Source organism: Chenopodium album, chromosome 18 (assembly GCF_948465745.1).
Source record: "Chenopodium album chromosome 18, dcCheAlbu1.1, whole genome shotgun sequence".
Lineage (NCBI taxonomy): Eukaryota > Viridiplantae > Streptophyta > Magnoliopsida > Caryophyllales > Amaranthaceae > Chenopodium > Chenopodium album.
The window spans coordinates 29573973-29634920 of record NC_137851.1 but is presented as its reverse complement, the minus strand read 5'-3'; the positions used below and the strand labels follow the sequence as shown (position 1 = coordinate 29634920).

Genomic DNA, 60948 nt, shown 5'->3' with positions numbered 1-60948 from the left:
CAACGTTGGTTAAAGGTTCTGACCGTGTTTCAAACGGCCTAATGGTGAGCCCAAAAAAAAAAAAGTTGTCTAACAAAATTATATAATTGAGTGATTAAATAGTACACTAGATATTTAGTGATATTAAATACACTATTAGTGGTACTTAAATGATTTCAATTGTACTTTTTATGTTTTCAGTGGTACAATTAGATCATAGTATCTATTATTTTTTTTCACCATTTTGCATGTCAATTCAATCAAACAATGTATGTGGACTCTACATCACCTATCTCTTTCTCTTGTATGTGATTGAATATTCATTTTAATATTCACGAGGCATTTGCATATGCCTAGCAACCCCACAATAATACTTCGTGTGTACGACAATCAAACCTAGTCACCCCCACCATCTCTCCTAAAATACGTATTTTTTTAATTTTCAACATCATTTCTTTTTCTCTCTCTTGATGTCTTGTCTAAAAAAAATGCTTTTATAAGAACACATATTTTTTAGGACACCCTATGAAACCTTCCATTGTAAATATAGCACAAGTAAAGGATAATAAGTTGTTGATATTGAAGCTAAACATAGTCTGCACAAGTTGTGAAAAAATTGGATCATTTATTCATCCTACTAATCTACCATCCTAGCAAGCCAGATTATGGGCAATCTTATCTTATCTCCTTGGTGCCTTGATGGTGATTGTTCCCTATTACTTTTATAAGGGTGATTTTCTTAATTTTTTTTTTTTTTTTTTTGAAAAAAATATCTTTCTTAACTTATATACTTCATCCGTATCATTTTAGTTGCATCACTTTACAAATTGCAAACTTCTAACAATTTTTAGAGATGAAAGATATACGAAGTACATAGAATAAAAAAAATGGACTCATGTGAGAGGAGAGAGATAAAAGAGTTTATTAACTAAAAAGGAAAGTGATGCAACTGATTTGAAGTTTTCATTTTAAGAAAGTGATGCAACTAAAAAAAATGGTGGGAGTACATATATAAATTTTATCATTAAATTGATTCAATGAACATCTTCATTTCTTCAAGCATATCAAATTTTGCATGTATTTATTGAATGCATAATGAAAGATTTTAATAGTTAAAGATGTCTCATACACCATGCAAAGTCACATATTGCATTTAATTTCCGATGAAGTATTTGTCAATCTCTGCTTAAGCTAATAACTGGAATGGAGATATCTTTATTCCCAAATCCTTCCTAAAGATAAAAAAAATAAAATTAAATAAAATTAAAAAAATATAATAGCAAAGCGATGAATCTACTTTTATCAACTAACAATGCCTTCACTGATATGCTAAAGGCCTTAATTTTATAACCTACATGCCTCAACTATAGGCCTTAAATTAAATAACAACACTCAATCTGGCCAACATTGATAATTGCACATTAGTTTCCTTCACCTCCAGCATACAATACCAGCTCACATATCAAAAATGAAACCGAGTTCATACTAAGCATATATCACCGCTTGATGCAAACACAGTCAAAAGACTCAAACTCCATGAACAGGGTTGGAGGCCACAAAATGGTTCAGAATTTTCTTCTGTCAGGCTGTAGCCTGGAAGATCCTCGTATGCGTGCCATTAATTAAGCAGATTTTTTTACCGGAGAAATGGCTTTTCATCCTCAAATGGTAACTCAATGGATTTGGCATTGCCGTAGAATTCTTCTAAATTGTAGAATTCCCTCTGTGGGGGAAGAAAAATATGGACGACCACATCTCCTGTGTCACAGATGAGCAAAATTTAGTTGGTGCCATTTAATTCTACAAAAATGTATCATCGAAACTCACAACAGTAAAGTTTACAAAAAAAGTATCATCCATACTTGATGCCAGGCACTCCATCTAAAACTTGTCAATCTTTGGCAAGGAAAAGCTAAGGGGTAATTTACCACCAGAATCGGCAATGATTGCAGGACCTATGTAGAGGTCCAAATTCAATTTAGTATGCCTTGGGATGGAAGAAAACATGTGGAGAGACCCACATTGCCAGTTCAGGGAAGTTCAGGAGTACTCAGATGCAAGAATTTTTATCACTCAACGAAATCCAAATGTCACAAAGACAGGAGAAAACTCATACTCCCTCCGTTCCTTCAACAATAGGCTACATTAGTCATTAGATGAGGGATCTCTGCTAAAAAACTGTGGTTATATACATCCCTTTTTTTATGTAACATGTACATTTTTGACATGCACCCATGCAACCAGGTTGTCTTTGTTATTTAAAATAACACAGAAAATTGAAGCTTCACATAATGAATTCAGAGAAAGACGTAAAAACTGTGGTTACATAGATTTTTTTTTATACAACATATGCATTTCTGCCATGCGGCCATGCCACCAGGTTTGTCTTTGTTATTGAAAATAACACAGGAAATTGTAGCTTTGCATAATGAATTCAGAGAATGATGTACTGTCCCTGTTTCATTAGAACTGCAAAACTTCGAGTTTTGCACATCATATACTAACTCTAACCAATTGCTTTTTAAAAGATGTATCGAATGTAAAATTTTATTATTTAAAATGCTGTTAGTAGTGGCCCACGTGAAAGTCAAGTGTTGCAAATTTATAAAACAGAGGAAGTATTATTTCCGGACAAATTTAAATAGAAATGTGACCATTGAGTTTTGATTGCAATATGATAAGCTACGCTTCTTCCTTAAAAAGGTAAGTAGTCTAGTTATCATAGGAAGAACATGGTTTCCCAGGAAATAGTAAACATAGGGTTATCCTCTTCTAAGTTAATTCTTTCTCAATTCATTTACCACTCTACAAACCTAAGAAATTCTTTTGAAAGATAATGCTTTTAGCAAATCTCAATGCAAAACCCTGAGGTGACATTGTGAAGAAGTATAACTGTTACATTTACGTTTTGCATGCTCATATAAAATTAAATCAAAGGGTTTTTCATTCAGCCAATGAACACAATAATTTATTTTGGGTATCAGATACAAATTGTACTCCTCAACTGTAGCTTATACATACTTGGTTAAAGCGTGGAAGTCATCAGGTCAATCTATCTTGGAACCAATACACTCTAAAGTCCTGTTCTCTTCACCTTATGTAAGTAATATTTGGTAAAAATAATGTATACTGCACCTTATTCAAATAACATTTGTAAACATAATTTAAGTTCATTTTTCTTGTGAAAGAATAATTTAACTTCATTATAAAAAATTTAAGTTTAGCAAAATTAAGTTTAGTTTAGCAAAAATAATTTCATTTCAGAAAAAAGAAGTTAAGTTATGTTAAAATAAGTAACTTTAAAAAATTAATTATGAAATAATAAAATAACTTAGTGAAAAAGTTATTTAGTTTTAGGAATAATTTCAATAAAAAAGTTTATGTTCGGCAAAATTAATTTGATTTCAATAAAAATACTACCTCTGTTAACAATTATTTGCAACAAAGGGGTCAGCGCGAACTCCTAGGCAAAACTTCTTAAACCTAATTATTGAAAGTTATGGACATGTAATTAACTACATTAATCAAATAAAAAAAATAAAAAAAAACAATTACAATTAAAAAGAACATCCCAGAACAACCACCAAGCACCACCCAGAACCCACTAACCACCACCCACGCCACCCACAACTCACTGACAATCACCCACAACTCACAGACAACCACCCACAAATTGACGAAATCCACCCAAAATCGACGAATCACCACCCACAACTCATCGAAAGTTACCCACAAACCATCGAAAACCACCCAAGAATCACGAAAACCACCCTAGACCCACCAGAAACCCAAAAACCAAACCCATCCACAAACTTGCCAGAACCACCACCACCGACACCCACCCACGAAATAACCATCTGCGAACCACAAAATAGCCACCCACAAACCACCAACACCCACCCACGAACCATAAAAACCACCCACGAACCACAACTACCACCAGATCTAACGAACCCACCCACGATCTGAGATGAGAAATGACGATGAAGAAGATGATGAAAGATGAGAGATGAAGAAGGAAGAAGATGAGAGATGATGATGAACTAAGAGAAGAAGATGGAGGAGAGAGATGGTGGGGTTGATGAAATTAGGGATAAACTTAGATGATTAAGTTAGATTAGGGTTATAATAATTTGTAATCATGTGTAGTATTATGTGTTAATAATTTTTAAATGAGGGTATTTTGGTCATTTTACCAGAAAAAAGTTACTATATTAAGAAAGAAAGAGTTTTGTTGCAAATAATAGATAGCACCTTTTTTTTTGGTAAATGTTGCAAATAACTGTTAACGGAGGTAGTAATTAAGTTCAGTAATGTTAAAAATGAAGGATCTTCCTTCATTCTCTATAATTAACAAGCTATTTTTAGTTATTACTATATTACTATTGATTTCACTTTAATAATCATTTAAATTTTAAGTAAACTATTAACGGTGTATATGTAATTAATATTGCTATAAAATCGTTGTAAAATTCATAAGAATATATATCATATCAAAAATAATAAAATATATATTTTTTTATTTTTTTCTTTTTATTATATATTATATTATGCACAATTAACACTATATCCTAACAGTGGAGCTACTACGATCCAGAAGGCTCTTAACACGATTTCCGCAAAGTTAGAAATATTTCATTAAAAAATATTACATTAAAAAAAAAATAAAAAAATAGAAAGATGGCATTTTCAAGCACAAATCAACAAGTTGTTCCAATATTCAATGGTGATAATTACGAATATTGGAGCATTCGGATGAAGGCTGTTTTACGTGCCTTTGGCATTTGGGAAGCGTTTTGGTCATAGTAATTTCCAAAATCTAAAACTTCTTTCGCAGAGAAATATGGTGAAAGGTGTACCTATTATCTCAAATATAATTGGTGTATGCAATGGTTGTCAATTAGGAAAAATGAGAAGGCAACCGTTTCCAAAGGGAATGGCGAGAAGAGCAATTAAGAAATTGGAACTCGTACATACAGATTTATGTGGTCCAATGAAAACTCTTTCTCTCCATGATAGCAAATATTTCATCTTATTCATTGATGATTTTTCTCGAATGACATAGGTACACTTCATGAAAGATCGTTCTAAAGTTTTCAAAATATCAATAAATTTAAGAATTATGTCAAGAAAGAATGTTCATCACAAATAATGAATCTTACAAGTGACAATGGGAAAGAATATACCTCATTAGAGTTCAACAAATTTTGTGATGAGGAAGGTATATATCATCAACTTACCGTTCCATATACACCGCAACAAAATGGTGTAACTGAAAGAAAGAATAGAACTGTAATGGAGATGACAAGATCAATGCTCAAGGACAAGGGAATGCCTAACAAGTTCTGGCAGAAGCAGTTTATACTACCGTATATCTTCAAAATCGACCCTCAACAAAAGCAATAGAAGGTCGAACACCAATTGAAGCATGGATGGGATATAAACCATCTGTAAGTCATTTAAAAGTGTTTGGATGTGTATGTTATACTCATGTACCTGAACAAAAACGTCATAAAACTTGATGATAAAGCTGAAAAAGGAATTTTCCTTGGCTGTAGCTCTCAATCTAAAGGATATAGGGTATATAATCCATATACTCATAAAGTTCAAGTTAGTAGGGATGTAGTTTTTGATGAAAATGCATCATGGAATTGGGAGCAAAATGATATTGACAGAAGGTATGTTACGACACCAACATTTCATCAAGAGCATCCTACACCACCAATATCAACTCCAGGTGATCGAACAGGCCGACATTTGCAGGAGACTGATAATAATACAAATGAATCTGATAGATACGACTATGATAGTTCTACAGATTCACCTCCTAGAAGAACTCGAAGAATTTCAGACATAAATGATAATACTGAAAGAATTCCAGATCTTGATTTGGAACAATGTGAACTTTGTTGTCAAGCTACGCATGAACCAGTTAACTATGAGCAAGCCTCTCAATATGGAGAATGGACAGCTGCTATGGAAGAAGAAATTCGCATGATTGAAAAAAACCAAACATGGGAATTGCAAGACAAGCCACCTAACAAAGATGTTATTGGTGTCAAATGGATATTCAGGACAAAACTTAATCTAGATGGTTCGATTCAAAAGCACAAAGCCAGACTGGTAGTAAAAGGATATTCACAACAATTCGGAATCGATTATAATGAGACATTTGCTCCGGTGTCAAGACAAGATACAGTTAGAGTAATTCTTGCTCTAGCCGCACAACGAAAATGGAAATTTATCAACTTGATGTCAAGTCTGCCTTTTTAAATAGCTTTCTTGAAGAAGAAATCTATATCAAACAACCTCCAGGGTTTGTAGTGAAAGGAAAGGAAGATAAAGTACTGAAGCTAAAGAAAGCTTTATATGGACTCAAGCAAGCTCCACGCGCTTGGTATAGTCGAATTGATGGTTACTTTATTCAACAAGGATTCAAGAGGAGTCCTAATGAAGCAACATTATACATAAAAAAGGATGGGACTAATGTCATAATCTTATCACTTTATGGGGATGATCTAATCATTAATGGAAATAATCCAACAATGATAGAAGCATTTAAGCAAGATTTGAAGAAGCAATTTGAAATGACTAATCTTAGTCTAATGAATTATTTTCTTGTATGGAGATTAAACAAAACGAAGAAGGGATTTTCACAAGTCAAAAGAAGTATGCTGAAAACATCTTAAGAAAGTTTAAAATGGAAAATTGCAAACCGGGGTCTACTCCTTTAGCTCAAAATGAGAAGTTAAGCAAGGAAGACGATTCTGAAGATGCTGATGTTAAACAATATAGAAGCATAATTGGAAGTTTGTTATATCTTACAGCTACAAGACCAGATATGATGTATGCGGTAAGCATGTTGGCAAGGTTTATGCAAAAACCTAGCCAGATACACACACAAGCAATCAAGAGAGTTCTTCGTTATCTAAAAGGAACCGCAGATTATGGAATATGGTACAAGCCCATTAACTATTCTAAACTAATTGGATATTCACACAGTGTGATTGGGCTGGATCTATAGATGATATGAAAAGCACATCAGGATATGTGTTTTCACTTGGAAATGGTGTATTTTCTTGGCTAAGTCAAAAGCAAGATACTGTGGCTCAATCAACTGCAGAAGCCGAGTATATTGCAGTATGTGCAGCAGCAAATCAAGCAATTTGGTTAAGAAGAATCTTAGCAGAAATGGGTGAAGTTCAAAAACAACCCACAAAAATATTTTGTGATAGCAAATCTGCGATTGCTATTGCTAAGAATCCTATACAAGTGCAACATCGAAAGACTAAACATATAAAAATAAAATATCACTTTGTCCATGAAGTTGAAAGTGCAGGAAAGATCGGCCTTGTTCATTGTACTACTGAAGAACAAATTGCTGACATATTTACAAAAGCACTTCCAAAATCAAGTTTCGACCGATTAAGGAGGAACTTGGCATTCAAAGGAAGCTCTTCAAGGAGGAGTGTTAAAAATGAAAGATCTTCCTTCATTCTCTATAATTAACAAGCTATTTTTAGTTATTACTATATTTTTATTGATTTCACTTTAATAATCATTCAAATTTTAAGTAAACTATTAACGGTGTTTATGTAATTAATATTGCTATAAAATCATTGTAAAAATCATAAGAATATATATCATATCAACAATAATAAAATATATATTTTTTATTTTTTTTCTTTTTATTATATATTATATTATGCATAATTAGCACTATATCCTAACAAGTAATTAAAAAAAAAATAATAAAAAAAAAAAAAAAAAACAATTTCGGTCAACAAAAATCATGTGAAGAGAACAGGGGCAAAGAGTCCTTGTACTGAGATTTAAAGTTGACAAGTAAATTGTGATGTGATACGAACCAAGTGGAAGAAAGTAAACATGATCCCAAAACACCAATTCAACATTGATATATTGATAACATATGCACATAAATGACAGAATTTAGTGATAATCAATACGTGCCATAAGGCAAGCCATCAAGATATCAAGTCCAATTCAAGGTGACAATATACATTATACGGCTCATTAATTGGACTGGATAGTCTCTCAGACAAAGCTTCATGATATGATGGTTGCAGCAAATTTAACAGTGGTACACTAGACCAACAAAAAAAAAAATAAAAAAAATAAAAAATAATCTTACCAAAATCCAATAGTGTCCAAGAGTTTGGTTTTAAGTCACCATTCGGAATTTTCCCAAACTTCTCTTCAGCAAGATCTGCCATTTTTGTCCTGTAAACAAAAAGGTAATAGGCATCATATTTCCTAGACAGTGAACAATTGAATCTATTTGAAAAAAAGGAAAATGTTGAGCCTCACTGAAATCTAAATAGCAGAATTTGTGCAGTATGGAGCCATGTGCATACCTAATTGCATCGATTTGAGGACGAGAAAATGCCGTTGCAATTATGAAAAACCGAGTCCAGTATACAAGAGGTTTTACAAATAAAACTTTTATATCTGCAGCCTTTACCTCATTTGCAACCTTGGCCATCGCCACAGCAACTGCACTGATTCACAAGTGTAAATTTGCAGTGATTCATGCCAGCTCATATGATGCAATTTTGTTTCAAGAATAACTTGCCAAGAACCAAACAGTAATTCAGAGCATTATTAGGTATGCAGGTTAATGATGAAAGCAACTAATCTGCTGAATGATATGACATCTAGATATCCAGCAAAGCCTCCAGGAAACACAGAACACATCAAATGCATTTTATAAAATGCAAAATGAGATCAGATTTCAATAGCGTATTAGACGGTCATAAAATGGGCTGATCATATTTGAGAAATGTTCATTAACAGAGGGATGACCAGAGGTTCAACATGGAGGAAGAAAAGGGAAATGCAATCACATTTTACATCTCACAAGATATGCCAAAGAAGACCCAAAGAACATGAGCATAACAAGAAGCTGGAAACAAGAACCTTGTCCAGATGCTCTTAATATTTCCTATTATTCTAAACCTATATCATCCACATGATGAACAACAAAGCTGTCCGCCACTTCTCAACCTTTAAATTGTATGTTTGACGCATGAACTATTTTACAACGATGAGAGTTTACAAGTCATTGAGCTTATCTTACACTTGCACAAGATGCATTATCCCCTACAACAAAAAAAGGTAAAACTTAAACATACACTTGAACAAACACTGATAAATCAGTTTCCCGGAAATTGAATCTAGAAAACAAATTTAAGAAGGTTGACATCCATGAAGAAATAGATATATAAAGGTTGTTTCAGGTGTTGTAATTCACAAAACAAGTGTGCCTTATCCTATACACTTTATAGTTTGAAAGGCTACCACCATAATCTGCAGGGGGATAAAAAAAAAAAATACAGTAAAGACTCAGATTGTACTTCCTTTTTGAGAGCTTAAAATGAGACAGTTCTAGGGGAGTGAAATCCTTTTTTTTATAGATTTATGGCATTTACTAATTTAAATATCCAGTATAAGATTCATCCATCCTGGAATGTCAAAGTATAGGTAAAGTCATATAACAATATTGGTAAGATTATGGTAAATCAAGGAGCTTTTCCTGTAAATATCAGAGGGGCATTTGAGGTAACAGTGTAAGTTGTAACAATACCACTGAGATCTAATCGTATTCATATAATAACAGTCATTGAAGATGACTAGATGATTAATAGACAAATGCAAGATGCCTAGCATTAACATGTAACAATCATGGATTGTACTTACATGTTAAACTCTCAGCATCATCATCAATTTCTGCACCAGAGGTCTTCTGGTCTTTACTTCTGAATACCACTTTTCCATGCTTTTCAAAGAGGTCATCAAACATATCATCAGTGTCTTCATTTATATCCTGCAAAGTTTTTCCCATTTATCATGCCCAAAAACCTCTCTCATTTATCAGTAAAATTAGCAGTACAACTCAATTTAAGAAATTAAAAAATTAACAAAAACAACAACAACAACAACAACAAATTCGAGCAACTTATTTCCAAGCCTCAAAATGATCAATTAGACAATAGCAAATAGAGAATCCTTTAGGTAACAAAATTTGAACCCGCACAATATAAGATACAGAACCTTTGTTATTTCCCTTTTATGAAAATATTACAAGATTTCTGGGCCTAAATTGAACTTATTGATGTGTCAAGTGTCCTTCCAACAAAGATCTTCGATTTATGCTCTAATTTTTGCTGCAACAGAACCGCTAAGCAGCAGCAGTCAAGTGTTTGAGACAGGCTCCTCTACTATACACTCGTATGCAAAAGGAAAGAGCAGTGAGAAGGGAGAATGACCCAATTCACTTCCTCCTCCTCCCTCTAATAGTCTAATAATACACTAAAGCTTCCAATGTAAAAATGGTGTAATTGTCGAAGCGAAAAATCTCTATAAAATTCACTAACAACTAGAACTACAAGTATGGTCACATTCTAGAATATATAATAAGGCTCTGAAATCATTGAGCACATATAAACTTTCCCAAAAATAAGCAAACAACCTAAGCTACCCAGAATATACAAAATGTTAAATTTTCCAAAAACAATGAAACCCTTTTTCTTCAATTCTCAATTCTGAAGAAACCCATTTGCTAATTCACTTTCTTCATATCCTAAACCAGAAATTTTCATATGACAAATTAATGTTATAAAATTATATATAAATATTCAAATAGAAAGCAGGCAAACTAGATTAATCTGGGTTTAAGAGAGAGAAAGAGGCTTACTGAGCCAATTGCTCTGCAAGAAACCATGGAAGATGGCTTGAAATTTTGAGTTTGCATTGATTGATTATACTGGTTAAAGGAATGCCTAATTCCCCGAAAACCCAATTGAGTAAAAGGGGAAGAAATCAGGGTTCCGGCATTAATTGCAAAGGAGGGGATAAAGATATTAAGCAGGTTGTGCGCCATGAGTGCTAACTTGACGTAGCTTCAAACTGTGTATTTGCCCCATTCAATTTGAAACAAGATGACCCATATATTATTAGCATTATCTTTAACTTTTTTTTTATTTTTTTTATTTTTTTTATTTTTAGTAAGGAGTATAGGGACTAGGGGTTAACGAGCCAATCCTGCTCATGAAGTGCTCGGCCCTAGGGCTGTTAAAAGCTGACACGACACGATAATCTGACATGAACCCTACACGAAATAAGCGGATATGGGTCAAGAATTCTCAACCCGTTTAAGTAAATGGGTCGATACGAACCTGACACAAAATACAACGGGTTAGGTTTGGGTTGAATCTTTCAACCCGAAATCGATACGCATAACTTGATTATAATAATGGGTTGAACGTAAACTCGTTAACCTGAATTCGACACGCTTGACTTGTCTATTAAATTAGTCAACATAATTGAATTTTTTTAATGACAATTTTAGTAACCCTCCTAACTACATAATTTAGTATTATGCATATATTAGTAAAAACTTTTAGTTGGGAAAATTTTTGGTTTGGGTGGACAAATTTTACTACTGTTTTACTTTAAAGTCTTCTATAATTAATAGCATAAGTGGGTAAAAGGTTACCTGGATAATCTATTTAATAAGCGAGTTAGGTTTAGGTCAAGGCCGGGATTTCAACCCTTTTAATAAATGATATTTTGGGGTTTTTTTTTGTGTCCCTCGGGAGAGTTATGTCACCAAGATTGATTTCCCGCTGGATGTACTTGCAAAACAATGGAAGCTCCGGGTGTTCGGAGTTTCGCCTCCGACGATCAAGTTAGAAAGAGTATGGAGTAAGGTAAAAACTACGGAAAGTAAAAGTGGATCTTCTCAGATTCCGAGATCAGGTTTTTTCTTTATTTTTGAGAGAGTTGATTGTATGTAATAAATGAACGTGCCCCCAAAATGGGGTAAATCTCTCTATTTATAGGGTCATTGGGAAATGTGCCTCTTCCTAGGTCATTCTGACCTAGATTTGGTGGGTTGCGCCGTTTTACGGCTTTCTCGGGAATTAGGCCCTGAAAGCCATCATTCCCTGATGAATATTTGCATGCCACGTATCAAGTCCAGAGCGGTCCATTTGGACTCCTTATTAGGTGACACTTGTCACGCTCCTATTTGGCCACATGGTAGGGGTAAAAATCTCCAAATCATTTGCTCCTCAAATGGGTGACGTGGCTCGCCACGTGACATTGTGACAAGTGTCACTCATGCAAGGGTAAAAGGTGTTTAAACTGTTTACTTTATGGAGTAAATTTAGGGTTTTGAACCCCTAATTTTACCTCTATATAAATATGCTTTCACCCCCTCATTTTCGAGTATTCACGAAAATTTTTCGAGAGAGAATCTTTGACTTTTGAGAGAATTGATTATTGCCGCTTGAGTTCAATCCGCCTGCATCACAGCCAACCCAAGCACTTCCAACAGCACCTTCAATACAAGGTAACCGCCTATCTTTTCTCTTTCTCTTGTTCTTTAATTATCGTTTGTGTTTGTCATTCCTTGTTTACAAAATGGTTTCACAAACACACACGGCACGGCCTAGGATAACTGTCAGCTGGTCACCAGAGACCGCTGAATCTAGGACTAGGAGTGTCGCCTTCCCCTACTTGGGTTCCCCTCTGCAAACATCCCCGAATCTGGCCGTCTCTGTGTTTGTGTAGGCACTATGGCTAGGATTAAGAGGAAGACCTAAGGCCCCGTAAGTGATGACGAGGATGACATCACTATTAGGGTTCCAAGGAATGAAGTTTATGACCATCCACCCAGCACTCCAAGTACGCTGGATGACTCCATCTTGAACGAGTTAGATGATGGTCCTGACAATAGTGCGTCCGACTCTGAGCAACGGTCATCTCAGTCGCATGCTGCCTCAGGCGGCTCTAATGCTGAAATAAAGCCACCTGTGGCCCATGAAGAGCAAGAGAGTTTTGAGTCCTCCTCTGATTCTGAGGAGGAGGCCGCCTCTGCTGAAAGAGGACAAGGGGCGGCTTCTTCCTCTGCGCAAGAAGAGTTCACCCCTTACTTCACCCATATATCCACTGAAACTCAGAGAAACATGCGCAAAAAGATAAATGAGTTTCGGGACACCTATGTTATGGGGGCCGAATATCAGATTCATGTGTAATACTCAGTATTTTTATTATATTTATATATATATAAATTAATTATTTTATTTATATATATAAATAAAATGGATCATGAATTGAGGCAACAAAAGTTTTTTTAATTAGGTCAATCGTATTTAAATGAGTGAACCAACTTATTGGGAATTTAAGGGCCCAATAAGTTGGCCCAAAGGGGGAATTTGTAAGGGAGTAGAAATTAGTAATGACAAAGATGTAAATATGAGTTTTATTTTTAAAAAGAGAGTATAAATACTTTAAAACCTCAAGATTTTTCCACACAAGTTCATAATTGTCAGATTTCACAAAAATTCAAAGGATTTCTCTTTATTTTCTCTCTCTTCTTTTTCCTTTATTTTTCTTTTCCTTTTCTTCTTTTTTTTCCCCAAATCCCATGCCACACTCTCTCTCCTTCTCCCTCCTCTTGCGCGGCCAACACTGGCGCCACCACCACCACCGGCGACAGCAGCAGCAGTGCCGGCAGCCGGCCGATGCACTCTCTCTCCTCCTCTTTTTCGGTTTGTGTGTATAAAAAAAACTTCTTTTAATCCTAAAATTAATTCTATTGGTTTGTTGTTTTAAAGGCATGATTTTTTATTATGTTTTGGTATTGATTTTGGGATTTTGATGTTGCTAATTTATTAATATAAATTTCAGACTTTTACGTAATAAAAAACCCCAAATTATAAACCCTAGAAATTGGGGATTTTGTATAATTGGTTAGGGATTGAGGCTAGGTTGTTGTTATTGATTAATTCATGGTCTAATCATGTTTTTAATGAGTTTAACGCCTTCAATTTAATGCTGGAATTTATTTACACACACTACTTTTTAATTATTGAGTCAGGGTTTGATTACCCATAAAAGGGAGAAATGTTTTAATGATTTATATATGATTTCCTAGTCTAAAAGTGATGTTTTATACTAAATAAGTATGCTGAAATTTTATTTAAGTCATGAAAATCAAGTCTTTTTGAAAGGATTTAGAGTACCCACTTAAAGAAAAAGTTTTATGGCTTAATTGTCATTAAAAGGGGTTGATTAGTATGATTATAGTTGCTAGAAATTTGTGAGAGTAGTGGATTAATTATAGTCATGTATTTTAATTGTAGGAAGTTTCGAGTTAGGTGATTTCTAGCAAGTGTGGCCGAGTGAATGCGTTATTCAAGGTACGTATGTGCACAATAATATTTGTGTATGCGCAATTAATATCATGCTAGGATTGTGAGTTGTGATTGAAGTGATGAATTAGTAGCATGTTTGGTTGATTATATGCTTGGAATTGATGTTGGTTGAACATGAATTATTATGCAAGTATGTGAATATGATATTTGAAGCATGATACAAGTTGAATATATGTGAATTATAGAAGTATGTTTTATTTTTGAGTATCAAGGAAGCATGGAATTAATAAGCAAGACTTATATATGTTTAAAAGAGCTATAATTAGAATTATTGAACATGATTCGTGAATTTTATTCTCACCCATTATTTATTGGTGTAGAGTCAAGGAAGTAAGTTTATTTAATTGCTCACTCAAGTAAGTTGAGATCAAGTCAAGGAAGTTTATTAGTGCATTCTATGCACCAAGGTTGTTTTGGGTGTTTTTTGGTCCCTCGGGAGGATTACGTCACCAAGACGAGTCCCACGCGGTCTGTACCTGCAAAAACATGGAGACTTCAGTTGGTAGGAGCTCCGCTTCCTACATTCAAGTTAGTATCGGTTGAAGAGAGTAAAAAGTGCGGAAAGGTAAAAGTGAGATTGTAGACACCTAAAAATGTCTCCTCAAAACAAAACCCGATGATGAACAACCTTTCACCGTCATTATTGGTCGGGTTGAGTATTTAACTTTTGGAGTACTTAAATCCATATTCGTTCCCAATATATTTCATAAACCAATCCAATTCCTAGCTCATTTCCCTAAACCATAACTTACTTTCCACTTTTCGTGTCCACATCACAAAACCGATAGAAACTGATTTTGTGGACCTATAATTTTGATCCAGTTATTATTTGGTTGGATAGGTCTTGAAATAAGCTTTCCAAAGATATATCATAAGCCCAATTCCGATTTAAAACGAAGAAGATATGAGCAAAATACTAAACTCGGCCCAAAAACAACACCCTTTCACTAAAACGGCCATATCTTAAAATATAAAAATGATTTTGACCTGATTTTAATTGGGTTGAAAATTAGACTTGATAATCTTTCCAATGATATATTATATGCCTTATTCCGAGTTGTGGATCAAAAGTTATCATAGTTTTAAAAACACATAAAAAACTGGAATTACCGCGTCTCGTCAATTGCTGACGTGTCACGGTGCCTAGTAATACTTCCCCTAAGCACTCCAAGGAGTCCACACTTGATAAACCAAGGCGTGAAAGGTAGAATTAACTGAGGGTTTGGACCAAATTAACTCTACTTTTTATTTAATTTAATTTCAGTTTGATTTATATTTTTATTGAAGTTACTAACAATTTATTCATGATGTAGAAATTTATAGGAGTGCGCAAAATGTGAGTAATTAATTAATTTAATTTCTTATTTTATTTTAATATTACTAGTATCATGATTAGGGTTTATTATTATTATTTGATTTGACAAACGATATTATGGTTGAATTACTTCCAATATTAATGTCGATTCTATTGTTATTATGATCACCATATTCCATGTTAAAGGGAATATGTAATCGAAAATCACGCTTAATAAGATAATTCGGAGTTGTTTAATTCAAGTGATCACAATATTTTAGAATTATATGTTGCGTTAATATTCAACCAATTTAGCATAATAATAGTTTGGAGCGAATTGAATCTTTGTTTGCATGCCTTTGAGATCGCAAGAATACTTTTCACAATAAGAATCGAGTAGAGGCCAATACGGGCGAATGTGACTCCATGACTCACTTCGACCATCATCCCCGATCCTCCTTTCGTGGTTCCAAACCATATGGAGTTAGTTATCTCATGGATTATGAATGGGGTGTAACCTTCACGGGTCAATCGTTGTTGCCTTTCGTTGTCCCTTTATCGTGGTTGCCTTTTATGATCCGTGAACGGTTTACAAGTTCCTTAAAAACTTGTTGGCGGCTTTCTACTTTCCTTGTCCCTAATCGTTGTTCCTAATCGTATATGTCAATTCCCACTTCCTAACAGTGCCAAGCATATTCACAACATGCTTAACATAGACGCACTTCAAACGACGCCTACAGAGATCTTCTCAGATTCCGAGATTAGGTGAATTCTCTTACATAAATGAACGTGTCCCTAAAAAGGGGGAAATCTTCCTATTTATAGGGTCATCAGGAATTTGCCCCTGCCTAGGTTAAGGGAAACCTAGGACTGATGGGTTGCGCCCTTTTCCATGTTTTCCATGTCTCTGGCAAAGACATGGATTGTGATGGGATCTCTTCCCTCGTCCCATTGTTCATACTTTTGGGTCCCACTAGGGGTGTCGACTCTGGGTGTATGGAGCAGCATTGTTCATACCCGAAACCGACCGTCTCTATGCCTATGCAGGACACAATGGCTCGAACCAAACAAATAACCACCAGAAGGTGAAGAAGAGACGGTACATTGGAAGTACTGTCTAACGAAGTCACGCCGGTTGAGGGGGTTAATATGCAAATTGACCAAGATGACTTCCCTTCTAGGATCCCTAGAACCCCAAGTGATGGGATCCTAGCTGAATCTGAGGAGTTAGACAGTGAAGAGGCCGTCTCCAATGCTGGCTCTCGAGAGGTGGGACCCGAAGATGAAGACGGGGAAGGGGTTGCCTCTGGCTCTAATGACGAGGTTTCCTAAGAGAGAGACGAGGGAAGCATCGCCTCTAGGTCTTGCTCTGAAGATAGCAACGATGCCTCCTCTCCTCACTCGAGGATAGTGAAGTCGAGGAGAGGAAAAAATGGGACGAGGGAAGAGATCCCCTCACAATCCATGTCTTTGCAAGAGACATGGAAAACATGGAAAAGGGTCTTAAAGCCTTCAAATTGAAACAACCTCTTGGTGGGGAGTATAAGATCCGGGTGCCGTTTGAGCTAGGCACCATTGCTTGGAAAGATGACCAGCCTAATTGTAACGAATAATTCAGCTGCTACGAGGCGGCGTTTTTAGCTAGTCTTCAGTTCCCCCTGTATGATGCAGCTAAGGCAATCTTGCGGGGTTATGAACTCGGTGTCTGGCAGTTGTCCCCAAACTCTTGGGTCAACATTTTAGGCTATATCGCCGCCTGCGAGATGCAGGGTCTGCACCCCGGCTGGAAGGCGTTTGCCTACATGAACTATCTTAGCCGCTACCTAGGCGGCTGGAGAGCGTGGTACACTTTGACCACCTATCCCAATTATCAAATGAACTTAGACAAACCGTCTAAGTGGTTCAACTGGAAGAACCGATTCTATCTGGTTTCTGGCCCTATACGGCGTGAAAGCCATGAGTTCCGCCGGTATAATAAAAAACCTGACCTTCTAGGTAAAAAATCCAAGTTCCCTACTACCCCGGACGAGGACTATGAGAAAATCACAGAGCTGGGCTTTTTTGAGCTTACAACGGATACTCTCCCAACCGGGGAAGTGATAAGTGTTCCAAAGAACTGGATACCAAAACATGAAAGGTTGAGAGACAAGGCATTCTTGTCCGTCTGTGGTCTGAGCATAAAGTTTGACAAGCGTAGGTTCACCATGCATCTGGAAGGTAGCCGTCTATATTGCTAAATTTAATTGTATTGCACCCTCATGATTTAACAGTCTTTCTTTTTTGCAGCCACTGCTTCGAGGATGCTTTCAGACAACAAGACACCCAAGCGGTCTGCCGCCCAAATCCGTAAGGATAACGCGAAGGCCAAACGAGCCTAGATATAGGCTAAGGTAAAAACCATTTGCCCCCCCTCCCCTTGTAAATATATTTGAATTAGTTATCTATGGAGACAATCTACCGTATGTATGTTTAATGAGCAATTTCACTTGCAGGGTGGAGAGCCTCCTAAGTCATTCCAAAAGCCGATTAAATGGACCCGAGATGATGACGCCTCCTGCCTTAACAAAACTCAAAGAGCATCGTCCGCTCAGACGGCTCCAGATGATTCGTCCGGGAAAGGCCGCATGAGCATCGGGGGGAAGAGCATCAGCCTAAAAGGCTTTGGCCTAGGCATTGATCTTGGGATAAAGCCGAGGGCCCATTCGGTACTGAAGGGTGGTGATCCACCCAAGACTACAACCGATTTTGTAGCGACTGTAGGCAATGATAGCCTACAAATCCTTGAAGGTATGGCTAACCCTTTCAATACTCCGCCTGAGCTTGGCTGGCCCCTGCGAGTGAAATCACACTCCCAGCAGACGTCTGAAGGATCGTCGAGCAACCGGCAATAGATAGGGTCGCCTATATAGCTCACTTACCCAATCTTGATTATGGTGCAGATCGCTTCCCCGGTGGCTGGACGTACAGCAGCATGCCAAGTCCATGCTTGGGGCCATTCCCAAGAAGGAAAAGGACGTAATCCCTAGCATAGAGACGTTCAACTTGGAACGCATCCTGGCCCTCCTGTTTGAGGTATGACATCTCCCGTTAATTTCCCAAGTATTTCTCCGCTTGCGTCCTTAACGCACCTTTTGTACGTCACAGGCTATGCTGAGAGTAGATGGGCTCAAGAGGCCGTGTACTCGGAAGAGAGAAGAGGTAAAGTGGGCTAATAAAGCGGTTAAAGATTCCGCAGACGTTGCGTATTATCAAAATACAATAAATGAACTTGAATCTAAAGCCTTGGAAATGACGCAGACGGACAACATCAGACGTTTGACGATTGCCTTGGAGACCGCCAACAAGAAGGCCAGTGACTTTAAGGCTACCTGTAACACCCCAATAATTCTCTCTTAAAAACCTGTGAGAAACCTGCATATAACCTGAACAATTTCAAGAGAATTACTGGCGTGCTACCGCCACGTGTTCAAACGTTAAGGCTATCTCAGAAATTAGCAGCGGAAAACCAAAACAGTTTTAAATAAACCTCAAAACAAAGGAATTAAATCAAAATAAGTACTACAAGTTGAAACCATTAAGGCCCTTATTTAAAACCCAATAAAAGTAGTAAGTGATTAAATTCAGTGTTCACATAAATTCACACCCAAAAGAATTGGTGTCAAATAAAATCGAATTAAAATAAATTCAAACTTGCAAAAGAAATAAAATGCAAACAACCAACCAACTTTAAAACTAGAAGTCGCCTTCTACAAAGTCCTCTCCTAAACCAAACAATTAGAAATAAATCAATACCAAAGCAATTAAAATTACAGCAATACTAAACTACTTTAAAACCTCTTAAATCATCAAAATAAAGCCTTTAAATTGTCCCCAAAATCAAAGTTAGTAATATAACATCCCAACTTCAAGTTTATATGTTAGATTTATGAAAATATAGTGTTTTATATCAAATTACAACAACTTTAAAGTGGGTAAATAAATCTGGAAATTTGTTTTAAGTAGATAAAATAACCCCATAAGCATAATTACTTGAAATAGTCATTATAAAGCAAGTTAGTGTGTTAAAAACCCAAGAATATATCAATTCAATGCAATTAGAGGCTTCAAAATAAAAGGTATGAAATCTGAAAATTATTTTTAAAGTTAGAATATAAAGTTCAAAGCTTTTTCAATCACAAAATACTCACAATAATTATTTTATAGGTTTAGAAGCATAAAAACATGAAATTAACACTACTTGTTCATAAAAATTGAAACTTTAATAAATCTGAAAATTTATATATGATTAAAATAATTATACTTTAATGTAATTTAAACATAGTATGATTAGATAGTTTGATTAATACGTTATCAAGCCCTAAAACATGAAAAATCAATGCTTTAAACCCTAAAATATACAAAATACATAATCTGAAATTTTATTTAATAAATTAAACATGTCAAAACTCATAAATTTATAATCTTTTAAAATCCAAACATATTATCAAACCATAATAATATAATTTAGAACAAAATTTTAATTAAAGGTTGAAACTTTAAACAATTTTAATTAAGATAATAAAGCAATAAAAAAAATAAAGGAAGAGAGGGAGAAGAGGGGCGAACGGCAGCATCAGGCGGCAGCTGGTGGCCGGCGGTGGTGCAGGCGGCGGTGGTGCTGGCTGGGCGGTGGTGCTGGCTGGCGGCAGCTTCTTCCTCTTTTTATTTTTTTTTTGTCGTGAAATTGGAGGAGGGGAAAGCTTGAGGGGTTTTATTATTAGAGTGGTTTAGTTTCCTAGTTCTAATAAAACTAGGATTGATACTTGGGCTTAAAGTGAGTGGGTTTTAAAAAAAATCAGGCTTAATGAACAACGGGTTGGACTTGTATAATAATTAAAATATAAGTAATGAAATAATTTTTATGAAATAGTTTTATCAACTTTTAAAATAGTAAAATAAATAATCATCTAATAATAATAATTTTTTTGTTTTGAAATGGTAGAATAAATCATATAAATAAATAATCATAGTTAAATATTCACATAAATATAAATTTTTGTATTCACATAATTATGGGGGATTACAATCTACCCCTCTTAAAAGAAATTTCGCCCTCGAAACTTAACCCAAAAACCATAATTTTCCAAAATCATTCAAACTTTTTTGTGTTTTGTATTGCTGTAAATTGCTTGATCCTCAACATGTATACTCAACTAACTGAACTTTGTACTCAGTAAACTCATATTTGGCCAAAGTTTACATACTTTTATTGTGTGTAAACGCAATACTAATGCATAATAATAATCAAAAACATGCAAAATCAAGCAATAAATGGTATAATTGAGGTAAAAACGCGAAATCACATCGCATTCTACCCCCCTCAAAAGAAAAGAGTTACGCCCTCGTAACTCACCTCGTCAAATAACTCCGGATACTTGGTCCTCATCTCTTCCTCGGCCTCCCAAGTAGCCTCTTCGTACTCTTGGTTCGACCAAAGGACTTTCACTATCTTCACATCTTTGGTTCTAGTACTCCGCACCTTGTGACCTAGTATCTTAACTGGTCTTTCTTCATAAGTTAGGGACTCATCTAGTTGAATTGTCTCCGGTTGCAAAACATGGGTTTCACTAGGCACATACTTCTTTAACTGGGAAATGTGGAGACATCATGCATTTTCTCAAACTCCATTGGCAAAGCCAATTTGTAAGCCACCTTTCCCACACTTTGGAGGATTTCATATGGCCCCACATACTTAGCACTAAGTTTCCTTTTCTTGCCAAATTGCATCACACCTTTTGTTGGAGAAACCTTTAGAAAGACCTTGTCCCCAACACTAAACTCATCATCCCTTCTCTTCAAGTCGGCATAACTCTTCTGTCTATCTTGTGCTGCTTTTATACGCGACTGAATTAGTCTCACCTTGCTCACCATATCTTCAATGAACTCTGTACCCAAAGTAACTCGTTCGCTGTAGTCATTCCAGCAAACTGGACTTCTGCACTTTCTTCCATACAAAGCTTCGAATGGTGCCATCTTGATGCTTTTATGGTAACTGTTATTGTAGGAGAATTCGATCAAAGGTAGGTGATCCTCCCAATTCCCTTGGAAATCCAAAGTACAGGCGGTAGCATATCCTTCATGGTTTGGTTTGTTCTCTCGGTTTGACCATCCGTTGCAGGATGAAAGGCAGTACTCATTTCAATGCAGTTCCAAGGTTTTCTTGCACTTTTTGCCAAAACTTTGATAGAAACCTCGAATCCCTGTCCGACACTATGCCCTTGGGAACTCCATGCAAACGAACTACACTCTTCACATAGACACTTGCTAGCTGCTTCTTTTTCCTGGTCTCCTTGATAGGAATGAACATTGCTGACTTAGTAAGTCTGTCCACAATTACCCAAATCGTGTCGTTCCCACTACGAGTCTTTGGTAAACCTGTCATAAAGTCCATAGATATAGAATCCCATTTCCAACCAGGCATTTCTAATGGTTGCACCTTTCCCATGGGCCTTTTGTGGTCTATCTTCACCTTCTGGCATGTCAGACACTTTGATACAAACTTAGCAACCTATCTCTTCATATTCGGCCACCAATAGAACTCCTTCAAGTCCTTATACAACTTATCTCCCCCAGGGTGAACTGAATAAGGTGTATTATGGCACTCCTCCATGATTTTTCTTTTAACATCCTCACACTTCTGAGGTATACACCATCTCTCCTTATATCTCAAGCTCCCATCCACATGAATCTTGAATTCAGTCTCCGCACCACTAGTCACACGATCCCTAATCTTCTGAAACGACTCATCCTCCAGCTGCCTTTATTTAATCTCCTCAAATATTGAAGGTTGGATGGTTAAAGCACTCAGTAATCCCTCTAACTCTCCTTGATTAATAACCTCAAGGTTCAATCTCCTCATATCTTCACACAACTCATTGGCCACAATCAAAGCATTGACATTATGACTCGACTTTCTGCTAAGAGCATCAGCAACTACATTCGCCTTTCCCTTATGATACTGGATGTGGACATGGTAGTCTGTGAGGTACTCTAGCCATCTACGTTGCCGCATATTCAAGTGGTCTTGGGTGAAGATGTACTTTAGACTCTTATGGTCTGTGAAGATCTTACAAGAAACACCGTAAAGGTAGTGCCTCCAAATTTTCAAAGCGAACACAACAGCTGCAAGCTCCAAGTCATGGGTAGGGTAATTAACCTCATGTTTCTTCAGTTGTCTCGATGCATATGCGATCACCTTTCCATTCTGCTGTAGGACACATCCCAAACCATGCTTCGAGGCATCATTGTACACTTCGAATCCTTCACTCCCATCAGGTAATACCAGCACTGGTGCAGTGGTCAATCGCTCTTTGAGGGTTTGAAAAGCTGACTCACAACTCTCATTCCACTCAAACTTGCTCTACTTCTTCATAAGGGTAGTCATGGGTCTAGCTATCCTCGAAAAATCCTTAACAAACCTTCTATAATACCCAGCTAATCCCAAGAAACTACGAACATCAATCACATTCTTAGGTGTAGGCCACTCACTCACCGCCTTGATTTTCGCAGGATCCACAGATACACCCTCTTTCGAAATGTAATGCCCCAAAAATGCAACTTTCTCCAACCAGAATTCGCACTTAGAAAACTTAGCATACAGCTTGTTCTTTTTAAGAGTTTCAAGGGTAGTTCTCAAGTGCTCAGCATGCTCTTCCTCATTCCTCGAATACACCAAAATGTCATCAATGAACACAATTACAAACTTATCCAAATACTCATGAAACACTCGGTTCATCAAGTCCATAAATATGGCTGGTGCATTGGTTAACCCAAAAGGCATGACAGTAAACTCGTAATGCCCATACCGAGTTCTAAAGGTTGTTTTTGGAATGTCTTTATCCGCAACCTTCAACTGATGGTACCCCGACCTCAAATCAATCTTCGAAAACACACTTGCTCTCCTTAGCTGGTCAAACAAGTCATCTATCCTAGGTAAAGGGTACTTATTCTTCACCGTCACATTATTCAACTCTCTGTAATCAATACATAGCCTCAAACTTCCATCCTTCTTTTTCACAAATAACATAGGTGCTCCCCAAGGTGATGCACTAGGCCTAATGAACCCCTTGTCTACCAACTCCTGTAATTGAGCCTTTAGCTCACTCATCTCAGTTGGTGCCATTCTATAAGGTGCTTTTGAGATTGGTGCAGCTCCTGGGACTAAGTCAATGGTAAACTCAACTTCCCTCTTAGGCGGCATTCCCGAAATCTCTTCTGGAAAGACATCTAAAAACTCATTCACAATGGGTACATCCTCCATCCGCCTACTCTCACTCATACTCAAATTTTGGACACAGCAAAAGTACAATGGACATCCCTCATTCACTAGCTTCTTGACCTTCAAAGCAGAAATAATCCCAAAACCCTTAGGCTTCCCTAAATGTCTATAGGACATCGTCTTACCCAAAGGATCTCTCAATTGCACCCTCTGCATCTCACAGTCTATCTTGGCCTTGTACGAACTCAGCCAATCCATCCCCAGAATTACATCCAAATCCCCTAGATTAAACTCAATAAGATTTGATGAAAATATAGCTTCTCCTATTTTCAAAGGCAAGCCTTCGAATATTCTATTACAATGGACAAGTTTACCCGTAGGCAAACTAACTGACACATCAACATAACTCGATTCAGTTAAGTTTAACTTGCATACAACAGAAGAAGAAATGAAAGAGTAAGCTGCTCCAGAGTCAAACAAAGTGTTGACAGAGACAGAATGAATAGAAAAAGTACCAGTAACTACATCCGAGGACCTCTCAGCTTCTCCCTTGCTCATCACAGACAAGCGCCCAGGAGTGTTGTTTCTTGCCTAGTAACCATTGTTGTTGTTGCCCGAGTTGTTGCTGCCGTTGTCAGATCTGTTGTTGTTGTTGCTACCATTTCCAAACTTCCCATTCTGACCATTTCCCTTGTTCCCCTGGTTGTTGAAGTTGTTAGGCCTCTGTTGGGTGTTCCCACCATTCCCACCATTTCCCTGTTGTTTCTGTTTGGTGTAACACTCATATTCCCTGTGCCCCTTCTTATTACAGAACCGGCAAGTCACCAAATTCCCATCACAGTCTCTCCTAGGGTGGTTTCTCCTACACCACTTACAATGGTAGGTTCTCTCTCCATTGTTAGCATTAGAAGAGTTGCTAACATTTTGGTTACCTCTATCAAACGAGTTCCCATTTCTAGGCCTCTTAAAGCTACTTTGGTGTTCGGGTCTCCCAAAGTCTTTCCTTTTTTCTCCGGCCTTAGTACTCTCGCCCACACTCTTTGAATTCAGGTGGTACATGTGAGCAGCTCTCTCATATACCTTATCAAGGGTTTTAAATACCTTTCCAGCTAAGTCTTTCTGTAATTGGTCAGTTAACCCCTGCTCAAACCTCTGAGCCTTCAGTTCTTCTGTGGGTACTACCTCAGGAGCAAACCTAGCAAGGGTCATAAATTTATTGTAATACTCAGAAATTGTCATCTGTCCCATATTCAGGTTTATGAACTCCTGAGCCTTCTGTTTCTTTAGAAAAGGAGGGTAAAATTTATCTCTCAGAGCGGTTTTGAACACTTCCCACCCAAAGTTAGGTCTGGCTCTCACTAGTTCAGAGTTATCTCTCCACCATATATCAGCTTCGTCCTTAAGATACATAGCTGCCTGGTCCACTTTCATACCCTCAGGACAGTTCAGTGCCACAAACAGCTTATCAAATTCCCTAATCCAGTTTTCTAGGAAAGTAGGGTCAGCACCTCCCTTAAAAACTGGTGGCCTAACCTGGGCCAACTTCTTAAACATCTCTGATTGTGGGTCGACTTGGTCTCCCCGATTTTGGTTAAGATTTTCAGCCAGCAAACGAATAGCATCAGCTAAGGCAGCGTTCCCAGCCATTCTAGTGCTACGCTTGAAATAGAATAAAGGTGCACTCTATTTTAAATGAAATCCAAATACTATTCACACATATTCATTGAATCACAATATTGCATTCGTCATATAAATTGGTTCAAAAGGGTACTTTGAGATTGCACCCCCTTGTTCCAAGCAAAACCATACATTATAAACACAATTCATAAGCAGGATTAAATGAAATTAAGAAAATATTTCCCCCATCCCGCGCCACTCATACTAAGTTTTAATGATAAACAAAGAAATTTTTCCCAAAATTATATGATCACAAAAATTAGACTTGATGTTACTCACAAAGAAAAGTAAAATAAGGCTCTTAAAATAAAATATCAACTTCTTATTATAACTTGAATAAAGGTATCAATCCCAAATAATGACTCTGTAGCACTGGCTACTTATTTAAATTAATCATCTAAATCATACTATAATGAAGTTCTAATAACCATTATTAATGGCAAATTGCCTTATTCATGCTAACTCTACCCTAACAAAAATAAACCTCAAGGTATCACATTGCTGTTTTTATCTTTCTTCTCATCATAATTATTAACATCGAAATCGGGATCCTTCTCATCATCTGAGTCTTCAATAATTATTGCCTTGTAAAGCGGATTAGGATTCCTAGTAGCTCTCCTTCCAACATTTGGATCTTCAGGTGGTGGTTGTAGCCATTCAAGGTTATTCTCATCTGAAAATTCAATAAGAGTATAGTCATGGAACATTCTTTGGTAGGTTTTAATCTTATGCTTTTTGTTCTTTGCAGTCTTAAACTCATGTATATATTGGTAATCTTCCTCATCAGGATTAGCTGGCGTGATAGTCCTTTCAAACCTCTCTAGAGTATCTTCACTTCGAGCATCATTCTCATCCTCAGACACAACAACGGGGTTGTTCCTAGTACCATTATTCGTGCTTTCAGACGTGCTTACTGAGTCACTCATTTCTTTTCTACGTCAACCCAACACAACGAACATACAAAAGCATAACACAAGCACATCATAAAACACATCAATTAGGACATTAATTACAACATGTTAAATAAATAAGGAAAATAACACCTCATGTGACAATTAAATGAAAAGATATGTATGAAATATGCATGCATTCCTTTCTTAAGTCTACCCAAAGCTCACTAAGTAGACAAAATAAGCTTCAAACTCATTTTAGATAAAACGTTTCAAACATACTAAGTTTTGAAAAAAAATCACTTTAGCCTTTGAACTTAAATCCTCAGCTGTTAGTTACGCGCCTAAGATCGTCACAGGGTCATTGAACGGCGAAGGCCATGACCAAAGAAAGACACACACAAAAACACGCAGTCAGCAAAGCTAAGTACATACAAGCTGCGAAATCAAATTAAGAAAATACCTAACATGCTACTAATAATCAAGCACAAGCATCATTAAATATAGACTCAATTCATGACTCGACTATTAAATTTATTAAGACCTCACTAATTGATACTGACTGACTCATTTAATTATTTCATTGGACTTAGCAATAGACAAGGTTGTCCAACCCATGTCCCATTTGGAACATCAATAAAGAAAAACCCCATGCCTCCTTTCGGAAACATCAGTAAACATCCAACGACCACGGGCGCGACTCCGTGACCGTAGTTAGTATGAGATCTCACCTAATTCCTAGTTTTAAGAAAAATATTTGAAATAAGAGACTCGTAGATCAGACGGCCTCGAGAAAAGTACACGGCTAATACCCCATGTACCCCAACCCCTGATTGTCATTACTCCAGATGTGCACCATTCCAGAGTTTTATTGCTCATCCATCTTACACTTTACGTGATTTACAGGTTTAGACTTGGTGATGACTCATATACATTTCAATACAAACATCCCAAACAATTCAATCAAACATGGCAAATTCTCAATTTAGATTCTTGATTTATTAGTGATAAACAACATTTATTAATTATTCCATTACTACCTCGGTGTATAAACACCTTGAGTGCATAAGGCACCCCAAAACCTTAACCTCATCTTACAAGACTTGAGTTTCTCCTTTACTCATCCTGTTTGCATAATCATGAATGAGTAATAATTTGATCTTTACACCAATCACATACCTTTGCCTTTAAGCGCACCTTGCATAATTATAGCACAAATAATACTTGCATTATAAACTAGTGCACATCATTTGAAATCCACAATGTATAACCAGACAATTTAACCCAGTCAATCCTATACATGATACTAAGTTCTCGATCTGTCCTTAAACATGCACCTACAAGCAAGGTTTCGTAACTTGTACGTACCTTGAGTAAACAATTCGATTGGCCACTTTAAAACTAGAAGTCGCCTTCTACAAAGTCCTCTCCTAAACCAAACAATTAGAAATAAATCAATATCAAAGCAATTAAAATTACAGCAATACTAAACTACTTTAAAACCCTTAAATCATCAAAATAAAGCCTTTAAATTGTCCCCAAAATCAAAGTTAGTAATATAACATCCCAACTTCAAGTTTATATGTTAGATTTATGAAAATATAGTGTTTTATATCAAATTACAGCAACTTTAAAGTGGGTAAATAAATCTGGAAATTTGTTTTAAGTATATAAAATAACCCCATAAGCATAATTACTTGAAATAGTCATTATATAGCAAGTTAGTGTGTTAAAAACCCAAGAATATATCAATTCAATGCAATTAGAGGCTTCAAAATAAAAGGTATGAAATCTGAAAATTATTTTAAAAGTTAGAATATCAAGTTCAAAGCTTTTTCAATCACAAAATACTCACAATAATTATTTTATAGGTTTAGAAGCATAAAAACATGAAATTAACACTACTTGTTCATAAAAATTGAAACTTTAATAAATCTGAAAAATTATATATGATTAAAATAATTATACTTTAATGTAATTTAAACATAGTATGATTAGATAGTTTGATTAACACGTTATCAAGCCCTAAAACATGAAAAATCAATGCTTTAAACCCTAAAATATACAAAATACATAATCTGAAATTTTATTTAATAAATTAAACATGTCAAAACTCATTAATTTATAATCTTTTAGAATCCTAACATATTATCAAACCATAATAATATAATTTAGAACAAAATTTTAATTAAAGGTTGAAACTTTAAACAATTTTAATTAAGATAATAAAACAATAAAAAAAATAAAGGAAGAGAGGGAGAAGAGGGGCGAACGGCAGCAGCAGGCGGCAGCTGGTGGCCGGCGGTGGTGCAGGCGGCGGTGGTGCTGGCTGGCGGCAGCTTCTTCCTCTTTTTTTTTTTTTTTTTTTTTTTTTTTGTCGTGAAATTGGAGGAGGGGAAAGCTTGAGGGGTTTTATTATTAAAGTGGTTTAGTTTCCTAGTTCTAATAAAACTAGGATTGATACTTGGGCTTAAAGTGAGTGGGTTTTAAAAAAAAATTAGGCTTAATGAACAACGGGTTGGACTTGTATAATAATTAAAATATAAGTAATGAAATAATTTTTATGAAATAGTTTTATCAACTTTTAAAATAGTAAAATAAATAATCATCTAATAATAATAATTTTTTTTTTTTTTTTTTGAAATGGTAGAATAAATCATATAAATAAATAATCATAGTTAAATATTCACATAAATATAAATTTTTGTATTCACATAATTATGGGGGATTACAATCTACCCCTCTTAAAAGAAGTTTCGCCCTCGAAACTTAACCCAAAAACCATAATTTTCCAAAATCATTCAAACTTTTTTGTGTTTTGTATTGCTGTAAATTGCTTGATACTCAACATGTATACTTAACAAACTGAACTTTGTACTCAGTAAACTCATATTTGGCCAAAGTTTACACTACCCTCAAGAATGCTCAGGCGGACCTCAAGGCTTTGGAGGGGGTGGACAAAGAGAACACCAATCTCTGGGTAGACGTCAACCGCCCGAAGAACGAAATGGCCTAGGCTTAGGCTAACTTCAAGATCACTTTAAGGGCGGAGCAAGACTGCCTCATCGAAGAGAATGAAATCGACTACGAAAACTGGATGAAGATAGCCTGGGATGCGTTACATCAGGAGAAGGAATAAGACATCTGGGCCCTGGCTTACTAATATGCTGATGAGGTTCAGTTAGCACGAGATGAAGGCAAGCTAGATCCAGAGCCATTTGACGTCTGGGCCAATAAGGAGGTTGATGAGGGGGAGCCAGCTCAGAAAGCAAGTGGGGGAGGAGTAGAGAAGGAGCCAGAAGAGAGCATTCCCCAAAACTCCGCTGTTCCCCCGCCTGAGGAGGATGTTCAGGGCCACCCATCTACACCCTAATGATTTAAATAATTTCTTCTTCTTTTTAATTTTTTTAATTTTTTTAATTTTTTTATTTTTATCTTTGCCCGGATGCGTATCCGGTTGACATTATCACCCGGCTATTTGGTCGGGTTGAATTTATGATATGTGCCAACTGAGTCGATTTTGTTCAATTTGCTCCAATTTTTTTAATTTTTGCATTTTGAATTTTTACATACATACATACTTTAACTTTTGCCTATCTCACTAACAACATGTGGCAACTGGAAAACCGGCTGTGCTTTGCCCCTGGGCGGATGTGTGGTTAGTTTCAAAGTCAATCAATCACAGTAGTGATTTACCCAAACCAAGTACCAACCGTCCAAACATACAGGCGGACTTGTAATCTATTTATACACTCGATGTCCTATTGCCCCATTGGGAGGACTTGCATATTTCAAGAAATAATCTAAGTTAGAACTTTGCTTGGTCATCGGCTGATGTCTTTAGACATCTGGTTCTCGTAGATTTGGTTGTTCTTTAGATTACTTAGGTCAGACAACTATGAGTTGGCCAATTAGGCCGTTTAATTTTGGTCGTCTGTATGCGTTTAAAGAGAAATGTGCCACCCAAATAGGAGATACTCTCTGCGACGAATTCACCTGGATGGGCGTTGCCGGACGCCATACTCATGTTGGAGCAGACGGATTTATAAATTTTAATGTCATCTGGCCATTGGCTTCATGTTGTCTTTTTAAGACGGTTTTTTAGCTCTAAGTTTTTAGACTTTGCTTATTTGTTATAAGAATAGGCCGTCTGCACATTGAACTAACGGTGCTTGAGGCGTAACACGCATGTATATAAAGTAATAAATAATCAAATTGAAAATAAAAAGCAGCTTTTCATTGATAGGCTTTTCATTTACAAAAATTTATAAGTCTTAGAAGTAGTACTTTTTAAGTTGTCTACATTCCAAATTCTGGGCAGACGCCTGCCGGCTAGAGTTTCCAGGCAATAGGGCCGCCTCTTACTTTCTCATAGATCCGGTAAGGGCCTTTCCAATTAGGAGTCAGCTTGCCCTGCTCATTGGCCCAATCGGTTGCCTCCATTTTTCGTAACACAAAGTCACCCTCTTTTAGAGGTCGTGTGTGTACACTTTTGTTGTAGGCTCTTGTCATTCTCAAACGGTAAATCTCATGACGCAAGGCAGTATTGCCCCTGCGCTCCGAGAGTGAGTCCTATGCTAACCGCATGGCCTCCCAGTTTGCCTCTTCATCGTATAGCATGACTCGTAGAGTCGGCTCATAATACTCGATGGGCAAAAAGGCTTCATCACCATATACCATGAGAAATGGGGTTTCACCGGTTGCCCTGTTTTTAGTTGTCCGGATGGCCCACGGGACATGAATTAATTCCTCTTCCCATAAGACACCAACCCTTTTTATTTTCTTTTTTATGCCGTCTAATATAAGTTTGTTGAAGGCTTCAACTTGGTCGTTTGCTAAGGGTCGACCGACTGATGCAAAGAAATGTGAGATCCCTTGATCTCCCAACCAATTATTGAGCCAAGGCGTCTCAAATCGAGGGCCATTGTAAAAAACCATAGACATAAGTACCCCAAACCTGGTGATGGTCTTTCAAATGAAAGAGATGACATCCTTTTTCTTGATTTTTTGACCGCCTCTGCCTCTACCCACTTGGTGAAGTAATCCACAACCACCAGGATGTATCGCTTTCTGCCTGGAGCAAGCGTATACGGACCTAGAATGTCCATGCCCCATTTGGCAAACGAGAATAGGTTATGGATTGCCGTCAGGTCAGTGGCCGAACGGTGGATGAGTTTGCAAAACCTTTGACACTTGTCACATTTTTTAACCATCTCCATGGCGTCTGATTCAAGAATAGGCCAGAAATAACCCTGTCTCCTGGCCCTGACTGCTAGTGATCTGCCGGCTATATGAGAGGCGCAGTATCCCACATGCAATTCTTCGAGAACCTCCTGCTCTTTTTCTGGGGTGACACACTTCAATAAAGGCTTTAAAAAAAGCGTTTTGAAGAGTTCTCTGTTTCTCATCTCAAAGTTTGCAGCACGTTTTCTCATGACAACCGCTTCCTTTGGTGAATCAGGCAGCGTGCCATCTTGCAAGTATGCCTGGATGCCATCCATCAAGGTAGAGTTTCGGTCAAGTACTCCAATGGGTTCTTCTTCAATAACACTTCGTTTTTCCATAACTTCCCAAAAGACTGACCGAGGCGTATCACAGGAGGCGGATGATGCCAATTTGGACAAGGCATCCGCCTGATTGTTCTCCAACCTGGGCACTTGACTCAAATGAAATTCTTCAAGTGTCCCAGCTTCAGCTTTGACTGCCTAAAGGTATTTGATCATAGCCGGATGGGTGGCCTCATAGTCACCATGGTATTGGCTAACGACCAATTGTGAATCAGAGCAGGCGTCAATTTTGGTTGCCCCTTCCGCCTTACACATACAGATGCCGGCAGTAGGGCTTCATACTCTGCCTCATTATTTGAGTCCTAGAACTTGAACCGTAGTGCGTACTAATACTTGTCCCCTTTAGGAGACTGACATATAACGCCTGCAACACAGCCGTTCATAGTTGAGCTTCCGTCTACATACACTTTCCAAACCTGATCAGTATTATCCGGTGCAACCGGCCTTTTCATTGCGACAATGAAGTCGGCGAACGCTTGACCCTTCATGGACTTTCTTGGCTTGAAAGTGATTTCAAGACTTTGCATTTCAATAGCCCATTTGAGCATCCTACCGGATGACTCCAAGGTTCTCATTGGCTGCTTGAGGGGTTGGTTTGTATAGACTACCACCAAATAGGCCAAGAAGTAAGGTTTTAACTTCTTGACAGCCATATAAAGAGCAAGGCCAAATTTTTCAACCATGGGGTATCGTAGTTCAGCATTTCTGAGTACATGGCTAATGAAATAGATCGGGAGCTGAATGCCGTCTCTTTCAGCAAGGAGAATTGCACTAAGGGCATGATCTGAAACGGCTAAGTACATGTAAACCGTCTCTTTGGGAAGAGGGCTACCAAGCCTTGGCAAATAGTGTAGATGTTCTTTCAATTTCTGAAAGGCCTGCCTCAGCATCATCCCCCCATCAAACCTTGTCTTCTTTCTGATCTCTTGAAGAAATAGAGGCACTCGTCACCTAACCAGCTGAGGAATCTCCCCATTGCCGCCAGACAACCGGTAAGTTTCTGAACTTCCTTCACTGTGCAGGGTGACTTCACGTCAATCACCACCTGTATATTCTCTGGGTTAGCCTCTATCCCCCTTTGATCAATTAAAAATTCGAGAAACTTACCAGACTCAACAACAAATACACACTTCTTGGGATTGAGCATGACCTTGTGCCGCCTGAGTGTGGTGAAGGTTTCTCGGAGGTCAGCAAGGTGATCCGTCTGTAGCCTGGATTTGACTATCATGTCATCAATGTACGCCTCTACATTCCTCCCAATTTGATTAATGAAGACAGTATTAATCATCCGTTGGAAAGTAGCAGGCGCATTTTTCAAGCCAAACGGCATCACAATATAACAGAATAACCCCTGATCAGTGACGAGTGCCGTCTTCTCTTAATCTTTTTTCCACAGGTGAATCTAACGAAAGCTTGAGTAGGCATCTATAAAGCTCATCAAGGCATGCTCGGCTGTAGAGTAGACCAGATTGTTGATCTTAAGGAGTGGGTAACTGTCCTTTAGACGTGCCTTGTTCAAGTAAAAGTAATCTACATGTAGACATCTACTTTTGGCCTCCCGTTCCAACTGGAAGTGCTATGACGAAAATAAAACCATCTTTGTGCTGGATTAACGTGAAGAATACTTATGGACAACTGATTAAGCCACAAGAATACAAAACAACTAGCCTAACCCAAAACAAAATGAATTAAAGTCCAATCAACTAAGCCCGATCAGTAATTAGGCTTAAACCCAAAGTTAAAACCTAATTTTGACGGACTTAGAGGCGCCAAGGTTAAAAATTAAAACTGCCGCAGAAAAAATCGCGCGTCGTGCTGGTCTGGCGCTCGCAACTCATAAGGTTGTGCGTGATACCTAGCGTAACCTCTAGTGATGCGCTCACGGAAGATTCTGAATTTCATAAAAATATAAAATCGAATCTTACAATGATACCGCGCGCAAGACGTTTAGTTGCGCTGCCCATAGCAGCGCACCTAAATCACTTGCGCTGAGCAGGTGCGCGCAACCTATTCAGATGCGCGCGACACCTGCTGCGGCAGAACACTCGAAACTCTAAACGCACTCGTTCCCTATAAATAGGGGCTTAATACGAGGCTTAAACTGACAGAAATTAATTCGAAATACTGGCAGAAACTTTGTAAACTTTTGTACTATCAAACCTCTTGTCCTAAACACTTACCCCCCCCTTATTACTTGTTACTACGGTGGAATTAATTCCTACGTGACTAACGCTTGTATTAAGCCCCTATTTATAGGGAACTGAAATTAATTCCTACGTGACTAACGCTTGTAAATAAAATCAATTAACTTAGTTTTAGGTATCACGTTGCATATATTGTTTGGTGATGAAATTGTGAAAAAGGAAGAGCTAGTAGAGGCCGGACTAGGGCTAGAATAGTGATCCCCCTTAAAACTTACAATATATGCATTGGCCTCAGCCTACGCTGGTTATACATTTTATATACCGGCATTGCTTGACTTCCGTGGTCGAATCTATCATAGTGGAATCTTGTATTTCCACGAGCGTGATCTCATCTTCTTTTGCCATCTCACGTATTAAACATCATAATTCATCAACACATTTGTGCAATTCCATTTTCAAACATCCTACAAACTTTGAAAAGAAAGATAGATATCTCATTTTAGACTGATTTAAGTAGACCAATTTGGACATGGGGTAAACTTATGATTCATGCTAAATATCCATTGAACCCTACTTGGGAGAAAGGCATGAACGCGGTTACCTAGAGATATTAAAAAATTCGTAAAAACATTGTGGTTTGACAAAAAAAAAGAAAAAAAACTTTTATTGTTCTTTTTGCGTTTTCAAAAAAAAAAAAAAAAAAAAAAAAAAAAATCAAAATGTCTACCCTACCAGGTGGCGCGCGCAACTATCAAGGTGGTGCGCGCAACTATCAAAGTTAACTTTGACTCATTATGAGCATAGTTATACGAAGAAAACGATATTACCGTTTCAAGGTTAATCGTTAAGTTGGTGCTAATAATATCTCTTTGGCTAACAATGTTGTCTAACTTAGTTTTTTTTTTTTTATTGTTGTTCTTTTCTTTTTTTTTAAAAAAAAAAACTTTAATCGTTCTTTGTTTAAAAAAAATCCAAAAACATGTCTTATAATCGTTCTTTGTTAAAAAAAAAAAAAGAAATGCGTGTGGTAGGTGCTACTCTCAAAGCAAAGTTGCACTTTCCACCTTAGCGCAAGACGGAAAATTGCGCTTGATACTGTTTTCGATTAGGATTACGTACTTTATAATCGAACTAATGACATTACTTCTCATAAGGTTCGTCGTTAGAAGTTCGCATCCATTGATAGGACGTCATTAATCTTCCCATTCCTAAACGTGCCTATTTTCATGGTCATTATCTTTTAGTTGTAATTAGTCAACCTTGACTTAAGATCATAATCTACCTCTTCTATGGTTTAAAAAGAGAATCTCGAGAATCTTACTTGGGATGATTGCCTCATAAGAAAAAAAAAAGAGAATAGAGCGAAAAAAAAAATCAAGAAACCATTCTAAGAGTATGATACAAAAAATTTTATTCTCAACCAAAGAAAAAAAAGAGATAATAATGAATGATAAAACCGAGAAAATGATTTACTCATTTCTAGGATTTTACGTTCGGAGGCAATCATTCTTTTTAAACAAATAGTAATTATCCTTTAAAGATGAGCAATATGAGAATCATAATTAAAAAAAACGATAAAGATCTCTATTGTAATCTAAATGATCAACAAATACCATATTTCTAGTATATTTGATCATTTTAAAGAGTGTACTAAGGTTGACTAATATTTCTAAAAATTTGATGAGCATGTCAATCCATCTTACTGTAGACACCCAAATGTGTCTCCCCAAAAACAAACCCAGTGATGAATACCTTTTGCGTCGAATGATTATCGAATGAGGTGAAAGTGTGAAAGGTCAAGTGTTGCGGTTGGTTTTTATTAAATTCTTTCTTTCTGTTTTCGAAAACAACTCTATTTTGTGAAAACAGCCAATCCAGTTTAGTTTGGTCCACAACAAGGGTCCAATAATAGTGTAGTTGGATGGGTCTTGCAAAGAGCTTTCCAACGATATATTATAAGCCCAATTCCGACGAATAATGAGGAACTTATGGCCAAAATACTAAACTGGGCCCGGTTTGATCTTTACATGTGGTCCGATGATCTAGGGAAGGGCCCAATGTTAATTATTATTTTTAAAGTTATTAGAATTAATTATACTTTTCCAGAATTCTCTAGAGGGTTCTCTTTAATCCTAATAGAATTAGAATTAATAATTATATTTTTGATAAGTTTTATTTGGAATAAAATATTATTTTATGAAAAATACGATTTCAGTTTTCATACGGACTTTACAAATCGATTTTGATTCATATGTGGACTCCGTGTTGAAAGCGCGTAGAAATCCAGTCTGTCGCCACGCGACAAGCCTTGTCGCCTGGCGACAAGGTCGGTTTTGCAGCGACAGCATGGAGTTTTATTCCTTATCAAATTCTACTTATTTCCGGACTGTTTTCTTATAAATAAGGTCCTAAACCTCCGTTTTTATTCATCTACAACCATTCAATTATCTTCAATCATTCATATTCTCTCTCTAAACTCTCTCTAGCTTTTCACAAACAAAATTCCGCATTCACGAGATCTAGATACACCTAGCCGAGTTCGAAGTTGCCTTCGCCCTAGACGTGAAAGGTTATAATTTCTGAGGGTTTGGTCCCAAATCTCTTTTTAATCTTTATTTGATTTGATTCTTTGATATTATTATTTTCCTTGAAGTTACTAACGCGTGTATTTTGTTTTTAGATAGTGGTACGAGGCATCAAAGTATGTAATCTTATTGCTCTATTCTTGTAGAAAGCATGTTTAAATTTGTTTAATTCCCAGTATCATGTTAGGATGTTATTATTGCTTTCTAATATCATGTTTAGGGAAAAGGTTACAATATCAAATATGCTTATTATGATTCCTGCGATGCTTCCTATTCTCTTTTCTAATATCATGTTAGTATCATGTTAGGGATAAATCTTTGATCTTTATTGTTTAGTGACATGCTAGGATTTGTTATTAATCTTGTTAGTATCATGCCTAGGATCTTGCTATTAATATTATGCTTTAACATGATTATGATAATTACGATGATTATGATGATTATGATTGTTATGATGATGATGATTGTTATCATGTTGCTTGATGCTTATTTATTGTTATTGCTTGATCACGCCTTTTATGCATGTTTAAAGGGAATTTGTACTTGTAATCACGCTTAATAAGATAATTAATAATCTTGTTTAGGCTAATATGATTATAATTCAAGTGATCGCCAATAATAGTTTTGTTTGTGCATTAAGTTCAACCAACATAGATAAACAGGTTTAGGGTTAATCTGTTGATTGCATGTTAGTCAGAAAGCGCACATGAATACGAGAAGAATAAAGTAGAGGCCTATTTAGGGCAGGTTCAATCTCTTTTAGGTTGGATTTGTACCTTCATCCCCGAACCCTACTTGGTTCAAGACCTTTTGGAGTTAACGATCTCATGGATCGTTAAGGGGTGTAACCTTCACCTCGTGAACGATTTACAAGTTCCTAAAACTTGTTGGCGACTCTTTTGCTCTAGCTTCTTTCCCTTTGGACGCCACCATGCTTAAGTGTATGATCACAGTGGGGTTCAAGCTTGGGGTTAATGGCTTGAAATATTCCCTACAGTTTTTGGCGACTCCACTGGGGAGGATTTCTATTTTAATTCCTGAAATTTATTTCGGCAATGATTTAGAATGAGTGGATGAGACTCGAAACGTTCTAAGTATTTCATGTGCGTAATTTTGATTAGCATTATTGTCATATGCATAAAACAGGTCCTCATTGGATAGACCATCCGAAATGAGTCAAAAACATAGGATTTTTACATGTAGGAAATTTGAGAAATATCTTTCACAACTAGAATTGAAATAACGCTGCGAAATCTGGAAAATTCTAAGAACGTAGATACCTACTGAGGCATGTAGGAACTAGCACCTAGAAAATAGGGCTTGTCGCTTGTAAAGTGCTTCTGTCGCCTGGCGACAGTTCTGTTGCTTGGAGACAAAGGTGCTTTTGCGGCGACAGTCCCTATAGTCTGGCGCCAAGTTCTTCCAATACCGAGCCAGAACTCTGCCTTCTTGTTTTGACCATTTCTAGCACTGTTGGCTCGATTCTACTTCCTGATTGAGTTTTTCTCACTTTTCTGAAACCCATATGTGTTCTACATATGGACATAACCCTCTAGGGGTTCACGCTCCATCTACCCAATCGAACGCTCCTGGCAACGACGGGTACATCCGAGTTTGTTAATCTACCAAACCATGGAAGCAAGTTTTTTTTTAACTTGCGGGGTCCCATCCACTCGCGCCAACCCTTCCAAAGGTAAGGCTTCCGCGTGGTGCATCCGGACTCATAACCATGGACCCTCTTTGAATAACCCATATCCTGAACTTTAAAGAACTAGAGCCATGGTTAGGTTGCAAACTCATTGCACCATGTTGTGACTACTTGACTATTTGTGCATTCTTTGCTTGTGCATACTTTATATGTGCTAACCGTTTGTTTGACTTGTGTTTAAGTCTAAATAAACCAATTAATGACTAAAAAGGACTTTGTCTAATTAATGAATTAATTAATTAATTTGACTAATTAAAGACTAATAAAGTAGTTAATCTGACTTAGTACGACTGTAGGCATGTCCCCTTAGAGTAAAATTACTGGAAACAGTCCCAGATTAATGTTCCAGAAATGGCGCAGGAATTTGGGCTGTGGCGCCGCAGTTTACTGCTTGTCGCCTGGCGACAGATTTGTCGTTTGGCGACAAGCTTCAAACTGTGGCGACAGTTCTGTTGTTCTGGTGACAGTCCATTTTCTTACTCGAGTCATCACGACGAGTCGAATTAAACAGTTTGCTAATCAGTTTAACCAATTTATTGATGGCTTTAGCCACGTCTAAGTCCTTAATTGAGTCTAGGCACCTAGTCCCATGGTCATACACAAGAGTCTTAACATGTCACCTACACTCACTAGTGTTAGCACTTACTTTATAGAGTCACCATGACCATGTCTTAGATTCATGCATGAGTCGGTTTTTTCTGTCATTTGAGTTGGGGGTACATTCTATTCCTAATTTTTTCATATCTCTCCATCTACATCACCTTTCCATTCTCTACATTCTTTCCCCATATCACAATATTAATTCTTCCTACCTCCTTCCATCTATTGCATGTCGAATAGAGTTGAGTCAAATAATTAACAATGAATATCCCTTAATTTCCCTTTCCACAGTACTTGGTCAAGGGGAGAAGGACGATTAAGCAAAGACAACACCTTTATTCAAATTCAACTTTTTGATAAGCCAATCGGTCGAAAAAGGAAAGCTAAGAAGATAATGACAAGTCAGGAAGAAGTCAACGAACTCAAGGGACAAGTGGCTAACATTGCTGAAATGTTGAAGAATTTGACTCTCCAAATCAATGACCCTGTGAGACAACAGCTGTAGACACCCAAATGTGTCTCCCCAAAAACAAACCCAGTGATGAATACCTTTTGCGTCGAATGATTATTGAATAAGGTGAAAGTGTGAAAGGTCAAGTGTTGCGGTTGGTTTTTATTAAATTCTTTCTTTCTGTTTTCGAAAACAACTCTATTTTATGAAAACAGCCAATCCAGTTTATTTTGGTCCACGACAAGGGTCCAATAATAGTGTAGTTGGATGGGGCTTGCAAAGAGCTTTCCAACGATATATTATAGGCCCAATTCCGATGAATAATGAGAAAGTTATGGCTAAAATACTAAACTGGGCCCGGTTTGATCTTTACATGCGGCCCAATGATCTAGGGGAGGGCCCAATGTTAATTATTATTCCTAAAACTATTAGAATTGATTATAGTCTTCTAGAATTCTCTAGAAGGTTCTTTTTAGTCCTAATAAGATTAGAATTAATAATTATATTTTGATAAAGTTTTATTTGGAATAAAATATTATTTTATGAAAAATACGATTTCGATTTTCATACGGACTTTACAAATCAATTTTGATTCATATGTGGACTCCGTGTTGAAAGCACGTAGAAGTCCAGGCTGTCGCCACGCGACAAGGTCGGTTTTTGCAGCGACAACGTGGAGTTTTATTCCTTATCAAATTCTACCTATTTCCGGACTGTTTTCTTATAAATAGGGTCCTGAACCTCAGTTTTTATTCATCTACAATCTACAATCACCAACAATCATCATCTCTCTCTAAAGCTAGAAGCTTTCTCTCTCTCTATTCTTTTTCTAAACCTTCCCTCTTACAAAATTCCGCATTCACGAGATCTAGACACACCTAGCCAAGTTCGAAGTTGCCTTCTCCCTAGACGTGAAAGGTTATAATTTCTAAGGGTTTGGTCCCAAATCTCTATTTCAATTATTTGATGTACTTGTTTGATTTTATATTTTCCTTGAAGTTACTAACGCGTGTATTTTATTATTAGAAAGAGGTACGAGGCATCAAAGTATGTAATCTTATTGCTCTATTCTTGTAGAAAGCATGTTTAAATTTGTTTGATTTCTAGTATCATGTTAGGATGTTATTATTGCTTTCTAGTATCATGTTTAGGGAAAAGGTTATAATATCAAATATGCTTATTATGATTCCTGCGATGCTTCCTATTTTCTTTCCTAATAGCATGTTAGTATCATGTTAGGGATAAAGCTTCGATCTTTATTGCTTAGTGATATGCTAGGGTTTCTTATTAATCTTGTTAGTATCATGCCTAGGATCTTGCTATTATTATGCTTTAACATGATTATTATTATGATGATTGTTATTATGTTGCTTGATGATTATTATTGTTATTGCTTGATCACGCCCTCTCTTGCATGTTTAAAGGGAATTTGTACTTGTAATCACGCTTAATAAGATAATTAATAATCTTGTTTAGGGCTAATATGATTATAATTCAAGTGATTGCCAATAATAGTTTTGTCTGTGCATTAAATTCAACCAACATAGATAAACAGGTTTAGGGTTAATCCTATTGATTGCATGTTAGTCAGAAAGCGCACATGAATACGAGAAGAATGAAGTAGAGGCCTATTTTTAGGGCAAGTTCAATCTCTTTTAGGTTAGATTTGTACCTTCATCCCCGAACCCTATTTGGTTCAAGACCTTTTGGAGTTGACGATCTCATGGATCGTTAAGGGGTGTAATCTTCACCTTGTGAACGGTTTACAAGTTCCTAAAACTTGGTTGCGACTCTTTTGCTCTCTTTTCTTTCCCTTTGGACGCCACCATGCTTAAGTGTATGATCACAGTGGGGTTCAAGCTTGGGGTTAATGGCTTGAAATATTCCCTACAGTTTTTGGCGACTCCACTGGGGAGTATTTCTATTTTAATTCCTGAAATTTATTTTGGCAATGATTTAGAATGAGTGGATGAGACTCGAAAAGTTCTAAGTATTTCATGTGCGTAATTTTGATTAGCATTATTGTCATATGCATAAAAAAGGTCCTCATTGGATAGACCATCCGAAATGAGTCAAAAACATAGGATTTTTACACGTAGGAAATTTGAGAAATATCTTTCACAACTAGAATTGAAATAACACTGCAAAATCTGGAAAATTCTAAGAACGTAGATACCTGCTGAGGCATGTAGGAACTAGCGCCTAGAAAACAGTATTGTCGCCTATAAAGTGCTTCTGTCGCCTGGCGACAGGGGCACTTTTGCGGCGACAGTCCCTGTAGTCTGGCGCCAAGTTCTTCCAATACCGAGCCAGAACTCTACCTTCTTGTTTTGACCATTTCTAGCACTGTTGGCTCGATTCTACTTACTGATTGAGTTTTTCTCACTTTTCTGAAACCCATATGTGTTCTACATATGGACATAACCCTTTGGGGGTTCACGCTCCATCTACCCAATTGAACGCCCCTGGCGACGACGGGTACATCCGAGTTTTTGAATCTACCAAACTATGGAAGCAAGTTTTTAACTTGCGGGGTCCCATCCACTCGCGCCAACCCTTCCAAAGGTAAGGCTTCCGCGCGGTGCATCCGGACTCATAACCATGGACCCTCTTTGAATAACCCATATCCTGAACTTTAGAGAACTAGAGCCATGGTTAGGTTGCAAACTCATTGCATCATGTTGTGACTACTTGACTATTTGTGCATTCTTTGCTTGTGCATACCTTATATGTGCTTACCGTTTGTTTGACTTGTGTTTAAGTCTAAATAAACCAATTAATGACTAAAAAGGATTTTGTCTAATTAATGAATTAATTAATTAATTTGACTAATTAAAGACTAATAAAGTAGTTAATCTGACTTAGTACGACTGTAGGCATGTCCCCTTAGAGTAAAATTACTGGAAACAGTCCCAGATTAATGTTCCAGAAATGGCGCAGGAGTTTGGGCTGTGGCATCGCAGTTTATTGCTTGTCGCCTGGCGACAGGTTTGTCATCTGGCGACAAGCTTTAAATTGTAGCGACAGTTCTGTTGTTCCGGCGACAGTCCAGATTTTTTACTCGTGTCATCACGACGAGTCTATTTAACAGTCTGCTAATCAGTTTAATCAATTTGTTAAGTCCTTAATTGAGTCTAGGCACCTAGTCCCATGGTCATACATAAGAGTCAAAGCATGTCACTTGCACTCACTTATAAAACACACACTTAACATGTATGTTACACCTTGATCATGTCTAGAGAGTCTTGAATGCGTGTTTTCCGTCATTTTTTTAGGGGGGTAAGCGGATATCAATCCTCCAATTAAACCACTTGTTTGAACCCACTCCCAATAATATATACCCTATTTTTGTTTTTCATAACCATAAAGTCAAAATCAATTTGAGTCAAGTCATTAAAACAAATATGGTTTAATCTACAGAGCGTGGTTAAGAAAGGAAGGACGCTTAATCAAGGACAACACTTTTCTTCAAGTCTCACTTTTTGATAAGCCAATCAATCGAAGAAGGAAAGCTAAGAAGACAATGGCAAGTCAGGAAGAAGTCAACGAACTCAGGGGAAAGGTAGCTAACATGGATGAAATGTTGAAGAGTCTAACTCTTCAAATTAATGACCCTGCAAGACAACAACAGATGGGCTCATCCAAGAAAGCTTGAGCAGATTATCTAATGACTATAGATTGCAAGGCATTAGCTCACAAGGGGTCTCGGTGGACAAGGATCTTCTTCTGCAGAAGTTCAATGCCAACGACATCCCGAAATTTAAAGCAATGGATAACCCTTATTTTCACTTAAGAGCTTTTGAAACTGTAATGAATATTAAGGGAATAGACAAAAAAAGCTTTTCATTTTGTATTTTCTCTATCTTTAGAAATCGTTTGTCAGCAATGGTATTTCTCTCTCGATAAAGAGAAAACCTCTAGTTGGGAGTCAATTGTAAACGCTTTCATCGATAGATATAAATGCAATATTCAAGTTGAAACTGATCATAGGGGACTTGAAATACTCAAGCAGAAAGAGAATGAAGGCTTTACTTCTTTCTTTAATAAATGGAGGGAAACTTCTGCAAAGATGGTTAAGGTGCCTAGTGAGGAAGAATCTGTGAGGATGTTTATCAAGAACCTCCAAGAAAAATATTCCAAGCATCTCAAATACCAAAATAACTTGCACACCTTTAAGGCCGTCTATGACATTGGTATCAATATTGAAGATGACCTAGCTAAACAGAAAGCTGCTAACAGTACCTCTAGTAATGGCTGGAAAGGCAAGAAGAACGACAATCCTTCTTCTTCCAAAACCACCCACTCAAATAATGTTAGCACCTTTAATTTGAGTGAAGTCCTCGCCATGAATAATCAAGGACAAAAGAAACCAATTAGGAGGAACTTTACTCTTATTGGTATGAGTTATGACACCGCATTCGATCGCTTACATGCAAAAGGTTTTATAACTCCCATAGGACCGTTTGGGGACCCACCTATCGAGAAGAGAACGGCTAGCTGGAACCCTAATGCACATTGCAAATATCACCAGGGTAGGGGCCATCTCACAGAAAATTGTTGGAAGCTAAAGGAAGCAATCCAAGATTTAATTGATAACAACAAACTTCCCTTGCCCCTTGCAAGCAAGAAGCCAAGTATCAATAGCGCACTACTGTCAGATTCCTTGGCTATTTCCGATGAGGAAAATCAGGTTGACCCCTCAAACCTCATCAAACCTGTCGAAGCTACTGAAGAAGAGGAGGAAATATTTGAAGATGCCGAGGATCATTTTCCTTGTGGACAAGAACCTGCGACAAAAAAGAAGTGTGTATCCTTATTCAGGTTGTGTTGGAAGCAAGAGAATTATTACGCGAGGCCATGGAAGTGGTAAAAGAACGAAATGAACTACTCAAAAGTAGACCTCTTCCTAAAGGGAAGAAATCATTCTCCCTCCAAGTAATTGACACACCCAAAAGGAGCAATAAGCCATACACTCCAATTGGAACTTCTTATGCAAACATGTTCAAAATGCTCTCCGAGAATGGTAAAATTCAACCTCTCGAACCGAGACCATTTGAATCACTAAAAAGGACAGATAGGTACTACTGTTCGTATCATCAATCGGGAGGACATACTATAGAAAATTGTTTCAAGTTTAAAGACTTGGTCCAAAGATTGATTGATAACAAGAAGCTAGTTCAAATCCCACAAGAACGAGATGCTACCATTAATGGGGTTTGGGATAGTGATGATGAGGATGTCTACCTTAAGGACGTCGAAGAAACTCCACTCTCGACAATATACCCAGTAGGTGACATTTGGAATAAAGAGGATTCACCAATAGATGTCCTCACAAGATCCGGGAGAATGCAACCTCCCATTACTACACAACCTATTCCCACTACTCATCAAGTTCCCAAACCAATCATAGAAGACAACGATGTTTTCAAACAATTAAAAAAGACTAAAGTCGAAATGAACGTATGGAAACTTCTAGCTACATCCCGAGAACATAGAATTGCAGTCATGGATGCCTTAGCTAAAGTAGGGATAAATCGGACACTACTCCTGAGGGGTTGGCTAATTTCCTCACAAGTGACCTCCCAAGTCCTATTAATTTGATCACTTTTTCCGACAAAGATCTACCTCCAGAAGGTGACAAACACAACAAAGCTCTCAACCTCACAGTAATTTGCAAGAGAATGAACATCCCTATGACTCTTGTTGATAATGGATCGGCAATTAACGTTTGCCCACTTAGAACTGCAAGGATGTTGGGGATAAGGGATGAAGATTTATCTCCATCAACACAAGGGATAAGAGCTTACGATAACTCACGTCGCCAAGCATTGGGCACAATTACCATGAACATAACGACGGGAGTAATTGAGCATGCCACCACATTCAAAGTGGTAGATATTAAGGCTTCGTTCAACTTACTGTTGGGACGCCCTTGGCTTCATGACCTCAAGGCCATCCCTTCATCTCTTCACCAACAAGTGAAAGCTATAGTTGGAGGAGTACCAATTACAATCGATGCTTCACATATGAGGATCAAAACAGTAGAAAACCCACTAATCAATGTGGAGCACGATGAGAATGATGAAGATCTGTAGGGCTTTAATGAAGAGGTCTCCTTGATCGAGGAAGATGAAAGGACCCCTCTTCACTACGACCTCCACTCAAACATGATAACCAATGCTATCCTGAGAAAACAAGGACACTTCCCTAGAATGACCCTAGGAAAGAAGAAAGGGATAGAAAAATAGATGGGACTACCTGGCCTCCCTAAATTAGATACTTTCGGACTTGGTTTCAAACCGACTCTCAAAGATCTAAAGCGAGCCCAGGAAAAATCAAAAGCACGTAGAAATGCTCGCGCACAAAAGAAAGCAATCCCAATGGATCAATACCCTCTTACCTTAAATGGACAGTTCATAAGAGAGGGAGAAGATTATCCATGTTACGAATTTCCAGAACCCTTCGTTGTAAACGGCATAAGACAACCTGGGTTCGAAATATTTCTGGATTGTTGCTTTCTAGATGAGATTCCAACTCCCATACATAAAGAAAAAACACCCCCATGCTTTGACTTTAACGTCATGGGACTTCTCTTTGGACAAGAAAAGAATGAGCCAAAATATATAGAGGATAACTCTTCACTCATTCAAACAGTCCTACAAAGCGAGAACTTTGATCCCTCCAAGCTCATCACTCCAGCAGAGGATTTAGTGCGAGGATGGCGCAAGACGGTAAAAGTAACTACTGCAAACGGAAAGAAGATCTCAATAACTACAGGACAAGGGCCAATGTTCGAAGAATCGTCTGAGTCAGAGTCTTCCCCTATCGAGTCCTCTAAGTCTCTAGTTGTAGCACCTCCCTCTACTCCTAGGATAGTTAGTAATCAAGTCCCAACGGACATTTCTTTATTCGATGTAATGATTTCCGAGTTTAATAATATGTCTTCTTCCCCTTATTTCTCGATCTTTCTTTAACTCAAGATGACGAGTATTGCTTAAATAACAATGAAAATGACAAAGAAATTATTAAAGCAATGGAAACACTTGAAAATAAGACACCAATAATTGAGGACACTGAAACGGTTGATATCTCAAAAGATCCAACCATCAAAAGAGAAGTTAAAATCGGACTCACGTTAAACAAAGATGAAAGAACCGATTTAATTAATCTACTTAAAGAATTCATCGATGTATTCGCATGGTCATATGAAGATATGCCAGTCATTAATAGAGAAATAGCTCAACACACTATACCACTAATCCCAGGAATAAAACCTGTAAAACAAAAGTTGCGTCGAATGAAACCCGACGTAGCTCTTAAAATAAAAGAAGAAGTACAAAATAAAATAACTGCAGGTTTTATTAGGGTATCCAAATACCCCGAATGGGTTGCAAATGTAGTCCCAGTTCCAAAAAAGGATGGTAGGGTTCGAATGTGTGTCGACTATCGAGATCTAAATAAGGCAAGTCCAAAGGACGACTTCCCTTTACCACACATCGATATTTTGGTAGATAATACAGCGAATCACGCACCTCTCTCATTTATGGATGGATACGCAGGGTACAACCAGATCCTCATGGCCGAGGAAGACATGGAGAAAACAACATTTATAACACCTTGGGGTACTTACTGTTACACGGTAATGCCATTCGGGTTGAAAAACGCGGGTGCCACTTACCAACGAGCAGCAACTGCCTTACTCCATGACATGATGCACAAAGAAGTCTAAGTATACGTGGACGACATGATTGTGAAATCTAGTGATCGTCCAGGACATCAAGAGGCCTTAAGAAAATTCTTCGAGAGGCTAAGAAAATACAACATGAGGTTGAATCCATCCAAGTGTACTTTTGGAGTAACCTTAGGCAAACTCTTGGGATACGTCATAAGCTCTAGAGGAATAGAGATAGACCCAACCAAGATTAAAGCAATCATGTCAATGCCATCGCCCAAAACCGAGAAGCAAATTCGAGGATTTATTGGCCGGTTGCAATATATAAGTAGGTTCATATCTAAGCTAACAACAGTATGCGAACCAATATTCAAGAAGCTTAAGAAAAATGCGCCAGTAATATGGGACGACGAGTGTCAAAAAGCCTTTGAGAAGATCAAAGCCTATCTCGCCAATCCTCCCGTATTAGCCCCAGCGCTCCCAGGAATTCCTCTAAGGCTGTACTTAACGGTTACCAAAGAAACAATGGGAGCTATGCTCGCACAAGAAGTAGAAGGAAAAGAAAACACCATCTACTACCTAAGCAAAAAGATCTGCTCGAATATGAAGCACGCTATACACCACTTGAGAAATTGTGCCTCGCATTGGTGTGGGCCACAACCAAGTTAAGACATTACATGCTTGTTCACACAGTCTTTGTAGTGTCACGAATGGATCCTCTCAGGTACTTATTCGAGAAATCCATGCTTAACGGATGCATCTCAAGGTGGATAGTCAACCTAGCCCAGTTTGATGTAAGGTTCATGCCTCAAAAGGCTATTAAAGGATCTGTAGTCTCGGACTTCTTAGCGGACTTTCCAATAGAAGATTCAACACCAATACATGAGAATGAATTTCCAGATGAAGACTTAATGGTCACGGAAGATGATACTTGGACTTTATACTTCGATGGAGCTTCAAACCAAAAGGAATGTGGCGTAGGAGTCCTATTAGTATCACCTAAAGAGGAGCATATTCCAATTTCAATAAAGTTAGATTTCGACGTTACCAACAACGCTGCAGAGTATGAAGCATGCGTGGTAGGCCTCGAAACAGCTTTAGCATTGGGTGTAAAGAAACTCCGAATATTCGGAGATTCTTCCTTGATCATCAACCAAATATCCAAAAGATGGAAAGTAAGGAGCGAAAGCTTAGCCCCTTACCAAACCTATCTGGAAACTCTCACCGATCAATTGGAAAAGGTGGAATACACATATCTACCTAGAGAAGAAAATCAATTTGCCGATGCCTTGGCAAGACTAGCCTCAATGGTTAGGATTCCTAAGGAAATTGAGCAAATGCCTCTAACAATAGAGAAAAGACACAAACCAGTATATATTCAAGCTATAGAGGATGATGAAACAATCCAAGAAGAAGAAGAAGAAGAAGAACCATGGTATGCCGACATACTCAATTATGTCACCAAAGGAGAATACCCTCCTCATGCTGACAAAATAGCAAAACGAGCTTTGAGACTTTTGGCTTCCCAATACGTACTCATAAATGATGAGCTACACAAAAGAGTACCTAAAGGTCGAGCCCTATTATGTGTAGGCAAGAATGACGCTCAAAGAACTATGAGAATAGTCCACGAAGGAGTATGTGGAACACATGTTAATGGAAAAATGCTAGTCCAAAAGATAATGCGAGAAGGATATTATTGGACTACCATGAATAGGGATTGTCATCAATATGTAAAAAGATGCCCTAAGTGCCAAATTTATGCAAACTTGCAACATATTCCTCCATCCCTTCTCTACACTTACACCTCACCATGGCCATTCTCAACATGGGGAATCGATATAATTGGAAAAATCACACCTTCTGGAACAGGAGGTCACGAATACATCTTGGTAGCAATCGATTACTTCACAAAGTGGGTAGAAGCACAATCGTATGCTAAACTCACTGCAAAACATGTAGCACTCTTTATCGAAAGGAACACAATTTGTCGATATGGAGTCCCACATGAGATGATAACCGACAATGGAACTCACTTTCAAGCTGAATGTGAAGAATTGTTACAAAAGTATGGTATTCAACATCACCATTCCTCCCCTTATAGACCTCAAGCAAATGACAGAAAATTTAAAAATTATCATCGAGAAAATGACAGAAAATTACAAGGATTGGCCTGACAAACTCCATTTTGCACTTTGGGGTCATCGCATGTCAATTCGAACGTCAACAGGAACACGCTATTCACCTTAGTCTATGGAATGGATGTCGTACACCCTGTAGAACTAGAAATACCTTCTCTACGCATTGTGTTAGAAAGTAAACTCGATGAAGTTGAATGGACTAGAGCACGGTATGAAGAGTTAATTCTACTTGATGAAAAACGACTAGAAGCTCTACATCATACCCAATGCTACCAAACTCGTATGGCTAGACATTTCAACAAAAAGGTCAAGAAAAGAAATATCAAGGTTGGAGACTTGGTACTAAAAGCACTAAAGAAGAATGTGTTGGATCCAAGAGGCAAATTCAGGCCCAATTGGTCCGGACCATACATTGTCAAAACAATCCTTTCAAAAGGCGCAACTCAGTTAACCAACATGGACGGCAATGAATTCTCAAACATGACCAATCTTGACCAACTTAACAATTACTACCCATAATTACTTGAGTAGGACACTCAAGAGAGCTACGTTTGGCCTGATTCCTTAAGAAAGGATACGTAGGCAACCCTTTAAAAAGGGTGCGGCCACTTTAATTATCAAGCATTTCGCGTCCCAGCATCGAAAAAAAAAAGAAAAAAAAATTGTCGCCAGACGACAAGCGTGTCGCCAGGTGACAAGGAAAAAGTTTGGCGACAGACTCGTATGAGCGACGCCAATTTTCTGCGACAACTTCGGTGCATTCTGGAAATTTTTTCGACTTCCATATTTGAAGAAATTTTTCGAAAAAAATATTTTAAGTTGTTTTCATTACTTCATATGAACAAATGTAAAGTTAATTTAATTAAAAAGAGCTGAAATTGCATCAATAAGTAAAAGAATTACATCATTGATGGAATTTAAATAAAGCTTAAAAAATTAAAATTAACTTAACATGTCTAATAAATCGAAGGAAAAGCAATACTCTAATCTTTCTTTTCTTTCTTCATCCTTTTCCAATTTTTGTCAGATGCTTCTTCTTCATCCATCACTTTTGCCAAGAGACATCCATTAGAGGCTCTACATTCGATTTTAGTATGGATAGTCTCTCCCACAGCTAAAACTCCATGCTTCTTCTCTACCCAAACCTTATTTTTTGAAGAGTCCACCTTTCTTTTCCCTTTGTCTTTCTTTGCACTCTTCTTTTTAGTCTCTCCCACAGCTAAAACTCAACTTTTTCACCTAGGCGTTCCTTAGCAGGCATTTTCTTGTCACCAAGGCGAGTCTTCACATTGGTCTTCTCTATTTTGGTTCTGTCCTTTTGAGATCTACCAGTCAACCATTGCTTCACATCATTGGACAAAGAAGGTGGAGCCTTTTGGATAATCACTTTCCATAAAGGCCTAGCACACTAATACCCGTCAAATCGCTCAACTTCTTGTGAAACCGGGAATTCATAAGGGCGACGAAGATCTCCCGTAGGAATGGTTTGAGCAATCCCATATTGTCTCTTTACTCTGCAGGGATAATAAAAGGTCAATTTTGACAAACTAGGAAGACGGCAAAAGGTTTGGGTATTACAACCAATCATCTTTTCAAGCTTCCACCAGGGAATGACCCATTTAATGGAGAAGTCACAACAGGCAAACACTTTGCCCCACTCATGGCGACCCATCTTCAAGGAGAAACGCTTCTTTCGCCGAACAAAGCAATTGGGGGTATATTTGTCAATATTATCAGGAGGACTGATTAATTCTAGTCTCTCCATGAGCCACATCTGTAAAAAAATCAATGCACATAATCAGTATTGCTATACAAAAATATATTTTTCATTTATGTAATTAAGAATATTATTTTTCTACCTGAAATAAAATTGGAGAGCCTCGAAGAGGTGTTTCTGGATTCTTTTTCAACTCATCAAGACTAAGCATAGTCTCTCCAACAATTAATGGCATTGGATTTCTCCCAGATTCGGTTTGTTCTAGCACAGATATTATAATTGCTTGACCATCATTATTTTTCCCATTAGTAAGAAAAAATTGGCTAAGCATGCAAAAGAGGAAAGCTCTTCTCCTATAGACATGAAAAGATTCGGAGCGTGGTCTATCAAAATAAAAACGTGCAAATTCTTTTAAATCAACATTATTACCATGCACTATTTTTTTTAGATCTTTACCCCTAAGGTCAAGGAAACGCTCATAATCTTTGTAATAATACTCACTCACCGAAAGGCATTACCACAAAATTTAATGGAGAAAATCCTAGAATGGCACCAAATTCTTCTGGTAAAGGGCAAAATTCATCATAGCCTAATCTAAAACAATGAGTATTAGGATCCCAGTATTCTAAGGCGGTATGAATGAAGTCTATATCAAGATCTACCCCCTTTATACCATAAATACCCCCCATATGAAAAAAGTCGAGTTTTTTTCTCTCCTTAGCAGTTAAAGAACGACACCACTCACGAGTGAAATCACAAAAACTCTTTTTAATTAAAGCCATGATTAATTTTTTGAGTTAATCTGTTCGACTTATACTGAAATCGACAGATTTTGGGACTATTTATAAATAATTTTTTTGGCAGATTTCGAATTCTGTAAGGATTTGGAAAACCAAGTCTGTCGCCAAACGACAAGTTTGTCGCCTGACGACAACTACTGTCGCTTGGCGACAAAGCTTGTTGCCTGGCGACAAAAGGATACGCGTGGCGACAACGCGTCTGAGCAAGCGACAATTACGCGCTATGCAACCCGCGTTTTTCTGACTTCGATTCGACTTTGATTTTGCATATTACACTCTGTCATTCAATACCCTCATACAAAGCCATTCCATATTGCCTTTTTTCCTTTTTGATTAAATTGAGCTTAGGCTTATTTTTAGTCGACACCACTTTATTTTTCATTTTTTCTTTTGGGGGAGAGAGTCGGATACCCTCCATTGATAATAAAAATGTCGGAAACTTTTGCGTAAAAATTAAGTCACAGATGCACACACTCACACTCACATGCACATAAAATGAAAAATAAAATAAAACAGGCTTAATATAAAAAGTTTGTATATACAATATGAGTCATATAATACGAAAGACAAAGTCCTATGAAGTCAAAAATAAGTACAGGTACAAACTATGGCGCCGGAGGCCGTAAATGATGAGGTACGCCCATCATATCAAAGAACGCTGTAGTCCGGGGAGTATGCTCCTCACCATCTCCTGATCCGTCAGTCGGCAAAAACCTTAGCTCAGGGCCAGTCCACCCAGGCTCACCCATCGACAACGGCTGAGGCTGCAAGGGATGCTGCGACGACGAGCCGACCTCGTACGTCCCACCACCCATCAAAGGAGCCGACGTCGCACCTCCTTGGCCCGTCGGCCCAGCAAAGACATCTTCAGGTGAAGAAGCCGAGCCCTTCGGTCAGAGCGGCCTCAAACCGACCACCTCGGCCGCTATCAGAAGTACGGCGACGCCTTGAGCCAGATCTACTCGGCTCTCTCCTAGCCTCGGGTCTCGACCGAGTGCGGGGTGAAGGAATAGGTTGTCCCTGCAAAGGTAAATCAAGTCAGACACTAAGGAAAGAATATAATGAAAAAGAAAGATAAGAGAGATACCTCCTCAACGTCGTTCCTCCGACAGGTAGCTCGGTCCCGTAACCTCACGAGCTGGCTACGAAAGGCGTCTATGCACCTCGCCATAGCAGTCACCACCTCGCGAGAAAACTGTCAAAGGAATAATGTCAGTGATAATACAGAGCAAATACAAAAGCAAGAAAACAGATAAACTCACCCGAGTCTGGTGACGAGGAATGGAGCGCTCCACAAACGCTGATCCTCGGGGGCTGGAGGAATCATCTCCTCGATCGGTCCGAACGTGCCCTGGTAATAGATAGACATCCTCGGAGGGACGAACTCCCTAGGCCCAACCTGATAAAATAAAATTCAAAAGATCAGAATTCACTTGGGGGCTACCTAAAGAGAAATAAAAACTAAACATACCTCTGCCTCCTCAGACAAAACAGGGGCCGGCGCTAGCAGGCAGCAAATCATCCTCGTAACTCTGCCCTGAATGAACATGAGACCGCCAGGGAGTGCCAGGAGACGACCGACTCGCGCAGTCACGCATCAACGCCTCGTGAAACATATGTTGAGGCGGGCAAGCGGGAACGACGAAAACATCCGAGGAGTGTTGAATAGCTACCCTCTCGCCAAGATACACTGTAGCGTTATACGTCCCCTGAAAGTAACGACGCTCGGCAGTATACCGCGCGGCCAGCGCAGGTGTAGCTAAATCAGCCTATGGTCGATATACCACGTCAGGCTTCTACAAAACAGCTATGTAAGATCAATGCACTCAAAAAGTAATATCAAAAAACAAATGTTCACGAGAACCTACCGAGAGGATCAGATCTCGAATGCGTGTAGTCTCGACTTGGCCAGTACGACCTCCCCAACCAGCGCCAACGAGAAGCTCGCGAGGTGAAGGTCTCACCAGTGCAAGCGAGGGGAAGTATTCGTAGAACCAAATCTACATAGATAAGGAAAATCAGCAAATGCTTGCACAAGTCTAGAGCTAATTTCAAAAGGATGGAAATATACCTCTACGACCCTCAGGAATCTGGAAAGTGCGACCTCTCCAAACAAGACCCTATGACGGCAGGAACATCGCAGGCCCAGAAGAAAGTCAGCATAGGACAAGCTGGCCCAGTCATACGTCCCAACCAGAGAAAGGTCGCAAATAGCTCCTAGGTAGTAGAGAAGCACTCGACTACCTTTGTCAGGAGAAAAGGTCCCTGACAGCAAAATAAGAACAAAGATGCGCACCCGTTGCTCACGAGTGGTCGCATCATCATCAAAAGCCGCTACTAGGGTAGAACGGCGGATACACCGGGAACTAAGTTGTCCCGACTGAGCCTCGGCACGGGCCCAAACAGCAATCGGACCCAATAACTCCGAAACCATCGGTGAGTAGACAGTAATATCACTGTCAAATGGCAGTGGAGAAGAACGAAACTCCAAACCGGTGATGAGACTGAAGTCGGCAAGAGTGACCGTCATCTCACCCTAGGGAAAGTGTAAGGTGTTGGTGGTGTCCCAAAAGAACTCCACCAAAGCTAGGACAACGAGGTTACCCCCATCATAGGAGTACATGGCCTGAGTAGCCCGAAAGAAGGGAGTCAACCCACAGGACTCCCAGAGCTATCACAACACCTCGTCTCTGCTGAAATACACTTTATATAACGTACCGATGACGTTGTTGCTAGAACCATGACTACGAGTCCTCCCGCTGATGAGCCCACGTCGCACCCGCTCGGAAATATGGTGCTCAGGAGAAAAGAAAAGAGTGCGCTCATCCCACTCTGGAAGGGGTCCAAGTCTAGTAGAGAGGTCCTCACCCTCGCCGACGGGCTTGTCCTCCTGGCGTGCATCCCTCGACTGAGAACCAGAGCCGCGTTGCCTAACCATGCTATATTATGCAAATAATAAAGAATGAGGCTCTATGGTATCTAAGGTTCGCCTAGCGGCATGATACTATGTTCGCAAAAATGGAGTACGTAGTACAAAAACAGAGCACAACTTCAACATGAGCATAATTAGCATTTTCAAGTAATCAAACAATTTCTTGCAATACTATGACAAATATTGTGACAAATTGTACAAGAAGAACTAGTAAAAACATCGAGAACGGATCACATTGTTCTTCACGACCTCAAGAGGTCCAACGATGGTGAATCGCTCATTTCTTCACCAAATTGAGTCAAACAAGTCTCAAAACACTCCCAAGGCAATGCATAAACATAACAAGCAAGTTTAAGGCATAAAATTCAGCAAAAGAAGCCAATTAAGCAAAAACATGTCCGAATTTCCGAAAAATTCGTGAACAAAGAACGCCTAATTTAGAAAAAACCGAGTTGATTTTAAATAAAACTTACATGGATCAGGAAAATAGATGGAATAAGCTTTGATTTGCAACAAGTTTGAGCGAATTCGGTTGAGAATTGAGCGAAAACGAGAAGATCGAAGTTCTTGAGCGAATGCGAAAAACAGAACAGCAGCGACGGAAAATGAAGAAGAAAGGGAGGGTATTTAAAAAACCCGACTCTGTCGCCAAACGACAAGTTTGTCGCCTGGCGACAAGAAGAAAAAGCGGCGACAAGAAGTTCTGGCTAGCGCTGGAGCGGCGCCAGAGTACTAGGCTCCATAATATGGTTATGTGAACCTCATGCAGCAGTTTCGGGTTCCTTGGTACGCCAGTTAGCCCCTTTAAGAAACTTGACATGATTTAAATGATCGGCTCGATTACGATTAAATCAAATGATCGACCTGATAAAAGATCGTCTCACTTAGCTTAAAGCGCCTAAACATTGGCTCATTACAAGGCACCGACATAATGGTTCATAAACAGCAGAGGCATCGACATAATGGTTCATAAACAGCAAGGCACTGACGTAATGGTTCACAAGCAGCAGAAGCGCCGACGTACTGGCATAGCGGAAGCAAAGTTCAAGCGAGCTTTAAAAGATCAACGGGCATTGGTCTTCGGTGATATTCTTCGGAGTATTGTCGCAAAAAAACTGAAGATGGCTACAAGTAGAGTTATCTTCGATCGTGTTCCCTAGGATGTGGAAGATGGTCACAAAAAACTGAAGATGGCTACAAGCAGAGTTGTCTTTGATCGTGTTCCCTAGGATGTGGAAGATGATCACCAACAACTGAAGATGGCTACAAGCAGAGTTGTCTTCGATCGTGTTCCCTAGGATGTGGAAGATGGTCACAAGCGGTGGAGAATGACTACAAGCAGAGTCATCTTTGATAGGAGGCAGCTACAAGCAGAGCAGTCTTCTACAAATGCAACAAATCGGTTACTTCAGAGACGTGTACTCGACGGTGCAAGATACGCGTTTCTTAACTCTCTTATCTGTTTAACTAACGCTAGTTTACTGGTATCGGCGTTACAAGAATGATTTAGGATCGCAGAACGTTCTGAATCATTCTCCGTCCCTATCGCTACTTTGACTTTCGTTTTTGAAACTTGCGTTTCTCCAAACTCAGTCAAAGTGGGGGCTTCTGTAGACACCCAAATGTGTCTCCCCAAAACCAAACCCAGTGATGAATACCTTTTGCGGCGAATGATTATCGAATAAGGTGAAAGTGTGAAAGGTCAAGTGTTGCGGTTGGTTTTTATTAAATTCTTTCTTTCTGTTTTCGAAAACAACTCTATTTTATGAAAACAGCCAATCCAGTTTAGTTTGGTCCATGACAAGGGTCCAATAATAGTGTAGTTAGATGGGGCTTGCAAAGAGCTTTCCAACGATATATTATAGGCCCAATTCCGATGAATAATGAGGAAGTTATGCCTAAAATACTAAACTGGGCTCGGTTTGATCTTTACATGCGGCCCAATGATCTAGGGGAGGGCCCAATGTTAATTATTATTCCTAAAACTATTAGAATTTATTATAGTCTTCTAGAATTCTCTAAAAGGTTCTTTTTAAACCTAATAAGATTAGAATTAATAATTATATTTTTATTAAGTTTTATTTGGAATAAAATATTATTTTATGAAAAATACGATTTCGATTTTCATACGGACTTTACAAATCAATTTTGATTCATATGTGGACTCCGTGTTGAAAGTGCATAGAAGTCCAGGCTGTCGCCAGACGACAGGCCTGTCGCCACGCGACAAGGTCGGTTTTGCAGCGACAGCGTGGAGTTTTATTCCTTATCAAATTCTACCTATTTCCGGACTGTTTTCTTATAAATAGGGTCCTGAACCTCCGTTTTTATTCATCTATAATCTACAATCACCAACAATCATCATCTCTCTCTAAAGCTAGAAGATTTCTCTCTTTCTATTCTTTTTCTAAACCTTCCCTCTTACAAAATTCTGCATTCACGAGATCTAGACACACTTAGCCAAGTTCGAAGTTACCTTCTCCCTAGACGTGAAAGGTTATAATTTCTGAGGGTTTGGTCCCAAATCTCTATTTCAATTATTTGATTTAATTGTTTGATTTTATATTTTCCTTGAAGTTACTAACGCGTGTATTTTGTTATTAGAAAGAGGTACGAGGCATCAAAGTATGTAATCTTATTGCTCGATTCTTGTAGAAAGCATGTTTAAATTTGTTTGATTTCTAGTATCATGTTAGGATGTTATTATTGCTTTCTAGTATCATGTTTAGGGAAAAGGTTATAATATCAAATATGCTTATTATGATTCCTGCGATGCTTCCTATTTTCTTTCCTAATAGCATGTTAGTATCATGTTAGGGATAAAGCTTCGATCTTTATTGCTTAGTGATATGCTAGGGTTTCTTATTAATCTTGTTAGTATCATGCCTAATATCTTGCTATTATTATGCTTTAACATGATTATTATTATGATGATTGTTATTATGTTGCTTGATGATTATTATTGTTATTGCTTGATCACGCCCTCTCTTGCATGTTTAAAGGGAATTTGTACTTGTAATCACGCTTAATAAGATAATTAATAATCTTGTTTAGGGCTAATATGATTATAATTCAAGTGATCGCCAATAATAGTTTTGTCTGTGCATTAAATTCAACCAACATAGATAAACAGGTTTAGGGTTAATCCTATTGATTGCATGTTAGTCAGAAAGCGCACATGAATACGAGAAGAATGAAGTAGAGGCCTATTTTTAGGGCAAGTTCAATCTCTTTTAGGTTAGATTTGTACCTTCATCCCCGAACCCTATTTGGTTCAAGACCTTTTGGAGTTGACGATCTCATAGATCGTTAAGGGGTGTAATCTTCACCTTGTGAACGGTTTACAAGTTCCTAAAACTTGTTGGCGACTCTTTTGCTCTCTTTTCTTTCCCTTTGGACGCCACCATGCTTAAGTGTATGATCACAGTGGGGTTCAAGCTTAGGGTTAATGGCTTGAAATATTCCCTACAACAGCAAATGGAGCTCATCCATGAAAATTTGAGCAAATTGTCTAATGACTATAGATTGCAGGGCATTAGTTCACAAGGGGTCTCAGTGGACAAGGATCTTCTTCCGCAGAAGTTCAATGCCAACGACATCCCGAAATTCAAGGCAATGGATAACCCTTATTTTCGTTTAAGAGCTTTTGAAACTGTAATGAATATTAAGGGAATAGACAAGAAAGCTTTTCATTCTGTGTTTTCTCTATCTTTAGAAACCGTTTGTCAGCAATGGTACTTTTCTCTTGATAAAGAGAAAACCTCTAGTTGGGAGTCAATTGTAAACGCTTTCATTGATAGATATACATGCAATATTCAAGTCGAAACTGATCATAGGGAACTTGAAATACTTAAGCAGAAAGAGAATGAAGGCTTTACTTCCTTCTTTAATAAATGGAGGGAAACTTCTGCAAAGATAGTTGAGGTTCCTAGTGAGAAAGAGTCCGTGAGGATGTTCATCAAAAATTTACAAGAAAAGTATGCAAAGCACTTAAAATATCAACACAACTTGAATACTTTCAAGGCCGTCTATGACATATGCATCGAGATCGAAGATGACCTCGCAAAACAAAAAGCTACTAACAATAGTAACCACAGTGGCTGGAAAGGAAAGAAGAACGACAATCTTTCTTCTTTCGAAAACGCCCACTCTAGTAACAATGTTAGTACCTTTGATCTCAGTGAAGTCTTAGCCATGGATAACCAAGGATCTAAGAAACAACTAAGGAAAGACTTCACCCCCATTGGGATGAGCTATGATGCTGCTTTCGACCGACTCCATGCCAAGGGACTCATTACTCCCATTGGACCTATTCAAGATCCCGTGCCTGAGAAGAGATTGCCTAGTTGGAACCCAGATTCACATTGCAAGTACCATCAAGGTAGGGGTCATACTACTGAGAGCTATTGGAAGCTAAAAGAGGCTATCCAACATTTGATCGATAATAACAAGCTTCCCATACCTCCAGCTAGCAAGAAGAGCGAGTGATGATAAAGCAAACGACACAAGACAAGAGGAGAGCTTCAACGACAAGATTTTTTGACCTCTTTTTCTATTTCTTTTTTATTCCTTTCCCCAATAAGCCTAGCATATGCACCGTTTTATTCTCCTTAGATTTATTTTGTAGGATCATTATTTCTTCCCCTTTTAATAAAATGAGCATTTATTTTCTTGCATATGATCATCGCTTTGCATTGCATTCATAAAAAAAAAAAAAAAAAAAAAAAAAAAAAAAAAAAAAAAAAAAAACCATGTCGAACTAAGCATAAGGTATACCACTGATTTTGAGGCACCCCTTGTAGCCACATCATATCACCTTTCACCCTTCAAATATGTAATCCTTTTTTTGATAAACCACTTTGAGCCTCGTCTACGATAAACCTGTCCATTTTCAACCCATATCTACCTAACCTTGGGATGGGATGGTGTGCAACTTATGCAATTTTCAAAGAACGAAAGCTTGAGTGATTTTACATAAAACTCAAAAATTCAAAAAGCAAAAATGATAAAAGTGTACAAAAAGGCAAGTGTTCCAATGTCTTTGATATGAAAATGTCTTTAATATGAACACGTCTCAAATTGCGTTTCTTATCGAGTGCTCGGTACTGTGCCTGAGAAACATGAATGCCAAGTGAGTGATAGACCGCATGATCAGGATTGCCCACGCTCATAAAAAAGAGATCTGAATTTGAAAAATGATAAAGCAAAAAAGAGAGAGTAAAATGTAAAGAGTTCAAAAGGGAGAAACCTCAAGCATAATAATACAAAGATTCAAAAGCAAGGTTGCACACCTTGGGGGGGGGCTTATGTAGGGTCTTGGGCCTTTATCCCTTTCTTCTTCAACCTTTAGCCTAACCACGTTACAACCCTTAAAAGACCTTTTTGAGGTATACACACTTGTGCGAGGTTTGGCTAGAGCTACGTTTGGCCTGATTCCTAACGGATACGTAGACAACCTCACATTGGGGTGCGGCCGTAATAAACATGCATTCATACTTACATTGATCATATCAAAGGATCTCCAATGCTCATCCCTATTCATTTAGAGCTAGACTTGGGGGCTTGATCCTTGCATTATTAGCTTACCCAGCCTAAGAGTCACCACCATTGGACTCTTTTCAATATTTTTCCACGCACTTAGCCCTTGCGGCCTAACTTTAGTGTCACTTTCACACACTACACAGATACATGACCAAATAGTCTTTCCCTTTAGGAACCCTTTGTCATGAGATCTTAACACAACTCTGAAGCATGCCTTATCATGTCAAAATCACTCATCGCTCATCATTGCATCACAAAGTATGAAGTACTTAGCCTCCGTGCCTATGTTACCCAAATACTTTCATCATTGAGTCAACAATTGAGATAGCCTAGGATGAGTTAATCCTTGCACCTTGAGAGATAATATCGAACAACGTTTGACTAAGCTCATTCAACATGCACCATCAAAAACTTCTTCCTTTTTTGCGTCTTTCTTTTTCGGGAGAAAGTCGGTACCCTCCACAAAAAGGACGGAAATTTTTATTTTTCATTTTTCTGCATTTTGAGTCATGTGCATATCAAGCTTCATGAGTCAACACTATACACACACGGGTCATGAGTCACACGTGTCATTTCACTTCGAGTCGAGTCAACCTCGAGTCAATCACAGCGAGTCAAGTTTATACCTTGAGTCGTGTCAAGTCAATGAGTCAAACAACACTAAGTCTTAGGTCAACCCTAAAGAAAGATAAGCAAAGTCCTATAGTCAAATATAAATGTAGGAGCATCCCAGCAAGCAAGAACATTCCCGGA

The 60948-nt window shown here is 38.1% G+C and overlaps 2 protein-coding genes across 3 annotated transcripts; both read right to left on the bottom strand.

The window, feature by feature from the left end:
- Positions 1-1105: 1105 nt before the first annotated feature.
- LOC145590756 (protein Iojap, chloroplastic-like) lies at positions 1106-10933 on the bottom strand. 2 transcript variants are annotated; one of them, XM_081647157.1, is made up of 5 exons: positions 10694-10933; positions 9697-9775; positions 8355-8493; positions 8132-8220; positions 1106-1737 (listed from the first exon to the last, which is right to left on the bottom strand). In XM_081647157.1, exons 1-5 carry the CDS (start codon positions 10877-10879, stop codon positions 1616-1618), a joined length of 615 nt encoding a protein of 204 aa, XP_081503283.1. In that variant the 5' UTR covers positions 10880-10933; the 3' UTR covers positions 1106-1615. The 2 variants fall into 2 exon arrangements, with proteins under 2 accessions (XP_081503283.1, XP_081503282.1); XM_081647156.1 differs by having other exon boundaries at positions 9697-9823; positions 10694-10931.
- Positions 10934-21685: 10752 nt separating this feature from the next.
- LOC145592043 (uncharacterized) lies at positions 21686-25417 on the bottom strand. The gene is made up of 5 exons (XM_081648508.1): positions 24646-25417; positions 23956-24231; positions 23616-23766; positions 23045-23213; positions 21686-22024 (listed from the first exon to the last, which is right to left on the bottom strand). Exons 1-5 carry the CDS (start codon positions 25415-25417, stop codon positions 21686-21688), a joined length of 1707 nt encoding a protein of 568 aa, XP_081504634.1.
- Positions 25418-60948: the final 35531 nt, after the last annotated feature.

Excerpts from the sequence above, each read along its gene's own strand:
- LOC145592043 (XM_081648508.1), bottom strand. The coding sequence starts at position 25,417 with ATGGCTGGGAACGCTGCCTTAGCTGATGCTATTCGTTTGCTGGCTGAA. Across the intron at positions 24,232-24,645 it reads TGGAGAGAGAACCTACCATT|CTTACTCTTTCATTTCTTCT; the intron begins GTAAGTGGTGTA and ends ACTCTGGAGCAG. Across the intron at positions 23,767-23,955 it reads GCAATTGAGAGATCCTTTGG|AAGAGATTTCGGGAATGCCG; the intron begins GTAAGACGATGT and ends ATGTCTTTCCAG.
- LOC145590756 (XM_081647156.1), bottom strand. The coding sequence starts at position 10,879 with ATGGCGCACAACCTGCTTAATATCTTTATCCCCTCCTTTGCAATTAAT. Across the intron at positions 8,221-8,354 it reads CCTCAAATCGATGCAATTAG|GACAAAAATGGCAGATCTTG; the intron begins GTATGCACATGG and ends TTTTGTTTACAG. Across the intron at positions 1,738-8,131 it reads TTGGACACTATTGGATTTTG|GAGATGTGGTCGTCCATATT; the intron begins GTAAGATTATTT and ends TCTGTGACACAG.